This window comes from Mangifera indica, chromosome 19 (assembly GCF_011075055.1).
Source record: "Mangifera indica cultivar Alphonso chromosome 19, CATAS_Mindica_2.1, whole genome shotgun sequence".
Taxonomy (NCBI): Eukaryota; Viridiplantae; Streptophyta; class Magnoliopsida; order Sapindales; family Anacardiaceae; genus Mangifera; species Mangifera indica.
The window spans coordinates 2,787,050-2,859,138 of record NC_058155.1 but is presented as its reverse complement, the minus strand read 5'-3'; the positions used below and the strand labels follow the sequence as shown (position 1 = coordinate 2,859,138).

Here is a 72,089-nt window from a genome sequence, read left to right as displayed (position 1 = left end):
GTTAGGAATGGACTAGATCTTAGGTCGGAATAAGTCTTTTGACCTATATTATATTATCCTTCTTAACAAAATAAAAATATTTTGCCAAAGTAATGTGTTATTATTGTTATAATTTATAAATTTTGTAACTTGAAACTTCTAAAAATATTTAAAGATGATTTATCAGTTTGACCAAATTAGACTGGATTCCTTCATTACCAAAATAAATAAATATGTAAATATGGTTTTATTATAAAACTAAAAAAGAATTAATATTACTACTTACTCAAAGCATTATCATTTAATTTATATTTTTTAATTGTATAAAAATAAAAGAAAAACTCTCAAATACATCCAAATGTATTAATTCAAAAGCTTGAAAGTTATGGTATGTCTTGATTTTTTAAGTTTAAACTAGCAACTAGCTTTTTTGCTTAACAAAATGTTATATTAGAACCAAAGTAGTGATGGTTGACAATCGGATGCCCCACTAAAGAATTTTATCTCATGAAACATGTAAATACTTGACAAAAAGAGTGTGAAATTGACCCTAAGAGTTAGCAAAGAAAAACAGAGAAAATATGAATACATGAAAAGGGGAGGGTAAAGTGAAGAGGTTGCACCTAACAAAAGTTGGTCAGATACTAATGGCTTTTATTGTGTACAAGATCAAACGGTATTGCATATTTTCAACTTTATACCTAAGGCTTTGGTTGAATGGAAATGGGGTTGGGCCAACTCAAATGGTTTGTAAGCTTTTGTTTGCCTAATTATCATTCATGACGACTCACCTAACAATTTCTATTTCTTTTTGTTGTTTGTTTCAAAGAAATAACATTGCGACCAGAAAGAAAGTACTACACCAAGTCCATATCAATCTTTATAGCATTTGGATTAACAAAATGGGAGAGGGGGAATGCTAATTTGGATGAAATGATGACATTTTATCTTTTAATTTAGAAAAATTAATTTCATTCATTTGTTAAAAATATTATTGAATAAACCATAAAAAAAAAAACCAGATATATATATTATTCAAATATAAAATATGGTTGAAAAAGAAAAATGGAGAAAATATGAATAAATGAAAAGGTAGGGAAAAACAAAAAAAAGGTAAAATGAAGAGGTTGCAGTTGCACCTAATAAAAGTTGGTCAGATACTAATGGCTTTGTTGTGCACAAGATGAAACAGTATTGCATATTTTCATCTTTATATTTAAGGCATCGCTTTAATGGAAATTGAGTTGGGCCAACTCTATGGTTTGACAATTTGAGGCAAATCTTTTGCCGTATAATCAATCATTCATGATGACTTACCTAATAATTTGTACTTTTTTTGTTTTTTTTGTTTTTTTTGGGTTGCTTGTTTCAAAGAAATTGCAACCAATTCATTAATTCCCATCTAAATTTTGGTGAATTAATAAATTTTTATATAATTTTTCACATTTGTAATATGAAAATTTTAATTTTCATCCAGTTTATTAAATTTATTAATAAAAAAAATTGTTTTTATATAAATTTGATGAAAAAACACAAATACTCTCTATCTATCTTTATTGAAGCAAAATCATTATAAAATTTATATTTTTTATATAAAAATTAAGCCTAAAATTTATAAATTTTTATAAGAATTAAGCATAAAAATTATAAAAGGTTTATGGTTATGAAAATTAAAAGTTGCCAATAGGAGTGGAATCTTATTCCTACTTGATAGTGACTATTCCTCTTTTGCTTTGAAGTTTACATCAACACTACTTTGTTGCTATCTCATTATCTTTTACTCTTTTGTCAATTTCTTTTTTGGCTTTAACAACTCATCCCTCACCAATCTTCATATCACATTCTCACTATCTCACTATCTTCTCCTCTGTTGTTGATTTCTTCTTTAGCTTGTTTTTTCTCTTGTTGTTGCCACTTCAATACTCTCTCCTCCTTTGTCGATTTCTTCTCCTAGCTCCAACAACTTCTCCCACTTTAATCTCCTTCTCACCATCTCAAACTCTTACTATTGTAGAGAATGTCACCTTGCCACTCTTTTTACCTGCAACTCACATCTTAATTATAAAAGTCTCCTGACTCCCCTTAAGTGTTTTTCAACAACAAAAAAATGAAAACAAGACAAGGAAAAAAAAAAAAAAAAGGAGGAAAAAGAAATATGTAAAATAGTTAAGATAAAAATGTAATTTGCTAATGTTAACCCTATTATATATGTTATATAAAATGATAAAAATATTTTTTTACTATTAAAATTGACCTATGATTTTAACTAATATGTGAAAAAATATAATTTTTAAATTTAAAAGATAAGAAATTTTCATTTCATCAAATTTTGGATGAAAAATAGTCATCCTGGGCACACAAAAATGACACATTTCATTCATAGTCACCGTCACAATGACAATAAATTGTACCAAATCTTTTAACTTATTGTCTAACATATTTATCTTGAAATGACTGACGGGCACTTATCCCAAATTTGTTTGACCCTTCTTGTAGTGACTTGGTTTGAAAAATGCAATCCTAGTTCGCTTTTTCTCTTCCATTCATGAAGCTTTAGGCAATTATGTTTATGTGTGAAAGAAAGCAGCACGTTTTTATCAAAACCTTTGAATTTATCAATAATTTCATCAATTTAAAGTACTCACTAAAAAAATTGTAAACAAACGGGATTAGAGTCACGTTCCAAAACAAACCAGGAATAACCACATTTCTAGACTTATTATAAAAATAAAAAGAAAGAACACATTGATATATGTGTAAAAGACTCTTTAAAAGATACATTGAAGTGAAAAAGAAGAGTTGATTTACTAATCAGCATGAGAGTGTGACATGTACATGAAATTGGTGAGTAAAAACTTGTGTGTGAGTTCATAAGAGATGTCTAACATTAACATATTTCCTTAATTTTGATTTGATCTCATTAAATAGAATAAGTTGATACCAATAAGAAAACATGAGTAAACTTCGATGGGCAATATTACATAATAAGTTTGGTAGAAATTTTGCACCTTTTAACTAATGCAATATACATTTCCTCTATTGTACTAATTAATACCAACAAATAAAATTCTTACAATTACCCCCATTAATTAAGCCAACTCATTTCAAGTGAGTTTCAAGTATTGGGGTAAGTGTAAAAATTTTACACTAAAATAGGGTTGTTATAATTTTCCTGGGTTGTTATAATTTTCCAATAGCTTAGTCATACCCAGATTGAGTTGGCGACTCCCACCATTAGGGTAAAATTCTTGTAATTATCCAATTACACTATGTGTAACATATGCTAACCCTAACGTTTATAAAAGTAAGAAGCATACCTTTTTAGGTAACCCTAACAATAATAAACAAATAGAATTCCAGAAAAATATTTATGAAAACAAAATTTCAATATACATATCAGTTCACAATATGTTATGAAGCATACCTTTGACTTTCCCATACAGCTAATAAAATGAAAAAAGTTTTCATAAAATAGGCATTGTATGTATAACACAACAGATTGACATGACTAAAAATGGATTGGTTGCAAAGTTGTACCTCAACTTAATAGCATTTTCATTGGTTCAACCGTATTTGAAGTTCCTCCACAAATTTACTCCTGGGGATGGTCTCTTCTACAGTGGTATCGATATTCTTTAGCTTTACAATTCCTTCATTCAGCTCCCGTTCACCAACAATTACCATCCAAGGGATTTTGGACTCCCTTGCACGGTCAATGAGCTTCATCACTTTCTTGTGGACCATGAATTCTGCTTTCACCTTGGCATTCCACAGCTCACTAACTAGCTCTGCCGCTTGAGGTAGCTTATCCCCAAGCAAGGCCACCAGTACTTGCGTCTCAGTAGCTCTGACTGTCTGCCAACACCAGAAGAAAACAAAAGAAAAAAAAAATCACATTTGTGCCTACAAAAAAACAAGAACTGAGATTTCTCTAGTTTTCTGCCTAATGAACCAAACAAAGACAAATGCTTGTCTGTCAGTATGTAACGTATCACCAATCTAATTATACAATAAACTTGCCATTTTGTTCATTTTTGTACTAGTGTCAAGTGGCAGTGACAGTGAAAAAGGACTGCTGCCAGCATTTCTCCACAAGATAGAGTACTTCCAACCCAGACAAGGAGACCATGTAAAATGGCATGAGAGACCATAAAAATGGTTAAGCTTGATCTAAGCTTACAAGGATCACTTAAAAAGCACTACACAGATCTAAATCTGCATTCTAAAAGGAAACAGGAAAATCTAAGGCTCCTTTAATAAATTTATTTTTCTGTTTTTTGTTTTCATTCATTGTAGGTTATAGCTGCTCATTCACAATTTTTCGTTTTCAAATTCAAAAAGCAGAACAAACAGCTAATGAAGAGTCATTTGCATTGAAGAAAAGAAAAAATAAAGCTTAATTTGCTGTTTTACTTTTGGGGAATGCTGGCTAATAAACCAAAAATAAAAAAAAATCAAACATTTATCTTTCTTTCACACTTTTCAACACTTCAAACTCAATATTCTCTCATTTATTTTGTGTATGCACTTTCATATAAGATTAAATGAGTTAATCCATTTAATAAAATAAAGTTTGAAGAATTGACCAGTGAGAAATAAAAAAAAATGTTCCATTTTTTTGTCTTTATTTTACTAGCAACTGCTCATAAAAGGCTACCATCTAAAGTCTATCACACTGTATTTTTAAGAAAGTTATACATAGAAATCAACTAAGAAGAGATGCTAGAACACCCATTTTATCACTCTTTCTCACTCTCTATTTGAGTGTGTACAAAAGGATCAAAAGTAGAAAAAAAAGTGATAATTTGTTTCTCATCTTTCTGTCTTCCCTACACATGTCACAATGAGATTTAGAGAGTGGAAAAAAAAGTACAAAAGAGTGTTTCTAACACTTATGATTAATAACATATTTGAAAAAGCACTATTCAATCTACATAGATAACGAGAAAGAAAATGCTGGTTAGAACCAAAGAACAAGGTTCAGTTACAGGAAACATCCTATGGGTAGAGAATATGGGGGCAGTCAGCAGCTTCCAATGACATTTATTCCTCAACAGAATGGTATTTTATGATATCTAGCTTACAATGACTCACAGAAACCAACTATATATAAATGTTGTCATACCTGGTCCCTTTCTTTTTGAAGCTGCTCCATTATAGTAAACACTCTCTCAATTCCAAGACTTACACCAACTGCTGGAACCTGCTTCGTACCAAACATTCCAATAAGGTTGTCATAACGTCCACCAGCAGCAATTGAACCAACCTGAGTAATAAATGCGTTAGTTATATTATCTTTGCAAAAAGTATAAAACTAACATCAGGATGAAATTATAAGATCAGAAATGCATGATGATTTACATTAATTTGATAGAGATGCCATATTTCACTAGATTTCACTTGATACTACTCATATACATCGTACCATCAGGTGGTAAGTAAGAAAGAGGAAATTTGGATTCTATGCTTTAACTCTTGTGAGCAATCTCTTTTATGTTGTTCTAGATAGCTTTTATGTTCTTATTAAAAGGCAAAGAAGTGAGAGTTTAGCTTCTATCCTTCTGATCCACCAAATCCCTCCGCAAGATGCTACAGATAGATTGGGTACAGAATTCAGCCTCAATCCAGGAGGCATAGGCTTGAATTTGGACATGTAATCTGTTAGAGTTAACCTGAGCTGGCACAATCTAGTCAATGGACAATACATTCATGACCTGGCATGAAACTAAGCTGCTGAGACGGTACATGGTGTTGTCTCGATTAGGAACTTAGATTTAAAAAAAAAGGGACAAATGGAGAGAGAAATAGAAAAAAGGATCTAAAGGTTCAGCGACACTGCCAAAAGTCAAGTGCTTCATGCAAAGACAGAACATTTGACTAATATTTTTGCTAGCTTAGGTTGGGCCTCAGCTAAGAATTAGCAAATCAGGTATAGTCCTAACAAGGATCCATCAGGATAAGTATAATTTTTGTAATGTGTCTCAATAAGCCTTTAATAATTACAGATTGATGTGCATGATTTCATGATAAAATTAATGGGCATTCATATAACACCACATGTTAACTCAGAAATGGAACTAGCATGACATTGCCATTATCTAGGGCAGTGGTAGCAGTCAAATAACACAAAGAAAAAATTTCCATCTGGAGAGTTGCCACTTCAGTGAACCAATCTTCAGGCAAACTCAAAGAATTGCTCTCTAACGAGTTTCATTCCAAGATATATTCCATCAAATATATTTGACCAAAGATTGCAAATAATATGCTCTCATGTTTGACATGCTCAACTTCTGATGAATGTAGTAAAGAAAAGTCATCAAGAGAATTATCTATGAGCAGAAGTAAATAAAAATGATCCAATATTACTGAACAAAATGTCAAAATAAAATATGGGATTATGTAGGACAGCAATATATTAAGTATGCATCTCTATCTCTCTTTCTCTCTATCAAGCAACCTAGATGAAGAGAACTAAATCTGGAGGCACAACAAGGATTACCTGTGTCTCCCCTTTGAAAACAGCTTCATAGATGACTCCGGTATAATAGTCAAGACCTCTCGCAAGACTCAAATCAAAAACCACTTTGTCAACACATTTAGACTTTTCTAGAGCTTGAAATAAAATTTCAAGGTCATCCAATGCAACTTTCGATGAGTTGTTCTCCAGAAACTTGCTTCCTTCCTGTTTAAGCTTTGACAGCAATACCAAAGGTGATCCTCTTTCCTTCACAAAAGTTCCAATCTTATCTGCCATCTCAACAGTTAAACCCTTTTCCTCAACCTAGAAAACATTAATTTATAATGTTATTAACAGTATAACATCTTGCGTTTATGACAAACAAAATATAGCAAGAGCTAGATATCGGAGAACCAGAAGAATAGAGACGAAAAGGAAAGAGGCAACTTATTCTCAATAAAAGAGAAAAGTTATAAAAACAAAATGGTCAATTTAACATTCATTTTCGATTAAGTTTAAATAAAAACAGTTCATAGTATATTCCTTCGCAGAACACAAACAAATAGGGTGAATTCACCATTATGCAATACATTTGACAAAGAAAAAAAACAAGGAAAATTACCAGCAGGAATCATTTTCAATCTCCACCAAACAGAGAAAGACAATAGATCTTTCATGCAGCGAAGGGAAAAACTAATTCACTTGTTTATTTATTTTACTTTAGTTAGGAAAATTGGGCATTGACCTTTGCAAAACATCTTATGAAGGTAAGTCTTGCAGGGATTAAATATTGGGTCATCAGTGGTCTAGAAGTAAACCACTCTTGCAAGATATACTTCTAAATTAAGATGCAAAACTGCTGATTACCAGCCAATTGAACTTTCTTTTTTTTCTTTGTACAAAACTGTGAACTATATTCAAGAAAAGTGAAAAAGTTACATTAGTGGATTAGAAATTCACAAAAAAATTTAAAAAAAAAATTCAGAGAAGGGAAAAGTCTCTACATGACTGATAAAAATCTGTCAATAATAATCGTAGTTTAACCAGGGCCAAATGAAAGCAAACCAAACCAATAGAACATCGAAAGCAACCTATATGGACAATAAACCAGACACCTATATGCTTACCATTTCTTTTTTAACCTGCTCAAAAGATTGCTTGTCTAGCTTGTCAATACTTGAACAAATGGTTCTGAATTTCTCAGGAGGCACTCCGCATATTTCCAACATTCCATCTAGTAACATTCTATGATTCAGCTTTATCTGCAAAATTTAAATAATCAAATAATTATAGAGGCAAAAACATTTTTAAGTTACTTGATGGCAATATGCAAATGTTTGCAGACGTAGCTAGATTATCAATAACTGTAATAAAGAACAAATAGGTGTCTGTTCAACTGCTGCAATCCATTGATCCTCAAATTGCAGAATAAAAGAGTGCGTACCGAAAGTTCAAATACATCAAACCATTTTCTTGATACTAATTTATATAACATCTTGATCTCTTGTATTGATAAATTTCTATGTTCCTATTAGAAAAATACCGATTCATATACCAAGATCCATAACCCTAACATCATCAATGCTTTTAGATGTAACCATCTCATACATGTGAACAACACATTCTATTCAAATATCAACTCCAATGTCCTAGAGGCCAAAATGTAATCTCATAAAGCCTAATGTGTAAAAAATATATGTGTGTGTGTGTGTGTGTGTGTGGGGGGGGGGGGGGGGGGGGGGGGGGGGGGGGGTTGGTTGTGTGCATGGTGGGAGTGGGGCAACTGAGACTTACCTCATAATCTCCAATATCTAGTTCATCAAGCAGTTCAGTCAAAATTTTAATGACTTCAAAGTCTGGCCCCATCCTTTCGTATTGGCCAGCAATATCAAAGTCACATTGATAAAATTCACGAAATCTGCCTTTGGATGGGTTATCTCTTCTGTAAACCTTAGCTATTTGATGCCTTTTCAAAGAAGTGAGACCATTCATAGCAACATACCGAGCAAATGGAACAGTCAAGTCATAACGCAGAGAACATAGCTCACCACCCTGTAAACAAGTAGATACAAAATGTTATACTCTTCTGAACAAGATAACTATTCTTTTCTTATCATTCAAGAGAGAGATAGATGGAGAGGGAGAGAGAGAATACAATAAATAGAACACTTGTTAGCCATCAAAGACCAAACAATAGTCCACAAAAGGAAAATAGTAAAGAAAGATGAATACAGTAACATGCTGTTAGGCCTTGAGATGCATAAGAAGAGGCATAAAGGCTCAAGCAGGGGAATATTAGCCCATAATGAGGTGTCAAAAAATCAGTTACTGCAACAAAAAGTGGTTAGAAACGTGTGGAGCAAAAATAATTCAAGAGGAAAGACATCAACCAGATATTAAAAAAAAGAGGAGAAGAAGGAGACATGAACAAGGAAGAAAGTTATCAGTATTGGAGAAACCCTTTGGGAGAGAGCTGGCTCTTGAATTCAACATTGGGAGAGGTTTTCGGCACTCTCAAATTCGCCAAGTTTATGTTGAAGAATAGAGTCATTGTGTGATACATTTTATGGTGATTTTGTACTGGTTTGTTATTAATCAATAAAGTATAATATTGAGTTCCATTTTTAATATTCCAGCAAACATATACCTGTGTTGTTGTGTATTTGTGGTTGGTTGTGTGTTGAACTTTAGGATAAAGAGTGAAACAACCCAGGTATCTAACACAAACCCATTCAACTGCTAAAACAGAGCAGAATCGCCACCATAACCTAATTTTTTTGCAATGAATTATAAGTTGACAACGAAAGACAACATTGTGACAGCCAAAAAGGCCAAATTTTAAGTCAAGCAAAAAAGGTCAACATTGTGAAGAAAGATAAATACAGTTACAAACCCATTCAACTACTAAAACAGAGCAGAATCGCCACCATAGCCTAAATTTTTTGCAATGAATTATAAGTTCACAATGAAAGACAACATTGTGACATCAAAAAAGGCCAAATTTTAAGTCGAGGAAATTCTTAGCTTTCCTCATTCAAACACTTAAACAATTTTTGTCTAATATCAAAGTCACAAATATAAGAATGAGCTTAGGTTCTACAGCCTCAACTAGATTTTTAGTTTTCCATTTAACAACCCTTTCATTCAACATATTCAGAGTAAAGAAAACTCAACCAACATATAAGAAAATAAAATGCATTCAAGCACAAAAGCACCACATTCTTTGAGAAGCTTTAAGCAGATATATTTCCACAAATGAGCTACTTCCCAAAAATAATATTAATAAATGGAAAAAAGAAACTTGATTCAGCTGATTTAGCAAGTAATCATGTGCATACCTGGTCAGCAAGATCATAAATCAACTTAGAATCCTCTCCATATTTTCCTGTTAGGGTCTCTCTCAATTCAAAAACAGGAGTATCCAGGGCAGTGGCACCATGCCTCTTGAAGACTTCAGTTATAATTGAAAATGCTTTTTCTCGAATTGCCATTTGTTCTTTTGCAAAATCACGAGTACCCTGCACCATAAGGTACAAAAGTGAGAAATACAGATTCCAGACAATGGCAAGGTAGGTCACACCATTCTATCAAGAAAAAAGGTTTAAGTCTGGTGAAAGAAAGTCCATTTCTGAAAATGACGATGTAAAAGATTAGAAAAAAAAAATGAGTTCATAGCTTAGTATTCAGCTACTGAACAATAAATTACAGAACTAACAGTTAAGCAATGCTCAAACATATCCAACTTGACATGTTTTATGCCATGGCATTGAAGTTCTTTCTAAGTGTTCATGTCAAAACATTTAAACTACCAAAGAATTAGTTTAATCATTTTTAAAGAAATATAGATAGAATAACAGTAACTGTGAAAAAAATAAAAAGCCTTTACGCATTATTTTTTAAAACAACTCCACATAAGCCACAAATTTATAGGGAATTTGCACGATTTTCAAAAAAAACAAAATTTCCAGATTATTATGCATGAGACTTTTTCTGAACGGGCACAGTATTGCACTGTTAGGCCAACAGTTGTTCAGTAACATGAATCTTAAAAATATTCATCATGGGCTACAAAGTCACTCCATATCATGGATGATTGAGCTAAAACTGAATATCCTCCATGCATCTACTACTTAGACATACAATATCAAAGGATCCATAACACAAATAAATGCTTAATTATTCATCATGGTACTTAAATTTTATATTCTTTCTGTTGCAAAAAGCTCAAATAAACAAAATTAAAAACACTTATCATTACCTTAGGAAGCTTGGGAAGCCTTCTACTTTCATTACTCTCCACAATCTCTTTAATCTTTGCCAGAAAACCATCAAAACCTGGGTCCTTTGGATCCAAAAATGAAAAAAGATCCTCAACCTGTTTATCCAAAACCCCCAAACCCTTACTCTGCAACCTATCCTTAATCAATTGCACAATCACCCCGGTTCCCTTACCCAAAACCACCTTCTTCTTTTTCTTCTCACTCTTCTTTTCCCCTCCCACATCCCCTCCATTCACCTTTTCACCCAGCAACTCCCCACCTTCAAGCACAGCAAATGCAATCACAGCTTCCCACGCCACAATCTTCAACACAAGCTCCAACAACACATTCGCCTCATGGACAAATTTTATATAATCCTCCGCCAAATGTGCATCCAAAACCAACTTATACACACTCCTCAAACTATCCAAACTCAAACAATCCTTCCCAAACAAACTCTTCAATTCATCACCACCAACCTTACTCAGACTCATTTTCGCAAGAAACAAACTACTTTCACCCACATTTTTAACTGCAGATACCAATGCCATCACGTTGGCCCCCAAGGCCTTTGCCGTCCCACTAATACCAACTCTCACACCCGAATTCAACTCAATCCTGGTACTCGAATGAACTAATTTAACTACTTCTCTTAACTTCCCATTAATTTTCGGAATTTCCAAAACCTCTTCCGTGTTTACTTTCCCCACTAACTTCGACCCATTAAGCAACACTTTCAAGTCCCCAGCAACTGCAATCTCCTCCTTTGCAGTGAACCCATCTCCCAAATCAATCGAATTAAAAGCCGCCACATCAGCGCCAGACACCTCACACGACAAAGCTGCCACCGCATCAATAATAGTCGACAAAGCCGTCGATTTATAATCCAGAACCGCACAAACACCACAAAATACACTGGGTAAACTCAACTTCTCCAACAAAGCCCGTTCATCTTCACTCACCTCAACTGGCTCACTCGCAATTTTATCCCCCCCAGAATTAAGGATCTCCGAAATGTGAACCGGAAGAACCGCACGGACGCCCGAACCGGATTGAAGTGAAAGGAGCTTGCTGAGGAGGACAGTGAGGGAAGCACGGGATTCTTCTAGAGTTAAAGCTTTGAGAAGGGGAACTTGGTAGTCAGTAACAGTTGGTGGATTCTGATTGGGCGGCGAGGAAGAGAGACGATCTAACGCCGAGGAGTCGAGGCGCACGTGAGCGAGGGAGTTGGAGATGGCGTAGACAGAGGAGGAGGTGAGGGATGCGCCTTTGCCGCCGAGGGTTATGACGGCGGACGAACCTCTCTCCGGCATTGCTGAATGGAAGCGTGTTAGAGAAGGAGACTTAGCGTAGTTATGGCGCGTGTGTAGTATGTTTTTGTGTTGGGTGTAGGGTTTTGCATCTCTGGATTTCTGTGATTTAATTTATTGGGATTATTAAGTTAACAGTATCACAATTAACTTTTTCTTTTTTTTCCTTTTAGATTTATGCAAAAAAACATTTCAACATCCTTAACAGTGGATTCGAATCGAGCTTGGCTCGAATATTTTCGAATTCGAGCTTAATTATCAAAATTTATAAATAAAAATTTTAGATATAAAACGACATCATTTTGACTAATATGTATTAAAACGATGTCATTTTAATAATAAATACTCAAATTCGAAGCGAGCCAAACCAAACTCAAACCGAATTCGAGCTCAAGCATAACAAGCTCGATGAACCCGAGCTCGAACTTAAGCTCAATTATTATTAAGTCGAGCAAAGTTCAAGCTCAAGCAAGCTCGAGCTCTATTCGGCTCGAATCCAACCCTAAACGTTCTTTCTTGCTATAAAAATTTCTTTATGCAAACAATAAAAGGAAATATTATAAATGTAATTATATATACAATTTTATTTATAAATAATAATATATTATTATGTTATTATTAATTAAAAATTAAAAATAAAATAATATTAAATTATATAATAATATATTATTATTATTTATATATAAAATTTTACACATAATTTTATTAAATAATAAATATGAATATATTAATGTGTAATACTATTTATATATTCTTTGAATATATAATTATATATAAATATATATATTTATATATATTATTTTATTTTTAATTTAAAAATATTTAATTATATGATAATATATATAAATGTATCTAAAGTAAAGATATTGCTCACAAAAACAAGAGTTGAATGTCAGAAGGGTGTAATTGGTTTTTTATGATTTATTTTAAGTGAAATGGAATTTCCAATTATTATAACAAGAAAAAGAAATAAACAATGCACTATCATAATGTATACATGAATGAAGCCCATTGGGTTCAACAATATCCAGATCATACTCAAGGGCTGGGCTCTCTTATTTTGTTGGAAATGAACTCTCAAGGGCCTGATATTCCTAACAATTGCAAGTTTATCTGACCCAAAGCCAGCCTCTTGGGACGCGACGCACTGCACCTAGCAGCAAAGAACGGCAACCGGGCCCTACGGCTTCAGGATTGAAGGCGTATTTTCTTATTATTGTATTTTCTTATAATCAGCCACATATATGCTGCCTAATATGAAAATTTTAATTCCATGCACCGATCCCTGAGCTGGCCAGGTGACGCGCCACCTGTTAAACTTATTTTGGCTCTACTACATCAAGAGAACCTTGAGAGGACGGCCTTATGCAAAATCTCCATGCTTGACTGCTACAGTTACCGAACACTGCTGCCAACAACAATTATCTTGAGATTATAATTGAAGAAGGAAGTTTTTCATGAATGGAAATCATTCAGTTCTTATTACACAGAAGAGGGGAAAGGGACACAAGAAAAAGCTAAGAATTTCACTAACATCTAAATCAATTACACAAGGAAGTTAATTTTACAAAGAGATGAGTATGTACAAATACAATCCTGTAGGACAATGCCCACTCCAAATCATCCCACAAAGAGATGAAGTAAGTGATTATGGTTCTGTATGTTTACAATATTTTCAAGTCCACAAGGAAAATTAAATTGAAAATTGCTCTTGGGAGAAACATCAAACATCTAGACCTCCCTCACCAAATCTGGACTCTGATACCTCACCAATGGCTTTTACTTTCATTACATACACACCAAACAAACACAAACTAACTAAATTACAACATTCCTACAATTTCATATGTTACAACAGCAACCATCTAAATTCTGCCAATAAATTTCTATTGCAAATATGAACTAAGCGATGGAGAAATAGAGAACCTACAACTTCTAGAGCCACACACCAACTTTTCCATGCTTGTAAATCACTTCAGCTGCAATACATCTCCCCATACATAGATGAAGCAGAAGGACATAAACCATTTCTAAGTATTGGATGCATAAAGAATACAAATTTTAATGGAGAAATAAGACATCACAAGTAATATCAAACAATTGAATGCATACACAATTTCAAAGTGTTAGAAACAATTAAACATGCCAGGATCCGAATTCTGTGAAATCTGTAAATAGAATTTGCGTACCCGTTTATGAGTTCGATGAAGCGTCTTCGAATTCCACGCGAGGCGTTGACGTTAGTCTGTTTCCACGACGCCATTTACCTACGTACTGATTTCCATTTGGGAGAGTGATTTACTGTGCATATTCGTTCTTGGCAGGAGAGAAAAGCTCTTTGTATATAATTACATTCTCTCCTCACATCACCATTTATTATCATTCATTATTATTCATTCTTCCATTTGGGAGGCAGTTAAGACCTTTTTATATAAAGGTCCAACCGCCAATAACTGCCAATAACCGCCAATCGGGTCGGGTCGGGTCGGGTCGGCCCGTCATGGGTGGACCCGGATCCAATATCTCCCACTCACACATGATGGAAGACCCGAACCAAATACTTAGCCACAGAAATCTCATATATCAGTACGTTTCATACTTGCAAATGTGTCGTGCGACCTCGCGAGCAACCTGCACTTGGGAGCTAATTACTATGCATCTGTTAGGAATAACATAGCCGCTTCAACCCGAATAAAAACAAAATAAAGCGTTAGGCTCGCAGCACCCCAGACTTACTCGATAACACCAGCTCCCTTTAATCCCTCATTTTTCATTGTGTTATTTTCCTATGTATCCATGATCAAGTCCAATCTCCATATGAGTGACATGATCGGCTAGCCAATGGACACACGTAATATATATAAGTCTTCCTCTTCTACTCGAAATTCTCAATTCAAACTTAGCTGCTTTTCTAGTCATGTTCCATAGACCGAATCATGCGTGGTCATAGGTTCCAAGCTAAGATAACAACACTAAGAGTAAATATCAAACAACAGTAAAGAGTCAAAGGGTACCATCATGAGTTAATCCTCATAAAGTCTCACACAGTGAAGGAGCAGGGATTCATCCTTCCACTACTTTAACTGGTCGTCTTACTTATGCACACATGGTATGAATCATGTGCTACAGTGTGTATTTTCTCAAATGTCATTCACAACACTGTACAGATCTTAGTTCAGTCGCTACCCCGAGCGCCTAACCTGAGTTCTTAATCATCTTCACATTTGCAGGTATTTATTTATATTAAGAACTCACATCTGGCATTCACAAGTTATTTGGACGTGGGGAATCCAAATCGGTCATTTACAAATGTATCTATTCATGACCTCATCTTGATCAATCATCAAGGCGACATTTTTATTTCAATAAATCTTTTCTTGAGAAATTCGTCTCCCATTGGTATGCTCTCTCAGCATCACAATTCTCAAGAATAATGTCTCATCTTTGCTCGCTCTCTCAGCGCCAAAGGCGATTGCTCGTGTGAGTGAGCCAATCTCTAACTTGTGTGACATTACAATCTTATTGAGCTAAAAACGATGTGTATGCAGTGAAAACCCAAAAATTTCGGGACATAAGTTCAAAAACATAAAATGAACTTAAATTCATGGTTTTCGACGTTGTGTCATTAGTACAATATATAAGCTCAACACTCATCAATCATTGTCTACGCAATCCAAGAAATTTAACATGTGCAAGATATACTTTTCTTGGAAGAATCACAGTCAAAGGATCAGTGACTATACAATGCGTAGAATTATATTGTACGTTCATTTCCCTCTTGGAAATTGAGTCTCTTATTACGTTGTGTCTAGTGTCGATACGTTTGGTTATCTTATAAAAGATTAAGATCTTTCATTTCAACAGACAACTATTGCTCTAACAATATTGTCCTATTTACTCAGATTCACAAAGAATCTTCATAACCAAACAGTTTCTTGCACATTTACTGAATAGGCTACATACTAGGCTTCCGATGTGGATACGGCTATGCATCTCTGTTTCTTATCTCTCCAAGATATGGTTCCTTTTAGAGTAAGAAAACTTAGCCGTAATCTAATCTGCGTTGGTTTAAAAACACTTCCCCAATTGGCATCTCAATAGCCAATCAAACTCAAGTTCGATCCTTAATCACATAATTAATCATCCACAGAGCCTTAAAAATATCAAAAATTCTACAAATAGCCTTTCAGTGCTCTTTTCAACATTTATTTATATCGACTAACCAGCCCAATCAAAAATAAATATCTGGGCATGTATGCACTATAACATACATAATACATCTGATGACATCTGAATAGGTAACCTTTGACATTTCTCTGTTTCTATCTTAAGTTTTGGGACATATCTCTTTTGGCTCAATAATTCGTCATTTGACACAGGAATATCAATGGGTTCACAGTATACCATATTGGAATGTTCTAGAACCTTTTGAATATTACGCTCTTATGACAGAGTCAAAAGTTTCTTTGAACAATTCCTCTAAATTCAAATTCACAATATGTATTCTGTTTTCCCACATCCTGCAAGTCAGAGATATGGACAACCATCCTTTGATGATTATCACTTACTTCAAATCATTTCTAGCTATTTATACATCATCACACACATTGTTAGAATTACAAATTTGTCATCAAACTTTGTCACATAAACATGATGGTCTTGATTAATTATTTCAAAGTTCAAGTACCAGTAACTAGATGACAGTTTTAGGTCATTCAATGTCTTTGAAGCTTGTACACTCTGCGCTTCAGACCTATAACAATAAGATCTATATCTTATTTCATGCAGATTTCTTTGTCAAGTTTTCCACTAAGAAAAAAAAAAATTGTCTTGACATTCATCTGGTGTAATTCTAAATTCAAATGTGTTATTATAGCTAAAACCAAATACATTGAAGTAAATATTATAAATGACGAAAATATCCTTCTACACAATCTATACCTTCTCATTGGGTATAGATTTTTCGCTATTAAGCGAAATTATATATATTTATTAAGCCATCCGTCTTACGACTAATTCAGGAAACTCATTCATTCCCAATGAATTTTCGATCTGGCGATAAGTCAACCAAAACCTAGAATTGGTTTGTTTTCTTAGTATTCTATATCTTCTTCCAATGCATTTCTAAATTTTCTCATCAAAGGATGAGACATTTATTTCAGGTTTTTCATCATCTTAGGGAGTGGTTATGAAAACCTTGTTTTCACTTTAAAAACGTCACTTGAATACTTTTGGACGTCCATTCCAATGCAATTGAGAATTAATGCTCTCACTATCCGAAATAGATTAAAGCTTAATCTCAATGTTCCCATTAGGGTGAGATGAATGAAGCAAACAATTAAAGATCATTACTCCCACTATCCAAAATAGGTTGGAGCTCAATTGCATTTGCTCCTACTAACTAGAATAAGTATAAGTCTTATATCTTAGGACTCAACTAATGGTCGTTAAGATATACCCATCCTCATTCTTTTCTCATCTCATTCAGATGAAACCTTTTATCAATATCATCCTTATTAAGAAAAATATCCTCTATGAATGTAATATCTCTAATACAAATTCAGTTAATCTTCCAACGAAATCCTCCCTTATGAACACATACCCTTTGGAGTGCTCAGCGTATCTGATAAAGATACATTCATTTCTTCTCAATCCCAATTACTCTAACTTATGGGAAAAGTTATGGATTGATATTGCCAACCACTAAGGTTGCAATCAATTAACTTAGATTTTCTATCTGACCATAACTCATAGGGAGTGGAAGCAACTGAATTAGTAGGTAATCGGTTAAGTTCTCACGCAACAATAAATATCATATCATCACAAAGTGACTTGATGTTTGGCTTGCGCTCTAACTAACTTAACCATTTCCAACAGAGTTCAATTACTCTTCTTCACTAACTGATTGTTGTGAAGTTTTGGAATTACTATTTACCATACTATTTATTTCATTACTCAGTTCCTTGAACTGTTGGAACAAATGATCAAGATCTCGGTGAGTTCATAAAACTCTTATCTATTTTGTCTAATTGATTCTCAACCTCAATTATATAGTGTCTAAAGCAGTCTACTGCTTCTGACTTATGAGAGATCAAGTAGACAAGACCAAATCGAGCATTGTTATCATCATTAGTAATGAAAAAATGAGATACATTCTCAAAATTTACATTCATAGGAAAATATATATACCTAAGTATATAGATTGCAAGGGAAGTCAAACTCATATAGTTTTGTCGAATGGTTTTCTAGAAGTTTTTCTAACTAGGCAATGCTTACATATGGACACTTCTATTTATGTGAAAGTTCCTAATAAACTTTCATAAGCCAATTTATTCAATCCATCTTGGCTTACATGCCCTAATGTAACATGCCATTTATTTGCATTCATTTCCATATATATAGGAGAAGCAAATAATGAAAAACTTAACATTATAAAAAATGTAAGGTGACAAACACCATATAACCATTCAACCAACAAACCAAATCTGTAGAAATCAATTTTATCACATTTCAATAAAACATTCAGAGAAATTCAAATTATATCCTAGTTTAAGAAGAACAAGTACTTTGACCAAGGTTTACTGAATATTTGGAGCATATTGGATTTCGTGTAGGTATAGGATTCGATCATCTGCAAAACTTATTTGCTTGTGTCTATTCCTCTTACTACAACCTTTGTGTTGTTGCCTACATATATTCAATTTACTTTATTCAGAATTCAATAGAAATCTACTAAAGATCTTCTATCATGAACTACTTGGTCGGTGGCTTCAGAGTCCATAATCCACGTAGGATAATACTCAGTTAATATCATAGTACTAGAAAATCAAAGTTTCATCACTTGATTTTAAACAAGACTATCATTTTCATCTCTTCTTCTAGTACATTTGCCACTCTTTTCATTTCAATTCCTTGTTCTTATTCTTTGAGCATTAAACGATCTTCTTCCTATATTAGGACTTGAGCCACTCACTTTTGAAAATTGATTCTGCAACGTATGCATGAGCATAAAATTCAGCTACCTCATGGGCGCTTATCCTCCAATTTTATGTGGCTAGAATAATTAACAAAAGTCCTTCTTTTCTCATTGTGGGTCATATGTACCTTGATACACTCCCACTTTCGAGAAGAAATCGTTTTTCTAAATGAACCTCATGTTCATGTATCAGGTTACGCATAGCTGACTTTAGTTTCATAATTAGATTTAACATTCAATCAAATTCAAAAAATCAACTGTCATCAGTTGGGGACTGCAGTTCCTCCAAACGTTTCAACTAAAACCAGACTTATGGCATATGCAGTTGAACTTTCATGGTACTTATATACCAGATTGATAATCATGAAACTAATCAAGATATCACACGAAGTGGATCTTGCTTCTTACATGTGTGATGTGCGTCCACATCACATTTGTGTAAGGCACTGATTGAGTTTCTATCCCTTAGTCAGCCACAACTAAATCTTAACCTGATTCACAGCCTCTAAAGCCTTTTGCTCATTTGGGATATTGTGCATTTCAAATGCCACATGGTTTAATTCTCTCTATTCAGTATCATTCTCATTCACATCAGCCATCATTTTCTAAGATGTTATGGTTAACTAGATCATAGAGACATCTATTAGACACAACGTTATCAATGCAAACAAATACACATCAATTGTCGCAATTACGCATTAAAATTTTAAAATATCTCACATAAGGCACAGAATCGAAAGTTCACTATGTTCCCAATCATCTCCCATGTCACGAATGCTTGACATTTTAAACTTTAATCTAATTGCGCCAATATTAATTCTAGATGAGAATTTCATTAAATTCTACCAATCTCAGAATTCCCACACTTAACAAATATATATGATACAACGAATGCATCATCTATTTTGACTAGGACCATTTCATCAACCCGTATCGATCTTTGAGTCACTTTATCCATGATAAAGTCTTTATTACTTTTGCGTTAGGTCAAATACCTCGCATTACGATAGTTTTGGGAATAGTGATAAAATAATGAATATTCTATCGAACATTATTAAGCGTCGCTCTATAGCAAGCTGTAATGAATCCACTCATTCCCAAAAAGGTTTCAAATTCTTGTCCCGAATAAGATCATTGGTTACGGGGATCAAATTCACGCATGAATATTTTCTCTTTCCTAATTAAAAAAATTCAATAGGATATTGATAGTTTTGACATGCAACGTGATGGGCCCTAATCAACAAACTTGCATGAAATAGAAACATGTATCCTAAAACACCATTATGTGTTTTTGGGAGCCGGAATAAGATATTACATGTCATTATACGCCGTAAGACCCATGGAACACATTCCATATACTGATCCAAGTACTACACAACTTCCAAGGACTAGAAAACAAGTTTCATGTGCCAATGCACACTGAAAGTAGGTGTTTATGCACGGAACTAAGCTCTTAAGCTCCTTCACGCGCCACATATACACCGCACGCTCCTCCACGCGCCTCCACACGCCGTATAAGTTTCTGCACGCGCCATCACGCGCCAGGGATGACTCAGACGCGCTGTCACGCGCCTCCACATGTTCGCACGCGCCTCCACGCGCCAGAAATGGTCACCACGCGTGGTCAACTGTTGACCGTTGACTGGTCAACTATTTGACCGTTGACCGGGTTATCCATGGGTTATAGTCCGGGTTGGTCGACCCGGTTGACCAAACGGGTTAACCCGTTGACCGGTTCGGGTCTTGACCAACCCGTTGACTGTCGGTTCGGGTATTCGGGTTTTCCCAACCCGATTTTGACCCAGAATCGCGCGATGAACCCTAAATCTTCTGTCCGTCTAATTGGCCATTTTCCGGCAATTTTCCGGCGACAATACCATAGGGCTTTTGTATCCCAGGTAACGAAAAGTGCAATCGTTCCAAGTTCCGGCGCCGATGGCGTCGGAATCCATCAAAACGGCGCGCCGGGAAAAACCCGCCTTGGGTCTCGAATTTGGGTCAATTTCGATCGATTTCGGCGTTAATTCGAGCCGAATTTCAATTTAAAACATGTAATATTATTCCTAGCATTCATCTAACATGTTTCCCAACACCAATTTCATGCAATTTTGGTCGAATCAAATTCGTCCCCAAAAACGAAATTTTGAACAAATTTCTATATACAGATTTTAATTCGTATAATTTACGCAATATCATTCACAGAAACATAACACATATGTATCCTAGGCTCTGATACCAATGTTAGAAACAATTAAACATGCCAGGATCCGAATTCTGTGAAATCTGTAAATAGAATTTGCGTACCCGTTTATGAGTTCGATGAAGCGTCTTCGAATTCCACGCGAGGCGTTGACGTTAGTCTGTTTCCACGACGCCATTTACCTACGTACTGATTTCCATTTGGGAGAGTGATTTACTGTGCATATTCGTTCTTGGCAGGAGAGAAAAGCTCTCTGTATATAATTACATTCTCTCCTCACATCACCATTTATTATCATTCATTATTATTCATTCTTCCATTTGGGAGGCAGTTAAGACCTTTTTATATAAAGGTCCAACCGCCAATAACTGCCAATAACCGCCAATCGGGTCGGGTCGGGTCGGGTCGGCCCGTCATGGGTGGACCCGGATCCAATACAAAGACACAGTAAATGAAGATCAGGTAAGAAATATTTATGTGCATATTGTGCCAATAAAGTTGTTCATCACTCCAAGTCCCACTGCAACACAAATTGAGAAGGTGAAGAGTTGTGCTAGTTCAAGCAGACCATTTAAAGTGCTAATGATTGAAACAGCAGTAGCAACATTTGCTTCTCAAAAGTAATGAGTATAGGATTTTCATTCAACACCTCACAACTTTAAATACTGGAACTAAACAGAAATTGCGATAAACAAAAAAACACCAGGGATGAAAAATCTTGTAGAATAATTTATTAGTAATTCATTCAGAATTAGATCTCCATAATTATTTCATCCAGAAAGAAAATCAGCATCAAAAGCTTCACTTAATCTAGAATGTGATGCCTCAGCATTCAGCAACAGCTTTTACTTTTTCCACGTGCCCAGCAAAGCACCCAGCATGCTTTCTACTGTGACACATTATAATCAATCACTAAATAGTGAATTTATAACAAAGAATATACACAAGCAGCTCAAGCTGCACTATTGTTCAAAACCCTTCAACAGAACTGCAGTCTCTCCGCAATCATGAAACCCATACCAAAATTTACAAAAAACTAACATAATTAATCAAAATTCCAAGCTAACCTACCTATATAAATCATGAAACCCAGACCAAAATTTTATACCAAAGCACACCCAAATTGCATCAAATTTATAGTTTAATAATGAAAAGATGAGTGAAATGAACAATAAATTCTAAGTTCGCTGGACTACAGTCAAATTTCATAAATCCAATAAAAAATAATTTCACCTGCGGACAATTTCACTATAAAATGGAGCTCCAAGTCAGTAATACCCAAGCTGATTACAAATTACTAATCCGATAAAGCCCATTGAACTAAAATTCTCAAATAAATCCAATAATAAAAAAATGAATATAGTTTAAATCCCAGGCCAAGAATACACAAATAAAATCATAAATTCAAGAGAGAAATCGCAAACATGATTGAATCTTTTGGAAACTTGGAAATTTTATTGATAATATATCAGGTATTTGACAATTGTCATTAACAAACAGATTAGAAATTCAACTGTTAAGTAATTACATGTGGAGATTCCTAGTAAATCAAAAAACTAAAACCCTACACAAAGCCCGCTTCCATGACGACTGTGAGATTGTTCAACACCAACCAACCTCTGCTTCTTCAATGGAGGTGATTTCAGCAACCAGTCAGGCAGCTTGAAACCTGCACGAACATGATAACTCCACCGATTCTTGTCTTCTCCAGCAATCTCCCAAGCGGTGGTTATGAGTTTCATACCTCCAGGGGCAGCAACGCAGTGAAACTCATCTGGGTTTATCATTTTTGCGATTTTGACATATCGGTGTGTGATGGTTTGACAAGGAAGCCCTTCGGTTTGGAAGTTGAGAACAGCGTACCAGTTAATCGCTCCGTTTTTGGTTCTCTTATGAAAGTGATCAAAGCATATACGATACACGTCCACATAGCGATCAAAAGGCTCAAAGAACGGATCCAAATGCTTGGCCAAATGAGCCCACCTATACGCATCTGCGAAATTGTTCTTCAAGAACTCCTCATTGGCTGTATCAAGCATCACTTCCGTCATTGTTGTTTCAAATGCGAACAGAAAAATTATCAAAGAACTAAGAGAAACAGAAGTTCAAGAACAGAGAATTGTAAGTGGAATTTCTGAGAAAAAGAGAGAACAAAGAAACGTTTGTTTCGGGAAATTCTGGTATTTGGAGCCTTACAGAGTTATAGAGAAGACAAGAGTTTGATATTAATTGCGTTACAAGTAAGCAAATTATCAAACCCTAATTCTAAAACTAAAAAAAGCCGTTAATTTACGCGCTAAAACCATGTGCAAAGTTTTAACGGATTTACATGATTTTTGAATTTGAAACAGATGCCAAGAAAAAAGACGTTAAATAGTTAAGTTGGTTATGAAGCTGAGTTGAAATAAAATCTTCTTCTCCCTTTAATCGACACGTGTCATAAGTCAGATCCTGATCCAGTTAGGATTTTATTTTCCTTTATAAACCAAAACTGTGTCTCCAAGTAATCATACTTGAGACTTTGCCTTCGCTTTCCGGCCCTCCCTCAAACTTAGCGTTCTTGTATTAACAGCCATCTTTATCTTTAGTTTTCATGATGAAACCTCGTACTAGTACCACTCAGTGTGATGAAACTGAGTTTGAAGTCGCAGAAATTTTACTGAAACTTCCGCAACTAGTTTTTGAATCAGAGTCATTGCATCGGCTTTCTTGGGGAAGAATGAGAAGATCTTCACCCGTGGATTCTAATTCTATCCCTAAGATTGAGAAGCCTAAGGCTCTGAGTCCCACAACGCCTCTATCATTCCCTCTCAGTGAATCTGTCGCTGATGACAAATCTAAGCAATCTAAAAGAAAGGTTTTTCTTAAAAGGGTATGCTTTTTTTTAAGGGTTTTGTCTGTTTTGCGGCTTTCATGGCTTTTTTTGTTCTGATTTTCTTTGTTTACTGGTGATACTCTGTTTACTGTAGAAGAAAGAAGATTTGTTGGAAAAGATTAAAGAACTAACCAAATGCAAAGAGTTGTTTAAAGAGGTAATTTTTTTCTGTCAATAGTATCTCAAAATTCAAACCTAATTGTTGAACATTATCCTGATCTTTTTTCTCTCTTTTTATAGGAAATAAAGAATGTACAACGCTGTTACAATGAACAAAAACTTCTGAATTTTAGTCTTAAAGCCAAGAAACAGATGGTATATGACAATCTTTTCTTACAAATCCCTTGGTGGGTTTTTTTTTTTTTTTAAATTTTGAAAAAAATAAATCCAGTTTCCTTTTCCACAGCTAATTCTTGGGCTTCCAAAGGAAGATTCAGCAAGCCAGATGAATTTAAATCATGCAGCCATGTGGAATATTCCAGATGAGAAAAAGCAGCAGCAAAGTTGTTACTTGCTACATCATCCACCGTGGATCATGGATGATACAGCAGAAAAAGTGAGCAGTGTTAGTAAAAGTGAAAGGAAGGCATTGGCTGCAGAAGCAAGATATAGAAGGATGCAAATTCGCAGGTTTAAGAAGCTTAATGTTAAACTACGTTATCCCAGTTGTAAATGAGATTTTGTTTGAGGAGATCATGCCAACTCTAACCTTGGAAATCAAAGGAAACAGATTAATGCAAATTCAAGTAGATGGAAATCAATCAATCCTTAAAAAAAAAAAGGGTTACAATTAAAAGTTTTAAGAATTTCACTAAACCCAAATGAATTACAGAAGAAAGTTAAGAGTTTGATATTGACTGCGTTACAATTAAGCCAATTATCAAGCTCTAGTCCTAAAACTAAAAAGAATGTTTTTTACGCGCCAAAACCTTGTGCCTAACGGATTTACATGATTTTTGAAAACAAGCGCCAAGAAAAGAAACGTTAAATAGTTAAGTTGATGATGTCAATGGACTTCCTAATTTACTGTTACGCTCTGGGCTTTAAGTTTTTTAATCTTTCATGAAAATTGGGTTTCTTAGTAACTATTTTCAAAAAGTTTTTTAATAATTTTTAATTCTAGTTTTAAAATTACCTTTTACTATATAATATCAATAAAACTATACGTTTTTATTTTAAATATATAAATAGATACATATTTAATATATATTATTATATAATTAGATGATTTTAAATTGAAGATAAAATAACATTCAATCATATGATGACACACTTAAATGTGTATTCATTTGTTTATTCAAAATAAATACGTATAATATTACTTATATAATATATACTGGAGGTGTTAAAAATATTCATAAACGGAGCCAAACCGGTATCTAAATCCATAACTGACCAAAAAATAAGGTATTGAAAAACTGGTTCAGCCGTGGGTGAAATTTTTGGCTAAATTAGTTTTTTGCTTTGATTAATGATTTTGTTGTATTTGTAAATTGGTTAATCTAACCAAACTGATTTTAAATGTTAAAACAAATTTACAAAATCTAATTTCTTCACACGTTTTTTCATCTTCTTTTTCACAATTACTTCTCCTCTCTAATTTTTAATCAAAATCAATTTTAACAAAAATTTGGTTTGATATTTGATTCAAAATTAATTAATCATTCAATCAATTTAGTTTTAATTTAAATTTTTTTCCAAACTAAAGAATCGATTAGATTTAAAACAAAATTAAACCAAGTTGATTAATTAGTTTTTAACACCCCTACGATACTATAAACAGGTCAAAAAAAATTATACTAAAAGCTGATTTATTATAAAAGTGTAATGTAGTTATCCAATGTTTTAATTGAATTAAAATCAAAGATTTTTCTTCTAATCTTTTAATTCACCTGTAAGTCATTTTACAGCAACAAAGTATACATATGAAAGCAAGAGAAGTCCCTATCCAAATTTTAATCTTGATCCTGTGAAAGGCTTCGGTTTCGACACCTTAATGGAAGCAAGCAAAGGATTAGAGCAAAGAATATCAAAGCTCAATTTCAGAGTAACAAAATTTTTTATATCCAATCACATAATGATATATTATTATTTATGTATAAAGTTGTGCATATAGTTTTATTATAAAATATTATGGACAAATCCAAACACTCATACCGAATTTCTAGAGATGGATTATCAAAATCAAAAGAATATATTTAGCATCGGCTATAAGGCTTATTAGCAGAAAACAAAAGAATACAAATTACTACATTATTAATCTAATCTAACACTAATCTCATCCTGAAGCTGCTAAATTAGCAACACATTGATTTCTATATCCTATTACGAACTAAGATTACATACTCCAAACTACTATATTAAGTAACAGAAAGAGGGAAAGCTAAAACCAGTAGGTGAAGATATTGACATCATTACCATGGGGTACCGGCAAGCCACAATATGTCCCTGAAAATTCCATCGGCAATAACTTGAGCACCAGTACCTAGGCCACAGACTAAAATGGGCTACTCCTTATACCTTGTCGTCGTGAAAGCTATGATATTATTAGAACCAGAGAATTGTGCGAATGGATGATCTTTCTTGTATCTTTGCAAGTTGGTACGTGCTGTCGTTAACACCCAAATTAAATTCTAAATTCTTGTAACACAAATGTAGTAAAGGAAAGTAGGGATTGATCCCTCGAAGAGCTTTGATTAGTATGTTGTCACAAATAAATCGAAACAAATAAATAAAAAGGGGGGTTTTGAAGTGAATGCAAATTATAATGAAAAACACTAATTAAAAATTCAGTAAAATAATCTAAAAGGAATAAATCGATTTAACAAACCTTGGTCTTCGGTCACATCCACCATTGGAACTACGATTGATCATCGAAACCAAAAATATCAAATTAATTATTCAAATATTCGTTGTGGTATTAAATTTACCTGTCATTCCTTACAATTAATTAACCAAAAACATGTATTCCAATTAACTCTTATTGATTAATAATTCAGATACAATCTCGAATTTAATTAAACAACAGTATTACGAATTAGAAAGACCAACGAAGCAAGACAACACAAACGTACGACGTTGCATTTAATCTAGTTAATTATTTTCCTAGGATTATAGCTTCTGACGCAGCAAACGATAACCCTAGTTGCCACTTCGATTAGATGGATTGAACAATTACGGATTCAACACCTAAACTAGCCGTAGATTATATTAATTGATAAACTAATCGCGCGCCTTAGAAATCAATCAACACAATCATAAACAAATAATTCAGAAAGATAATCAATACTCGAATAAATAAAAAGATGCATTAAAGAACATAATAAATCTCACAATCATTGTAGTTCCATGGTTTCAGATCCCTTCAACCAAGATAAATTACTCAGCCACTGTAGAACATGTTTTGCTCTCTAATTCTCTAATTACAATGGTTGATAATTCTCAAATAAAAATAAGAGTATATATATATTATCTTCCTACTAAAAATCTGGAAATTGAAAATGAATCCTAATCTCCTAATCCAATCAAGCAAAGTGATCCATATCTTCCCAAAAAGAAAGGAAAAGATATGTATTTTTAATATAAATCCTGCTTCCAAAAATATCATTCCTTATTTAGCTCAATTAATCCTCTTTTCCAGCTGGTGATTATCCTTTTTCTAGGAAGCAAATCTTAATATTTTCTGGACTCTTGCAGTTGATCTGGGCGTTCAGATCTGTTTTTCGGATTCTGCTCTCATCTTTCACGTGCCCACGCCTAGTCTGCATTACGAAATTTCCAGTTTAATATATCTGCTCCAGTTTTTCCTCTTTTTGGCCCTATTTATTCCAAAATTGCTCAAAGCTTCCTAAAAGCAAAAAGATAAGTAATTCTATTAGATTGCATCAAATTTTCACACAACACAAGGAAATTATAAATCAAAATAGTAACAATTAATGGCCTTATCACAAGTGCACAATGATGCAAACTGAACAGGAAGAGAAGGGAGAGTTGACGTGGAAGATGGAGATGAAGATAGGAGCTGAACGACGCCGTTGGATTTACGTAATGCAAGTATGAACAGTGCGATGCATGTATAAACAGTGTCATGTCGTTTTGTATAATTGGAACACTGAACAGTGTGATGTCGTTTTGTAGAACTGGATTACTATGTGTGATTAATAATGAGAGTGTAGGCGAGAAAAGTAGTTAGACGAATTATCATCAAAGATTCTGTTTCTTCATTCTCTGCAATTTCTCAGTTCATTCTCTGCAATTTCTCAGTTTTTTCTCTGTAGTTCTCAACATTTCTCACTCTTAATTCTTCTTTAATTCTTGAATCTGCTTAATTCATAGAGCTATCAGCATCAGTGGTATCAGAGCAGTTCCTGGTCATGGCGGATGGAACACGGAATCAAGAATTACGACGAGAGATTGTACAGATGATCTTTGAGTCGAAAAATAGACAGCAGAGTCGTCTTCAAGAGACACAAGAACGAATGCAACAATCGATGGAAGATCTCAAAAGGTTAATTAGTGGTCTCAGTCTTCAACAAACGAAGGTGGTGACACAAACAACAAATCGACGAGAAAGAGGAAATTTGCGATCTGGCCATGAGCCGAGACAACAATGGGAGCGACATACACGCCTTGATTTCCCTCGGTTTTACGACGAAGATTTTGATAATTGGATGTTTAAAGCAGAATACTACTTCGAGGTAGACGCTACGCTGGATATGGATCGCATCAAGATAGCAGCACTTTATTTGGAAGGAAGAGCTATTCAGTGGCATCAAAGTTTCACAAAATCTAGGGCTGGTACAAGACTAACATGGGAAGAGTATGTTATGGCTATGAGGGCACGATTTGGTAGCTACGCTATGACGACCCCCTTGCAGATTTACAGAATTTGAAGCAGACAAGTTCCCTTCAGCAGTACATGAATGTGTTTGAAGAATTATATCCAAGGACAGGTATTATGGAAGACCAAAGCTTGAGTTTTTTCCTATCGGGGTTAGTGGACTCCTTACAAATGCCTGTAAGAATGTTTCGACCTAAGACATTGACGAAAGCATATGCATTAGCTAAGCTACAAGAGATTACAATAGCAGCCATCAAAGAACAACCAAAACCAGTCACAAGAACTCCTCAAGTGCCATGGAATCCAAAACCTACAATGGCGACGTCGACGACGAGTAATACACCACCAAAGCTTAATAACTATTCAGGCTTATTACCTACTCCTAACATTCCTAAGTTACCATCAACATTGCCCTCTAAAACAATAACTAACAAAACTTTTGATAAGAAGAGGGCCAAGGGTCTCTGTTTTTGGTGTGATGAAAAGTTCAAAGCAGGCCATAGGTGTAAGAGGAAGTAGGCCTATGTCATTCAATTACATGTAGAAACGGAGGGGAATGAAGGTGTAGAAGGGTATGGTGAAGTAATAGAATCAAATTCAATACTGGAAGAACATGGGTTAATGAAACTTTCTCTCCAAGCCTTGCAAAGATCACTAGGTGTTAGAACTATGAGACTTGAAGGTATGCATGGGCGGAAGAAGCTATATATTTTGGTTGATTCGGGAAGCACCCATAACTTCTTGAGTGAGCATACTGCTTACAAGCTGGGTTGCCAAATAAAAAAAGTGGTTGGAGTTAGAGTTACAGTAGCTAATGGAGAGGAATTACATTGTCAGGGTATTTGTCAAGCCTTGGAAATTTGAGTGCAAGGCCAACTTCTTTCAATGGATGCATATACGTTACCTTTGGATAGCTATGACTTAATTCTAGGTGTTCAATGGCTGGCTGGTTTAGGGGATATTACGTGGAACTTTGAAGATTTGACAATGAAGTTTTGCATACATGGGCAGTTATACTTCCTACAGGGTGAAAGAACAGAAAGGGCAAGTGTCATTCAAGAAGAGCAATTGGGCAGGCTTCTCAGCAAACAACGACAATTAGCTTCTATTCAACTACTTTGGCCTGAGGTAACTGAAGCATCAGTACAATTATATGAATTACAATTCTTAGATACAGAGGTACAAAAGTAATGGCCACAGATGAATGAATTGTTAGATAAATTTGCTAAGGTATTTGAGGTACCTAAAGGATTGTCGCCAGCTAGACTCCAAGATCATAAAATCATTCTAAAGGAAGGTGCACAACTAGTAAACTTGAGACCATATTGATACGGGGGGCTGCAGAAGGATGTGATATAAAAGATGATCAAGGAAATGTTAGAGGAAGGAGTTATCAGAAGCAGTTTTAGCCCTTATTCCAGTCGTGTAGTGTTGGTAAAGAAAAAGGATAGTTCGTGGAGGATGTGTATAGATTATCGGGCATTAAATCAAATTACGGTGAAGGATTGATACCCTATTCCATTGATTAAAGAGTTGTTGGATGAGTTAGGAGACGCAACGATTTTTTCTAAAATTGATCTTCGCTCCGGTTATTGGCAAATTCGCATGCATCCTTCATCCATTGAGAGGATGACTTTCAAGACGTATGAAGGGCACTACGAATTTTCGATAATGCCTTTCGGACTCACGAATGCTCCTTTAACCTTTCAAAACATCATGAATTGTATATTCAAGCCATATCTTCGGAGATTCGTGCTGGTTTTCTTTGATGATATCCTTGTATATAGCAAGGATAAGACAACTCACTTGTAACACCTAGAAGTTGTTTTGCAGCTACTCTTCTCTCATCAGTTGTATGCCAAACGAACCAAGTGCAATTTTAGAGCAACGAAGGTAGAATACCTTGGGTACATCATCAGCAAAGAAGGCGTGATGACAGACCCTCAAAAAATACAAGCTATCCAAACATGGCCCCAACCAAAAACCTTGAAGCAGTTACGAGGATTCTTGGGGTTGTCGGGATACTATCGGTGATTTATTAAGAATTATAGGCAACTAGTGCGACCACTGACGGACTTGTTAAAAAAGGACTCCTTTGGGTGGTCGATTGAAGCGCAAGAAGCCTTTGATGTGCTTAAATAGAAGTTGTGTTCTACCTCTGTTCTTGTCCTACCTGATCCAAATGAGTCATTTACCATTGAGACGGATGCTTCTGGTGAGGGTATTGGAGCAGTGCTTCTACAAAAAGGTCATCCAATTGCCTATATTAGCAAAACACTTTCGCCGAAGAACCAATTCTTATCGGTTTATGAGAGGGAAATGTTAGCAATCCTATTTGTTCTTCGGAAGTGAGACCATTACATAAGGAATTAGCATTTTGTGATCCAAACGGATCACCAAAGTCTGAAATATTTGTTGGATCAGAAAACTACAACACCTGCACAACAAGCTTAGGTTGCAAAGCTTATGCAATATGACTATACTATTAGCTATAGGAAGGGAAAAGATAATGTCGCTGCTGATGCTTTATCGAGAGTGGCGACCCAAGAACTTCTCCAATTAGCAGCTATAGTAATGATAGAAGAGTTGATGCAGCAAATACAGAGAGGATGGCAACAAGATTCTCATTTGCAGACTATTATTGAGGTTAAGAAAAGAGACCCCAGTACTTATAGCCAGTATGAATGGTCTAATGAGCAATTACGACAGAAGGGTAAATTAGTATGGCTAAGGATTTTCAATTACAGAAGCAACTATTGCACCTTTTCCATGACTTAATAGTAGGTGGGCATTCAGGGGTTACTGCCACCATGAAAAGATTGGCAATGGTAGTCTACTGGAAGGGAATGTGGAAAGCTGTCAGGAATTATATTAGAGGCTGCACTACATGTCAGAAATACAAGTCCAAGAATGTAGTGTCTCCAGGCCCTCTGCAGCCATTATCGATACCCTCTGGAGTTTTTACAAAAGTGACAATGGATTTCATTGAAGGTCTTCCAAAATCCCAAGGAAAATCTGTCATTTTGGTGGTTGTAGATCGCCTTACCAAGTATGCACACTTTGTGGCACTACCTCGTCCATTTTCCGTCCAGGTTGTCGCACAGTTGTTTTTAGCAAACATATATAAGTTACACGATAATCCTTACAACATTGTGAGTGATAGGGGTGCCACCTTTCTTAGTAGATTTTGGCAGGAGTTTTTCAAGCTCCAAGGCGTTGATCTGAAATACTCCACTGCCTACCATCCGCAAACAGATGGTCAATCCAAAGTGGTTAATCGTTGCCTGGAAGGGTACCTACGGTGTATGGCTGGAGAGCTTCCTCATACTTGGTGCCAATGGCTTCCTTTAGCAGAATTTTGGTATAACACAAGTCATCATTTCAGTATTCAGATGTCTCCTTTTGAGGCTCTTTATGGGTATCCTCTACCTCTTCATATCCCATATTTTTCTCATGACTTCGTTGTAACTGAGGTTGATACTATGTTAAAAGTCAGAGAAGCCACTACTCAAATTCTTAAACGGAACTTGTAGAAGGCTCAACATAGAATGAAGCAGCTTGCTGATCGACGATGTTCAGATCGTCAATTTCAAATCGGTGACCTTGTATATGTTAAGTTACAACCTTACAAGCAACACACCATGCATATTGGAAACCAGAAATTATAGCCCAAATATTTTGGCCTCTTTCCAGTCACAGATGTCATTGGCAAGGTTGCTTACAAACTTCAGTTACCAGCTAATGCTATGATCCATAATGTTTTCCATGTTTCCTTATTACGGCCGGCTTACAGGCCGTTGCTAGCTTCTCCCACCCTGCCACCAAATTTTTAGTGTCAGAGGTGGCCTCATGCCATCCTTGATCGTAAATTGGTTCGTCGTGGTAACACTCCAGCAGTAAAGCTCCTCATTCAGTGGCAAAATGAACCTCCAACAACTGCTTCATAGGAGTTTGCAGACACAATTCGGCAACAATTTCCTTCTTTCTCGCTTGAGGAGGGGCAGTTGATGCAAACTGAACAGAAAGAGAAAGGAGAGTTGGCGTGGAAGATAGAGATGAAGATGGGAGCTGAACGACACCATTGGATTTACGTAATGCAAGTATGAACAGTGCGATGCATGTATAAACAGTGTCATGTTGTTTTGTATAATTGGAACACTAAATAATGTGACGTCGTTTTGTAGAAATAGATTACTATGTGTGATTAATAAAGAGAGTGTAGGCGGGAAAAATAGTTAGACGAATTATCATCAAAGATTCTGTTTCTTCATTCTCTGCAATTTCTCAGTTCTTTCTCTATAGTTCTCAACCTTTCTCACTCTTAATTCTTCTTTAATTCCTGAATCTGCTTAATTCATAGAACCGTCGGCATCACACAATACCCTTTTGGTTGACAGTATTCACCATTCCAACTTACCTCAAAACTTGAGAACATGCAATCCAAACAAAATCAAGATTATATCTGCAAAATAAGAATAAAAGTGAAACTTATGTGTGCAAACCGACTACAGAAAAAGAAGGGACCATGCCATAAATTGTAAAAATATATAAGACCTACTTCCACCAAGAATGAACAAGTTTTTTCAGATTTTTTTTTTTGTCTATGGAGTTGTGATATGTTGTATCAAGATATCAATACGTATTTTAGGACCATTTATTCTCCACTGGGTACAAAATGTGCCCCTAGCTTACTTCTTTAACCTTTTGAGGGCTCAGCATACTTTAAACCATGATTTAGACTCGATTTTGAGGTATTGTGAATAGAAAATCTGAGTCTAGATATACTGAAAGTTTAAAATTCCAAGAGTGATTTTATTGAAAACTCACTTCTCCTGCATCCTCAGCTTCTTGTCTTTCCTTAGGCAGTTATTCATCATATCATGGTTATAGTTTCATGAACTCTTCGCAGATGGACAAGCCTGCAACTAGAAATTAAAACATCACATTGAAGACGAACTTCTTTCCCAATCAACTATCGATCAAAGAAAAATTGTCTTACTCTTAAAGGTTCAGGCACAAGACTATGAATAGGGAGATCAGAAAGTTCTAGTTTCAAACCAGATTCTCTAGCAAGATCAGCATGGAGGCATGGAAGAGATACATAGAAAATCTTCCAAACTATTCCAAAATGGCAGGATGTCTTGACAACCATTCCATATTTGATTAGCAATGACATAATTACTAAAAAAAATCAGTGGCAATAAAATTCACCCATAGATTACTCCAACTATGTATTTGGTTGCAGAAGAGTGGAAGTATATTAGCTGAAAGAAATTTAACAAAAAAGGTGAACTAACTTACTCATCAGTCCTCAACTAAATTTTTGCTATAGATCTTTAACAAGGAGGTGATGAAGAACAACGACAATACATTCTTATTGCTTTTTGGCATTTAGGAATTACCCATAGTTCTGCCAACAGGAGAATATAAACAACATATATGGCACAAAATTTAGACACAAAATTGTAACCACAAAAATAGACATGCAGTGGAAATTGGAACCAAAATGTCCACCCTCTAGATTGATTAAAGATAAATTGTCAATTGTTGAAAACCCCTTGACAGGAGTGTCAAGAATCTAGTCATCTTCATTTTCACAATAAATATCATTGTTCCATACACGAAGAGATTAAAGATATTCCTTATCACAACTAGAATGTCATGTCGCATAACTGGGATAATGGTGCAAGGATGTAAGAATATGACTGCATAATGACATGAATTTAAATTAGAAACATAAATCAGAAAGTTGCACAACTTTGACAAACATGTGAGTAATGATCAGCATTTCCCAAGCCTCTTAGTAAGACAAGGTCTTCAACATTTCCGAGGCCTCTTCACATTACAATCAAACCTGACCTAGTAATGGATAATGCAAGCCTGGATAAATCTGCATATTTAATTTCCATACAAACCTTTTCTTGGGTCTGCACTGTACACTCCATCCACATCAATCCAAATTGTGACATGGCGAGCCCTGAGAAGTGCACCAATTATAACAGCAAAGAAGTGACTTCCATCCCTCTTCAAAGTTGTAAGAATATTATCAGGAGTACTGGCCATAAAACCAATAGCAATTACTGTCTTTGATGGATTTTGAGAAAACCATTTCTTTAGTCTTTTCTCAGAATTAGAAAAATAAGGATAAACTTGATTAGAATTGGCTGGCTTGACAATGAGATCTCTAGTATCTATCTATTGGCAATCCATACCATTCTGTACCAAGATCAAAATAATATGTTAGTTTAAGTAGTTTTTAAGGCTTATTACTAGCCATCTTTTAAGAGCCTACAATTAACAAAATATTCTTTATAGCAATAGTGAATGGCCCTTAGACCTTTATGACAATAGCACCTAACAACTGAGCTACACACAACTCTCCATGCCCAATTTTTTTTTTTTTACCTTGGAGCCCTGCCCAAGCCAGTCCGTTCACATTAGGCAAGTAAAATCTCGGATCCAATGATTGGTTCCATCACTATTGAACCGGATAATTTAAAAGCCTTATTTTGCTTTAGTCCAACGGGGTCTTGAACCTATGCCCTCTCTTGCGTTTATATGGGAATTCCACTGTTCTTGTCAGTCAAACTCAATTTCTAAGCTTACAAATTAAGTTTAGCCAAAAAGAAAAGGTCTCTAATAGTAGAGATAACAGAAAACCCATGGCTGTCAACATTCTAGCATTCAAATTACTATATGTCTATACAGTCTACACATATCATATCCATGGATTTGTCTTTCAATAAATAAACAAGAGATTCCAAAAGCTATACTAATGTAGGCAAATTTTAGGGCATATTTCCAAGAAATTAATATGCACATCGCATTGAATCCATATCCTATTTGAATGCCTTTTCGAAAAAGGAGTAGGAGGAGAGAGACAAAGAACAGAAAAGAGAGATAGAGAATAGAGAACTAGAGAATTAAAGAGATAGATAGAAGGAAAGAGGACATATCGGGAAGAACAGCAAGAAAATGGAGAAAACTATAAGAATTGAGATAAGGGAATGAATCAAAAGGGAGAGAACCAAGATTTTATTTTATAATCAATTAATCAAGCATAAAAACAATCAAGAATGAGGCCTATTTATAGGCTTATAAAACAAAAAAATAAAGCTATAACAAAATATAAACTTTACAGTCTACAAGAAATGTTCAAAGAGATACTTAAACACCATTATAACTCCTGAAAGCTAATATATATACATCAGAATTCATCATTTAAAGAAGTAAATGATTCTCCACGAGCCTTCTTATTAACTCAACAATTATAAAATAGGCAATTTGAAAGTAGTTCAGCAAAAATTTAATAGCAGCAAGTGTCAGAATATTTCATTTGGGTGGCCATGCTAATGCAGTATGACTATGAGATTAAACATAAAAAGGCAAGGAGAATGTTGTTGTTGATATTTTGTCCAAAGTGTCTAACTTGGCACTCCACAACCTTACTATTGTAATATTGCCTCTAGTTGATGGAAAAAATAGAGCAAGTTTGTAGTAGGATATACATATGCAAACTATAATTACAACCTAGGAAAAGGACCTAGGAGCCTATGAAAAATTCAAATGGCAGAATGGCCAACTAGGAGGAGAGGTAATAGTCAGTTGTAGCAGTAACTACTAACCTTGTTCAATGTTTTGGCATTAGGGGAAACTCTGGTGTAACCTTTGTTAAGAAACTTGCTTATACTCTATTGAAAGGGTATGTGAAAATATGTCCCGAATTACATAAGAAGTTGTCCAACTTGTCAACAATATAAGCTAGAAAATTTGGCTTCTTCTGGACTATTACAACCATTGTCAACTCTCTCTGGTGTGTTCTCTGACTTCACCACTGATTTAATAGAAGGTATGCCTAAGTCTCAAGGGAAATCAATCATCTTTGTGGCGGTTGATTGACTCAACAAATATGCCTATTTTATGGGCCTCAACCATCCCTATTATGTGCAGACAATTGCTCAACTTTTCCTGGACAATGTGTACAAATTGCATGGCAACCCTCACAACATTACCATTGATAAAGGAATGCAACACGAAGTTATTTTATAATTCATATTAACTGTAAAATGAAAATATAGTGTAGTGTTATTTATATTAATATGTTGATGGTCGTTATACATGATAAAACACAAGTTGTGGGAAATGAAAAACACGCCTGAATTGTCCTACCAACAACAATGATCTTAGATGATTGAAATAGAAATGCAAATTTTTCATGAGTGGAAATCATTAAGTTCTTATCACATAGAATAGGAAAAAGGGATACAAGAAAAAACTAAGAATTTCACCACCATCTAAATGAATTACAGGAGGAGGTTAATTTTACAAAGAAATGACTATGTACAAATACAATTCCGTGGCAATTTCCGAATCATCTCACAAAGAGATCGAATAAGTGATTATAGTTCTGTATGTTTACAAAATTTTCAAGTCCACAACAACAATTAAATTGAAAATTGCTCTTGGGAGAAAAATCAAATATCTGGAGCTCACCAAATCTGGATTGTCATACCTCAACAATGGCTTTTACTTTCAATACTTACACCTAAACAAACACAAATTCTAGTCATTTCTTACCCAAATACATCTCCTCACACATAGATGGAGCAGAATGGCATAAACCATTTGTAAATATTGGATGCATATGCATTATAAATTCTAATGGATATATAAGACAATTTAATACATACACAAGTTCAAAAACACAGTAAATGTAGATCAGGTAAGAATTATTAATGTGTATATTGTGTCAACAAAGTTGTTTACCACTCCAAGTCCCACTGCACAACAAATCAAGAAGGTCAAGAGTTGTGCTAGCAGATGCATAAACTTGTAAGGCATAAGTACCTCAAATGTTTGAAAAACCTGCTGATTTTTTTATGTTATCTGCATCTCTGTTTCTGGTTCTGGCGTCTTTTCTCAGATTCAGAAAAATCAGGATCATCTTGATTAGAATTGGTTGGATTTACAATGAGGGCATCTCTAGTATCCATCTATTGGTAATTCAAACCATTTTGCACCAAGAACAAAATAATTTGTTAGTTCAAATAGCTCATTACCAGCTATCTCAACAGCTGCTAACAATTGAGTAGTCCACAACTCTCCATGTCCAACAACAAAATTTGAAAAAGATTCTGTAGCTTGACTAGCTTCAAAAAATAAATAATTAATCAATGATTTATAATTGATATTAGATTCCAATTTCCAACTTCACATAGTAAGTTTTACCAAAAAGAAAAAGGTCTATGACAGTAGAGGTAACAGAAAACCCATAACCATCAACATCCCAGGATTTAATTTACTACATATCTATACAATCTACATAATTACATCCATGGATTAGTCTTTTATTATATAAACAAGAGATTCCAAAAGATATACTGACATAGGCATATTTTAGAGTATATTTCCAAGAAATTAATATCCACGACACATCAAACCTGTATCAAGATTTCACAAATGGTATATACATATATATATATATATATATACATATATATATATATATTTGTTAAGTAAATATGAACATTTAGAAAAACCTGAAAAAACATGGTTCAAATACAACCTAAGCTCATCTCACAAAGATAGCAAAAAAACACACTAAATACAAGTCAACACTAGTCCAGAGACTAGCATCTCGCAATTTCAGAAGCCATAAACAAAACTGCCTAAATAACAGAGGACATACTAAAAATAACAATCTGAACCTGAAAAGCATGAAGACCCACGCAGCCAGCCACGGCAGGAAGCCAAAAACAACAAACATTTCCAGCCATCAGTATCAAGCAGTAATCGGCAAACACCTGTATCAGAAAATCAACAACCCAGCCACCAGGAGCAATACCACAGAAACTGTCACACACAGAGCTAACTGTGCAGCCTTTTCATTAAGAAACAACTTGCAGGAACCTCTACAAAAAGGCCTCCAATGAAGTAACGCTGCAGAACAGCTCCTGGAATGTGACTGAAAATGGCACAGCTCTCACAGAAAGATCAACAAGCAGAGAAATGCAGAAGTGCCAGGGAACATTCAGCCAGCAACTGAGCTGTGGGGGAACCAAATTAGGAGCGAAAAATGAACCACAAGCTTTAAGAAGACAACACCCAGCAATTTCTGAAGAAATTCCATCTGCAGAATCCAGCAGCACAAACCACAATTTCGGTAGCAACAAGGCAGCCGAAAAGGCCAACACACCAAAAGAGCCACCGTTTCAGGAGAAAATAACAGGGGAAAAAGAAGGAAGACTCAGCTACTCCAATGCATTGAGAATAGCGAATGGAAAGATATGGAAATCTACAACGAGGCAGCTGCAAGGCAGTCATTGCAAAGGCACAAATTGCAGGAACTAAGATTGGAGGCAAGCAGAAGAAAGCAGGAGCACCAGAGAGGTAACATCCAACATCAGTGCCAACCAAAAGCAGAGGAGAGACGCCACAGGACCCCAGAACACCAGGGAGAAAACAACACCAGATCGCAGAACAAAAACTCGTCTGGCACCAAGCAAAGATGCAGCAGAAGCAGCAGAGGAGAGCAGAACTTCAACACCAGATTGCAGAACGAGCAGGGTTCAGGCACCCAGGGAAGAGACAGCCAAAGAACACTCCAGTAGAAGGGAAGGCCAAGCAGAGGGCAAATTGAGAAAACAGCCACTGCAGCCCCCCACAAAAACTCATCTGGAACCAACCAAAGATTTAAGAAATTACCTGCAAAAAAATACACCATTAGCATAAAAGTCGGCCCCCTCTGAAGAAAAGAAGCCTTAGCTATTGAAGATGCAATTTGACAGGTCCCAATTCTGAGCAATGGATTTATTGGCAACAAAAGGTGAGATATTGGAGAGGTCAGCCCCTCTGTCTCTGACCAGCATTCAGATCCTTTCCACAATTCTCTCTTTGGGCAGTGAAAGGTTAGTGAAAATCCTATTGTTTCTCTCCTTCCAAATGGCATAAATACTGGCCCCCAAATTAAGCTTGCCCAACAGGAACTTTAACTGACATCCCTTCCAATCCGACGAGATACCTTCAATAAAGGAGCTCCAGTTCTGCCCATTAATAATTAAATAAATGTAAGATTTTCACTTCCAACCTAATAGAAGGAGATAGATGAAATTAGGAGATAACACTTGTAAAAAGCCAACGTAAAATGTAAACAAAGAAGCAACCTACTAATTTTAGTTAATTTTAATTAGATATAAGATCAAATAGACATTTTGTCAAATCATGATCAAATCATACATCACTGAAGACACGAAAGTAATGATTCTTATGTCATGGTTTATTAATTTTTCACTCAGACATTGTTTATATAATTTCCCATTCATTCATGAATGCAAATTCACAGAGTCTTTAACAAATAGTTCTCCAACAAATTCAAAGCATGACTAATAAGAAGAGGCAGGGGGAGTGAGGAAGGAGAGAGCACAATAATACCAATGTATATTGCATGAAGCATAGCTTTGAGGTTATGAATGTCATGATGAAACCAGGACAAGAAACCAGCAAGTTCTTCCTCGTCAAGTAGATCATGTACCATTGATCGATGCTTTTCAAAGACACAGTCCACAGCTGATACATATGAATCATCCCATGACTGTGCCTTGAAGATGAGGTCATATATCATATCTGTTACTTTTGACACAGCTGACACAACTATCAATTTCCTTTCTAGATAATCATTAATGATGATCTCTGCAAAATTATTGATTCTAGCAGAGCTTCCAACACAAGTGCCACCAAACTTATGAACAGACCACAAGTCTCCTTTGGGAAGCTGAAATTCTTCCATTGATTTTTCCACTGAAATATCTGTAAACATGAGAAAAATTAATGTTGACCTAATTGTATCAACAATTTCCAATTGCAAGTCAATACACATAATGAATAGAACAGCTAACAAACCTGTAACTGAAGCCAATATGTGTGAATTTGAAGACTCCATTTTTCCCTGCTGTGCAAAGGCTATTCTAAAATAGAAAAAAAAGAATATATAAATAACACAAAATAAGAACTTTATAGTCTACAAGAAATGTTCAAAGAGATACTTAAACTCTTTTATAAGTTCTGAGAGCTAACATGTATACATCAAAATGCATCATTTAACAAAGTAAATGATTCGCCAGAAGCCTTCTTATTTACTCAACAATTATCATATATGCAGTTTGAAAGCAGTTCTAAAAAGATTTTTAATAGCAGAAAGTGCAATCTGCATCATTTGTGTGGCCAAGCTAATGAAGTATGACTATGAAATTAAGCATAAAAGGACGTGGAGAATGTCGTTGTTGATGTTTTGTCCTAAGTGTCGAATTTGGCAGTCCACAACCTTACTGTTGTAATATTGCCTCAAGAGTTGATGGCAAAAGTAGAGGCAAGTTGGCAGCAAGATATACACCTGCAAACTATAATTACAAAGCCTATGGAAAATTTAAATGGCAGAATGGCCAATTGAGGAGGAGAGGTAAACTAGTGGTAGGTGATAATCCTCGGTTGCAGCAGCAACTACTAATCTTATTCAATGATTTGACATTAGGGAAACTTTGGTGTAATAACTTGTAGTTGTAGTCTATTGGGAGGGTATGTGGAAATATGTCCAGAATTATATAAGAGGTTGTCCAACTTGTCAACAATATAGGCTAGAAAATTTGGCTTCTTTAGGACTATTATAACCCTTGCTGACTCCCTTTAGTGTATTCCCTGACTTCACAATTGATTTCATAGAAGGTATGCCTAAGTCTTAAGGGCCTCAGCCATCCCTGTTGCAACTAATCCTGGATAATGTGTACAAACTGCATAGCAACCCTCACACCATCACCTTAACAAATTCTGGAAGGAGCTTTTTCAACTATAGGGGGTTGCTCTTCAATATTCAACTGCCTACTATCCTCAAATGGATGGGCAGATCGCGGTGGTCAACAGATGTGTGGAAGGCTACTTGAGGTATGTTGTAGGTGAATTACCCCACATATGGTTCCATTGGCTGTCTTTAGAAAAGTTTTGGTGTAATACTAACCATCATTCTAGTATTGAAATGTCCCTTTTTGAGGCATTATATGGATACCTTCCACCACTTCACATTCCTTATTTCTCCAAGGATTCCCTAGCCAGTTAATTGGATACCAAGCTGCAAATGACGGAATCCACCATATAGATACTCAAATGAAAATTGGAGAGAGCTTAGTCCAGAATGAAAATGTTGGCTAATAGGAAGAGGACAGATCATCAATTTTAGATTAGAGATTTGGTGTATGTGAAGCTTCATTATGACAAACAGGTTTCAGTGCATCAGGGTAATCAAAAGCTTCAACCTAAACACTATGGTTTTGTGTATTCACAAAAATTCAAAGTCAACAAGAACAATTAAATTGAAAATCGCACCAGGGAGAAACATCCAACTTCTAGAGCTCAGCATATCTGGATTGTGGTACCTCAGCAATAGCTTCTACTTTAATCACATAAACACCCATTGAAGAGGATAGAACCCACAACGTGTAGAGCTACATACCAGCTTTTCCATGCTTGTAAATCACTTTACATGCAATACATCTCCTCATACATGGATGAAGCAGAAGGGCATAAACCATTTGAATATATTGGATGCATAGACACTACAAATTCAAATGGACAAATAAGATATTCACAAAAGTAATGAGTGTAGGATGCCCGTTCAGGACCTCATAACTTTATATACTGGAACTAAACAGAAATTGCATTTTACAAAAGTGCAGGAATATAAAATGAGCACGAATCAAGCAAGGATGAAGAATGTTGTAGAAGAATTTATTACGAATTCATTCAGAATTAGGTCTCCATAATTATTTCATCCAGAAAAAAAATCCAGCATCAACAACTTCACTAAATCTACAGTGCGACGCCTCAGCATTCAGCAACAGCTTTTACTTCTTCCACATACACAAGTAACAACAAAGCACGCGGCATGCTCCTTGCTGTGCTAAATCATGACTTTATAACAAAGAATATACACAAGCAGCTCAACTTGCATTATTGTTGAAAACTCTTATACAGAACTGTAGTCTGTCTGCAATCATCAAACACATATCAGAAGTTACAAAAAATAAAATAAAATAAAATCAACAAATTAATAAAAATTCCAAGCTCCCCTACCGATAAAAATCATTAAACCCAGCCAAAATGTTAAACTAAGCTTTGCCCAAAGACCCATCTATACGCATCTTTGAAACTGTTCTTCAAGAACTCCTCCTTGGCAGTATCAAGCATTACTTCCAGTGATTGTTGTTTCAAACGCAAACAGAATAATTATCAAAAAACTAAGAGAAACAGAGGTTCAAGAACAGAGAATTGCAACTTGAATTTCTGAGAGAAAGAGAGAACAAAGAAAGTTTGTTTTGGGAAATTCTGATCTTTGGAGCCTGAAAGAGTTACATAGAAGACGAGTTTGATATTAATTGCCCTAATTCTAAAACTAAAAAGAGACGTAAATCTACGCGCCAAAACCATGTGCAAAGTTCTAACGGACCTACATGATTTTTGAATTTGAAACAGATTTTTGAAAACGGGTGCCAAGAAAAAGATGTTAAATAGTTAAGTTGGCGATGAAGCTGTCCAATCTTCTTCTTTCGTATATCGACACGCGTCATAAGTCACACTGTGACCAAGTTAGGATTTTATTTTCCTTTATAAACCAAAACTTTGTCTCCAAGTAATCGTTCTTGAAACTTAGCCTTCTCTTTCCCGCTCTCCCTCAAACTTAGCCTTCTTGTCTTATGCTTCAAATTGACAGCCATCTTTATCTTTAGTTTTCATGATGAAACCTAGTACTAGTAGCACTAGTTGTCATCATCAGCATCTAAATATTGCCATGCTCAATGATGGAACCGAGTTTGACGAAACCGAGTTTGAAGTTGCAGTAGTTTTACTGCAATTTTTGCGACTAGTTTTTGAATCAGAGTCTTTGCATCAGCTTTCTTGGGGAAGAGAGAGAACAAGATATTCTAAAACTGACCGTCCTTCTTTGCCTCCTGTGGGTTCTAAGTCTGTCTCTGAGATTGAGAAGTCTAAGGCTCTGAATCCCACAATGCCTCTATCATTCTCTTCCAGTGAATACGATGACAAACCTAAGCAATCTAAAAGAAAGGTTTCCCTTAAAAGGTTATGTTTTTGTTTTTTATATTAAGGTCTATTTTGCGGCTTTTAGGTTGGGTTTTTTTGTTCTTTTTGTTCTTTCTTTTTTTTAAATTGTAGAAAAAAGAAGAATTATCAGAGAAGATTAAAGAGTTAACTAAACGCAAAGAGTTTTTCAAAGAGGTCATTTTTTTCTGTCAATGGTATCTCAAAATTCTAACCCAATTGTTGAATATTATCCTGATCTTTTTTCTCTCTATTTACAGGAAATAAAGATTGTACAAGGCTATTACGATGAATAGAAACTTCTGAATTTAAGTCTTAAAGCCAAGAAACAGATGGTATATTATAATCTTTTCGTACAAATCCCCTAGTGGGTCTTTTTTTTAATTTTTGAAAAAAAATTAATCCAGTTTCCTTTTCCACAGCAAATTCTTGGACTTCCAAAGGAAGATTCATCAAGCCAACCGAATTTAAATCTTGCAGCCATGTTGAATATTCCAGATGAGAAGCAGCAGCAGCACCAGCAAAGTCGTTACTTGGTACATCATCCACCGTTGATCATGGGTGATACAGCAGAAAATGCGAGCAGTGTTGATAGAGGTGAAAGAGGGCGTTGGCTGCACAAGCAAGATATAGAAGGATGCAGATTCGCTGGTTTAAGAAGCAGAATGTTAAACTACGTTATCGCAGTTATAAATGAGTTGGAAATAAGGAAGGGCTTTGAGATTTTGTTTCAGGAGATGATGCCAAGTCTAACTTTGGGATTTTCTCTGGAAATAAAAGGAAAGAGTTAATGCCAATTCAAGTACATGGCATATACAAGTTCATGTTCATGAATGGAAATCATTAAGTTCTTATAACACGGAAAAGGAAAATCTAAGAATTTCACCAACATCTAAATGAATTACGGAAGAACTTAATTTTACATAGAGATGACTATGTACAAATACAATGTCCAAAGCATCTCATAAAGAGATAAAATAAGTCTTTATAGTTTTGTATGTTTACAAAATTTTCAATTAAATTGAAAATTACTCTTGGGAGAAACATCAAACATCTAGATCTCACCAAATTTAGACTCTGATACCTCAGCAATGGCTTTTATTTTCATTACATACACACCAAACAAATGCAGCCACCCATTCCACTACTGGAATTACTACATTACTACATTCTAATGACAAACAACAGCAGCCATCTAGATCCGAGCGATAAAGAAAGAGAGAACCCACAGCATCTAGAGCCACATACCGACTTTTCCATGCTTCTAAATCACTTTTGCTGCTATACATCTCCTAATAGTTAGATGAAGCAGAAGGGTATAAACCATTTGTAAATATTAGATGCATACACACTACGAATTCTAATGGACAAATAAGACATTCACCAGAGTATAGGACTCCCATTCAAGACCTCACAACTTTAAATACTGGAACTACACAGAAATTGCGTATATTTTACCAAAATACAGAAACCAGAACAAGAATCAAGCAAGGCTGAATATACCTGTAGAATAATTTATTACAACTATATAACAAAGAATATACACAGCCAGCTCAAATTGCACTATTATTGAAAACCCTTCTACTGGACTGTAGTCTGGTATGGGTTCCATATTCATGAAACCCACACGAGATTTCACAAAAAATCAATATAATTAATAAAAATTCCAAGCTCCTCCACTATAAAAATCATGAAACTTAGCCAAAAAATCAACACCCAAATTGAATGAAACTGATAATTTAATAATGAAAAGATGAATGAAACGACCAATAAATTCTACATTCACAGGAATTCAATAAAATTTCAAAGATTTTGCTTCATTACTTACATGATGATCAAACTATATAACAAGATAATTTCACCTGTAGACGATTTCACTATAAAATGAGCTCCAATCATCAATACCCAAACTGATTACAAATCACTAATCCTATAAAGCCCATTGAACTACAATTCTCAAATAAATCCAATAATAAATAAATGAATAGAGTTAAAACCCCAAGTCAAGAATACACAAATAAAATCATAAATTCAAGAGAAAAAATCACAACCATGATTGAATCTTTTGCCTTGGAAATTTTATTGATAATACATCAGGTATTTGACAATTGGCATCAACAAACAGATTACAAATTCCACCGTTAAGTAATTACATGAGGAGATTCCTAGTAAATCAAGAAACTAAAACCCTACACAAAGCCCACTCCCATGATGACTGTGAGATTTTTCAACACTAACCAAACTATGCTTCTTAATTGGAGGTATATCTGGCATATGATCCAACGGGTCAGGCAGCTTCAAACCAGCACGAACATGATAATTCCACTGACTCTCGGCTTCCCCAAGGATCTCCCAAGCGGTGGTTATGAGTTTCATAGCTCCAGGGGCGGCAACGCACTGAAACTCATCCGGGTTTATCATCTTTGCGATTTTGACATATCGGTGTGTGATGGCTCGACAAGGAAGCCCATCGGTTTGGAAGTTCAGAACCGCGTACCAGTTAATCTCTCCGTTCTTGGTTCTCTTATGAGAGTGATCAAAGTGTATACGATACACCTCTAAATAGCGATCAACAGAATCAAAGAACGGATCCACAAGCTTAGCGGAAAGAGCCCACCTATATGCACCTGCGAAATCGTTCTTCAAGAACTCCTCCTGGGCAGTATCAAGCATCACCTCCGTCATTGTTTTTTCAAACGCAAACAGATGAAATTTAATGAACAAAGGAAAACAGGGGACAAAGAGAAGCGGAGGTTCAAGAACAGAGAATTGCAACTTCAATTTCTGAGAGAAAGAGAGAGCAAAGAAAATTGTGTTTTAGAAAATTCTGGTATTTGGAGCGTTAAAGAGTTATATAGAAGATTGAGCTTAATATTAATTGCGTTACAAGTAAGTCAATTATCAAACCCTAATCCTAAAACTACAAAGAACCGTTAATTTAAGCGCCAAAACCATGTGCCTAACGGATTTACATGATTTTTGAATTTGAAACAGATTTTTGAAAACAGGCGCCAAGAAAAGTGACGTTAATGTCGATGGGCTTCCTAATTTACTGATAGGTTTTTTGGCTTTAGGTTTTTTAATCTTTCATGAAAAAGTTTTTAATTAATTTTTTTTCAATTTTTTTATTGTAGTTTTAAAATTACCCTTTACTATATAATGAAAAACTTTACCTGTATTACATTATTAAAACTAATTTAACACAATTCCCATCCTGAAGCTGCTATATTAACAACATATTGATTTTCTTATCTTACTACAAACTAAGGTTACATTATAATACAATTCAATCACTACAATCGATGAAAGTACTTCAAACTACTGTCTTAGATAACAGAAAGAGGGGAAGCTAAAATTAACCAGTAGGTAAAGATGCTAACATCATTACGATGGGGCACCGAGAAAGGAGGCTAGCTGCAATATGTCGCTGAAAATTCCACCCACTGTAACTTGAGCTCCAGCACCTGGGCCACTGACTATAAGGGGCTGCTCCATGTACGTTGTTGTCATGAAAGCTATGATATTATTTAGAACAAGAGAGTTGTGCAAATGGATGATCTGTCTTGTATCTTTGCAACTACACAATACCCTTTTGGTTGACAGCATCCACATCTCCAATACACCTCAGAACCTGAGAACATATTCTTTGATCATTTATTCTCCACAGGATACACAATGTGCCCCCAGCTTGCTTCTTTGACCTTTTGAGCAGTGAACAGACTTTAAACCACGAATAAGACTTGATTTTGAGGTATTTAATTAGGAAATCTGAGTCTAACTATGCTAAAAGGTTAAACTTCAGGAGTGTTTTATAGAAAACTCACTTCTCCTGCACTGCATCCTCAGCTTCTTGTCTTTCTGTTGCGTACCTGTTCAGACCAGAATCTTCCCTGCTCAAGCTTCAATTTCCTCTAACCGAAATGAGTGAAAAGAATCAAATTCTGTAGTATTCCAGACCTCAATATCCAGCATTCAGCTTGCATATTAAGAACTCAATCAATTAAAATAATTCAGACAATGAAATAGAAAAGTGCAGTCCATCCCATTCATTCATTAACCAAAGCAGAGTTTACACCAGGTGCATTACAACTTAATTTGGAGTAACAAAACTAAAATGAAATGGGTATTATCAAAGGAAATAGACACTGCTAATTCTGGAATTCGAGAGCCAGACCCCTCCTTCTTCACAAACAACTTCAGTACATCTTTTTTGAAAAACAAAGCCTGCCTTCCACCTTTTCCTGCTGCCACATAAATGATGAATTTCCCCTAACCGAATCCTTCCCTCTGCCCACTCATAAGCTGCCAAGTGTTTCACCTGAATGGCCAGGATCACTCTGTTTCAGATCAGCTTCTGTAATCCCCAGATTGCCCTCCATCTTGTTAATCCTTGAATCCACAGCTGAGAGTTTCATCCTTCCTTCCTTTTCTGGACCTGCTTACTCTTTGCTCTTCTTGGGCCTGCAGAAATATACTTTGGTAATTAGGCCTCTATCAATACCCCCCCCCCAACGGAGACGCACCTTGTCCTCAAGGTGAAATTAGGGAAAGTGATCCCGAAGGGCAATGTAATCCTCCCAAGAGTTCTCACAGTCCGGAAGAGAGTGCCATTTGATGAGGACCTCCAAGTGACCAGTTTTAGAATAACGAGTATCCAATAAAGCTTCCGGCTGTAATTGTAACTCTAAGTCCTTTGAAAGGCAGCCAGGCAGTGGTTGTGGCTGTATAACAGCTCCTATTACCCTTTTTAACCGTGACACATGGAAAACCGGATGGATTTTACTAGTGAAAGGTAAAGCAAGACGGTAGGCAACCGAACCAATCTTTTCAGTGATGACATAAGGACCACAAAAGCGAGGACTCAATTTTTCATTCAGCTTCTTAGCAAGAGTCTTGAACCGATAGGGCTAAATTTTAAGGAACACTTTCTCACCAACTTCAAAGTGGAGTTCATGACGTTTTAAATCGGCTTGACGTTTCATCCTGTCTTGGGCTTTATGGAGCTGTTGTTTCAACTCATGCAGAATGGCATCTCGTTGCTGTAGAAATGCCCCAACCTTATCAACTTGGATACTTCGGAACCTCATCGAAAGAGCATCGGAGGGTCTCTCCCATATAAAGACTTAAAAGGAGTCATCCCAAGAGAACTATGGAAGGTAGTATTATACCAATACTCTACCCAAGTGATCCATTTAGCACAATCCTTTGGTTGTTGAGAACAAAAGCACCAGAGATATGTTTTGAGGCCCTGGTTGACAATCTCTGTTTGACCATCGGATTGTGGATGATATGCATTGCTAAACTTAAGGGTAGTACCTATGGAACAAAATAATTCTCCCCAAAATTGACTCGTAAATGAGCGATTTCGATCCGAAACAATAGAACGAGGGTATCCATGTAGCCGAACTATCTCTTTAGCAAATAAGTCGGCCACCTCTCAAGCCGTATAAGGGTGTGAGAGTACGAGGAAATGACTATATTTGGTCAAGCGATCAACTACCACCAAAATGGTATCGCCCTTTTTAGTACGTGGAAGACACCCAATGAAATTCATAGATATATCCTCCCAAACTTTATCAAGGACTGGAAAAGGCTGCAATAAGCCTGCAGGGCTCATAGCTTGATACTTATTTCTTTGGCAAGTCTCGCAGTTGGCAACAAAATCTCTGACACATTTTTTCATGCCAATCCAATAAAAAATTGCGGCGATTTTCTTATAAGTGCGGAAAAAACCCGAATGACCACCAAATGGGGAAAAATGGAATTCACGCAGTAAAGCGGGAAGTAGTGTAGAAGAGGAAAGCAACACCAACCGATTTTTGTAAAAGAGAGTCTCATTCTTTAATAAAAAATTGGCATGGCTGGAGGGTTCCTGTAATAATTCCTGGATGATTTGTTTATACCGGCTATCTAAGCGAACCTCTTGATCAATCATTTCACCCTCGATCCAATGCCCAGCTAATATGGAGGCTAAAGTAATAGATGCTTCCGGTAATCTAGATAAGGAATCAGCCACCTTATTCTCCATTTCTAGACAATACTGAATCTCAAAATCAAAGCCAAGTAGTTTCATCACCTAGCGTTGTTGATCTCCACTAATGATTGTTTGATCCATTAAATGTTTCAAACTTTTCTGATCGGTGCGAACAATGAAATGCTTTCCCAATAGATAATGACACCATTTTTGCAAGGCCAACACAATTGCCATTAATTCACATTCATAAACTAACTTTACTTTGTTTCGAGGTGAAAAAGCCTGGCTCATGAAGGAAATGGGTCTACCCCTCTACATAAGAACAACCCCTATACCAGAGGAAGAAGCATCTGTCTCAACTATAAAAGGCTGGGTAAAATCAGGCATGGCAAGGACTGGAACAGTAGTCATGGCTGCCTTCAACCTCTCAAAGGCTACTGTAGAGTCTTCATTCCAATGGAAAGAGTTCTTTTTCAACAGCTATGTCAATGGGGCTGCAATTTGTCCATAGTGGCGTACAAAACGGTGGTAATATCCTGTAAGTCCTAAGAAACCATGAAGCTTACTAATATCGCGGGGTCTTGGCCAATCAATCATACACTAAATTTTCTGGGGATCAGCAGCCACTCCCTCAACTAAAATGATGTGATCCGGATACTCCAAGCGAGAGACCCCAAAAGAACATTTCTTCTTATTTAGAAGCAGGTGATGATCTGAAAGCAACTGTAGGGCTAAACTCAAATGATCTAGGTGAGCAGTTACATCTCTACTATAAATCAAAATATCATCAAAGAAGACAAGAATAAACTGTCGTAAATGAGCTCGAAAGACTTCATTTATTAGGGCCTGAAATGTGGCAGGGGCATTAGACAGCCCAAAAGGCATTACAAGAAACTCGTAATGGTCGTTATGTGTCTGAAAAGCTGTTTTCTCAACGTCAGAATCAACAATTTTGATTTGGTGGTAGCCAGATTTTAAGTCAAGTTTAGTAAAGATGGTAGCACCAGATAACTCATCTAAAAGCTCATCTATAACGGGAATAGAAAACTTATCTAGAACAGCAATTTTGTTGAAGGCGCGACAGTCGACACAGAAACGCCAACCACCGTCTTCTTTTGCATTAGAAGAATAGGACTGGAAAACGGGCTGTGGCTTGGTTGAATAATTCTAGCATGAAGCATTTCTCTAATTTGTCGCTCAGTTTCCTTCTTCTAGTGGTGAGGATACCGATAAGGTCAGACATTCGGTGGTGCGACTCTATCAAACAAATGAATGGCATGATCATGTGTCCGACGTGGCGGTAAACCAGTGGGCTCCTCAAATAAATGCTGAAAATTTGCTAATATTCCCTGAACTGCTTCTGAGCACTCTTCTAAAATTGTTTCCGAGGCAGCCAACTCAATCCAATAACAATGGCTACCAATTTTAAGAGTTTTCCAAACAATCTTAAGAGAAGTTTCTTGGGTGACTAATGAGGGGTTCCCCCGAATCGTAATTGTTTGTCCTTTCCAGTGGAAAACTATAGTAAGATGTTGCTAGTCAGTCCGAATAACACCCAAAGTCGCCAACCAATCGACTCCAAGAATGACATCCATGTTGCCCAACGGGAAGACATAGTAGTCATGAATAAATTCCATCTCTGGTAACAATAGCTTGACCCCTAGACACTTTTCTCCGCCAGTGACCGTGCTACCATTTCCAATTACCACCTGAAATTTTGTTGGTGATACAGGAAGCTGTAATTGGTGGACCAATTGCTGAGAAATAAAGCTGTGGGAGGCATCGGAGTCAACCGGAATGACGACAGAGGAATTGTGAATCTTACCGAGAAACTTCAAAGTCTTAAGGGTACTGATACCAGCAACAAAATGACGAGAAAGCTCCAATTCATCACCTTGTCTCAACTTGGGTTGGCTGTCTTCATTTGGAATTTTCGTGACTTCCTGTTCATCATCCTCGCAAGCATCAAACAAAGTTGTTTGAAGGGGCACTGATGATTTGGGCCGAACTTGCCTTCACACTTAAAGCACAAGCCTTGAGCAATGCGGGTCTGGATTTCTGATTGAGAGAGTCGTCGATACTCAGGCTTAGAAGTTAGGTTGGGGCGACAATTGAAAGAGTTGAACTTAGCAGAAGAAGAAATTAGTGGTTGATTTGGTGTAGTCGGTGTATGAGGCGGGTGACGGAAAACCTCTGATGGTGAGGGAGTTGAAGTAACGGTGGAAGAAGTCACCGTCGGAGGTGTGGAAATTGGGGCAGAAATATTAGGCAGGGGTGAATGAGGAAAACGTGTGCTGAAAGGTGGGAAATTATGGTCTGGGTCGGGGTGATGGAGTGGGTTAAGGTATAGGTATGGGTCACTCAGGTGGGTTGGCTTATAGGTTGGGTTTGAGTGGTTGGGCTGCGTTGGAGTGGTCTGATATGACTGTAAGGGGTCGGTCCAGGTATAATGTGGGTTGGTGTGTTTAAAAAGGTTCGAAGGCGTTGCGGTGAGAAAAGGAGTTGGGCTAGTATGGTTAGCACTCTGGCTGGGTTGGGCGTTGGGTGGGTTTACAAAGCAATTGGGTAGTGTACTTGAACTTGCAAGAATCTGGGTTGCCCCAGTTGGATCCGGGTCCTATTCTGACCCGTACACAACCCAGTCACGATCTTCTATATCTGCGGCCAGCTGCATCATGGTGAAAAGGTCCACGGGTGCTTGGAAGGGAATCTCGGCCTGTATACGATGCTTCAACCCGGTAATAAAGGCTTCTCGCACCTATTCTGCTAGTACCGTTGGGAGCATTACCACCAATTGCTCAAATCGAGCCCTGTACTCAGCCACCGTTCCTGTTTGTTTGTTTGTTTAAGATGATCTGCTCATATGGCGACCGGTGTTAGGACGATCCAAATTGAAGGAGCAGCTCCTTCTTCAACTCTCTCCACTCTCGGAATGGCCGCCAGAGTTCCCTAAACTAAAACCAACTCAACGCCTCTCCGTCTAAGCAAAATATCACCGCCGCCAAACGCTCCCGTTCATCCATTCCGTAAATCTAGAAGTAACGTTCGGCCTTAGCTGCCCACCCTCAAGGGTTTGCCCCATTAAACAGTGATATCTCTAACTTTCGATGATACTGGTCACGACTATTCGTCGACTCTACTGCGGCGTAACGTGGTGGCCGTTGGTTTCTGGAAGATTCACCAAATACTACACCATAGTTGTAAGGGTTTAGAGGTTGTTGTGGTGGAGGTATCGGTTGTTGAAATCCAAAGTCTCCTCCATTCGTTGCCAACTCCGGGGAATTCTGCGGTGGTTCCTGGATGACAGTGGGTGATGTTGCTACTGTTTCATTCTCCTTTCCCTTCATGTCTTTAAGCAGCAACTGCCTTATCTCGTGTAAGTTTTCATCAAGCTTATCAAATCGGAAAGCTGTATGGTGTTCCACTTTTATGAATCTGTCATCCATGCTTGCCACTTTCTCCGTTAAGTTTTTAAAGTTTTCTTCTACTTCTTTCACTCTTCCTTCCATTCTGGTTTCGACCATAACCCAGCTCCAACGACTCTAATACCAAATGATATGAATCTTAGAAGAACCACACCTCAAAAGCTAGCTATTGAGATGGGAGAGCCTAAGACCATATAAACCCCACACTAGTTGCCCATACTTTCCAATGTGGGATCCAAGTCCCATACCTTGGAAATTGAGGTCTAAAATACCACAGAATTTGATTCTTTTCACTCATTTCGGTTAGAGGAAATTGAAGCTTGAGTAGGGAAGATTCTGGTCTGAACAAGTATGCAACAAACTTGGTATCAGAGCTATCACTATGTCTCCTTAGCCAATTTTTCATCATATAGTGGTAATAGTTTCATGAACTCTTCAAAGAGGTAATGTTACTTACATGATATGGGTTGGAATCTTTGTCCTTTGTGAACCATGCTGGGGTTGGAATATGGAAAATCCTTAGTGTGAGAATAAAGCTTAATGATTGTGGTTGATTGCTGCTTGAAGCGAGACTACCTAGCTGCAATGGACTATTATATTAAGCTGGCAATCAGAAATGCACTGTGGCCTATTGAAAGAGTTCATGAAACTATTATGCTTCTTTTGCCTAAATATTTGTTAAGTAGATAACTCAAAGTCCCATTGAAACAGTAAATCAACAAGGTTAAGGTTTGTGTTAGAAGATGAGATGCTCCCCCAACATGACTAACCTAAAAATGCCTTTAATCTGCAATATATTGTCTCCGGTTTCAAGGAGTCCCCTTGAAGTGCTAATGATTGGAAGACCAGCACCAACAGTTGCTTCATAAAAGTAATGTGTGTAGGATTTCCGTTGAAGGGCCCTCAGCTTTAAATACTGAATTGGTACAGAAATTACATCAATAAAATGCCACCAAAAGAGTCAACAATACAAAAAGATTTAAGCAATGATAAATTATCTTTACTGAAGAGTTCATTAAGCATTCCTAGTTATTGTCTTATAAGTAAATAGAAAGGTGGACCAAGACACTGACTCGTCCAGAATTAGGACATCATAATTATTATATTATTGTAATAATAATAATAATATCCAAATGACTTTCCATTTCATATTCAATTCCAACAGTGCCTATTTCAAAGATGTTATAATATAAATGAAATAATTAAAAGTGGAAGCAAACTATCCAATTAGGGCACCTGATCCCTGGGCTGGTCAATTAATGTGCCACCTATCAACTAGGGCCAATAATCCTCATTGCTATTGTGGCTCTCGAAAGAAAAAACCTAGAGTGGACAGCTCTCAAAGCCTTTATGCAATCTTTATGCTTGACTACAACAGTAATATTGTACTCATACCAACCTTGGGCTACAGCATGGACATTTATGTTTGCCTGCAATGCAACAATACTTCAAGCACATTACAAGAAATTACAATGAGAAGGCTATATAAGAAACACAAGCTTAATAATAACGTTGTGGTACAACCATGTCGTAAACCACCACACAGAAGACAAAATAAATCATAATGGATTTTATATTTGTCAAATTATCAACTCCACAAGTACATTGCAAATACAAAAAAAAGAACCTGGGAAAGTCATCCAGTATCCAAAACTTCCTGAAATCTAGACTGTAATGCCTCTGCAACAATTTTTACTTCCTTCTCGGGCACAAGAAAACACACAGAATGCTCATTACTGGCCTACATCATTCAATCACTAAGTATCTGTTTAAAAAAGAATAATTAAACTGAACCAGAGGAAGAATTTACCAGAGATATCATGATGATAATGGCATTTGCTGTACCACGAACACTATTCATTCCAGTTCTGCCAACAGGAGAATATAAAAAAATATATGGTACAAAAATTAGATAAACATATTGTAACCACAAAATTAGACATGCAGTGGAAATTGAAACCAAAATGTCAATTGCTGCAAACCCCTTGAAAGGAGTGTCAACAATCTAGTCATCTTCATTTTCACAAATTAACAGCCAACGTATAATAGTTCCAAGTGCAAAGAGATTAAAGATATTTCTTATCACAATTAGAATGTCATATTGCAAAACTGGGATAATAGTGCGAGGATGCAAGATGTTTGCCGCAAAATATGGTTGCATAATGACACCAATTTAAAGTAGAAACATAAATCAGAAAGTTACTCAACTTTGACAAACATGTAAGTAATAATCAGTTCACCATATCCCAGGCCTCTTGGTAAGACAAGGTCTTCAGCATCAGAACTTCGCTAACTGTAGAGAAGATAACTGTTCACATTATAATCAAGCCTAATAAATAATGATGCGAGCCTACATAAATATGCACATATAAATTTTATACAAACCTTTTTTTGGGTCTACACTGTACACACCATCCACATCAGTCCAAATTGTGACTTGGCAAGCTCGGAAAAGTGCACTGTTTATAAGTTGTAGGAATATTATCTGGTGTATTGGTTATAAAAGTAGTTGTAATTACAAACTCAGATTCGGAAAAATCAGGATCAACTTGATTAGAACTGGTTGCATTTACGATGAGGACATCTCTAGCATCCATCCATCGACAGTCCATACCAATCTGCACCAAGAACAAAATAATTGTTACTTGAACTAGTTTTGAAAGCTTAATACTAGCCATCTCAACGGCTGTTAACAACCAAGTAGTCCACGACTCTCCATGTCCAAAAACAAAATCTGAAAAAGATTCTGTAGCATGACAAGTTGCAAAGAATAAATAGTTAATTAATGGTATATAATTGATATTAGAGTCCAATTTCTAAGTTCATAAATTAAGTTTAGCTAAAAAGAAAAAGGTCTCTGACAATAGAGATAATAGAAAACCATGACTGTCAACATGCTAGGATTCAATGTACTACATGTCTATACAATCTAAACATATTAGATCCATGGATTAGCCTTTCATTAATTAAACAACAGCTTCCAAAAGATATACTGATGTAGGCAAATTTTCGAGAAAGTAATATCCACATCACATTAAACCCATGTCAAGATTTCATAGAAGGCATATTAATAATTAAATAAATGTAAGATTTTCACTTCCAACCTGTAGAAACTGAAATTCAGAGTATATTTTTACTCATGTCTATACTATTACAGAGATACATTTATATATACACATTAGGTATTCTAGACTAGGAAACAGAATATTTGATTCCTATAATTGAGATACTAAAATCAGTGTCTACTATACTTAATTCCTATAATTAAGCTCTATATCTACTAATGCACATATTTACAGATTCTGTAACACTCCCCCTCAAGTTAGAGCATAGATGTTAATCATGCCCAACTTATTACAAATATAATCAATTCAAACCCCATTTATAGCCTTAGTGAAAATATCCCCTAACTGTTCTCGAGTTTTCACATATCTTGTAGAAATAAAGTTCTGTTGAATCTTCTCTCGAACGAAATGACAATCAATCTCAATATGTTTAGTCCGTTCATGAAACACGGGATTAGAGGCAATATAAAGAGCAGCTTGATTATCACACCATAATTGCGTTGGTAAAGACATCTGGAAACCTACTTTAGTCAAGAGTTGATATACCCATATTATCTCACACACGGACTGAGCCATAGCTCTATATTCTGATTCTGCACTAGATCGGGACATAACACTTTGCTTTTTGCTCTTCTATGATACCAAATTTCCTCCAACAAAGACACAATAACCAGTGGTGGATCTTTTATCTATCTTGGAACCTGCCCAATCTGCATCTGAAAAACATTCAATATTAGTGTGACCATGATTTCCATACAATATACCACGTCCAGGAACACCCTTCAAGTAGCACAAAATTTGCTCCAAGGCTGCCCAATGATCGACTGTTGGAGAAGACATGAATTGACTTACAACACTGACAGAATATGTAATGTCAAGACGAGTCACTGTAAGATAATTCAACTTTCCCACCAATTTTCTATACTTCTCGGGTTCTTCAAACAGTTCACCATCTTTTGTAAGTTGTAGATTAGGAACCATCGGAGTGCTACATGGTTTGGCTCCCAATTTTCCTGTCTCAGTCAATAAATCAAGCACATATTTCCTCTGAGATAGGAAGATGCCTTTCTTGCTTTTTGTTACTTCAATGCCCAAGAAATACTTCACCCCCCCTAAATCTTTTGTTTGAAACTATGTGTGAAGAAATGATTTAAGAGAGGAAATTCCCATATTATCGCTTCCAGTAATGATAATATCATCAACATACACAACCAGAAGAATACTACTAGTTTCAGACTGTCTGTAGAAAACTGAATGATCACATTTGCTCTTTATCATGCCGAACTTTTGAACTGTCTGACTAAATTTTCCAAACCAAACACGAGGACTTTGTTTCAAACCATACAAAGATTTGCGAAGCCAACACACCTTTCCATACTCCCCCTGAGCAACAAAACCAGGTGGTTGCTCCATGTAAACTTCCTCTTGAAGGTCACCATGTAAGAATGCATTCTTGATATCCAGCTGGTGTAAAGGCCAATTATAGGTAGCTGTCATAGAAATAAATAAACGAATAGAGGTCAACTTAGCAACAAGAGAGAAAGTATCAGAATAATCCACCCCATAAGTCTGTGCATATCTTTTAGCAACCAACAGAGCTTTAAGGCGAGCCACTGATCCATCCGGATTAACTTTAACTGTGAACACCCATTTACATCCAATGACTTTCTTTCCTGCAGGTAGATTGACCAAGTCCCAAGTACCATTATCAGCTAAGGCATTCATTTCCTCTACCATAGCCTCACGCCAACCAAGATGAGAAAGAGCTTCATGAGTGGTGTTAGGAATAGAAATAGAATCAAGTGATGCAATAAAGGAACAAGAAATAGAGGATAAGTGACCATAAGAAACAAAAGAAGAGATAGGATAAGTACACTGTCTTTTACCTTTTCGAAGAGCAATTGGTAGATCAATATCATTAGGAACTGGATTAGACGACAAAGAGAATGGTTCAAGACATGTATCCGGAGGTTGTTGTCATCTAGAGTACACCTGCATAATGGGTGGTCTGGTAGGAGGAGACTCTTCAAGTAGAGAAATTTTTGAAGAACTAACAGATGTAGCAGTATCCTCTAAAGGGTGAGATAAGGTAACAGTGTACACCAACAAATCATCATCCTCCCCTTGAATGTTGTAAGTGGGAGAAGTAGAAAAGAAAGGAATGTTTTCCAAAAATGTAACATCAAATGACACCAGATATTTGTTTAGGGTGAGACAAAAACACCTATATCTTTTTTGAAGACAAGAGTAGCCAAGAAACACACATTTTAAAGACTTGGGATCTAACTTTGTGACACTAGGACGAATATCATGAACAAAACACGTACTACCAAATATTTTGGGTTCAATAGGAAGCAAAGGTTTATCTGGAAAAAGAACAGTGTAAGGAATCTGACCTTGGAGAACTAAGGATGGCATGCGGTTAATTAAAAAACAGGATGTGGAAACTGCATCAGTCCAAAATTGTTTGGGAACTTGCATTTGAAACAAGAGTGCTCGAGCTGTTTCAAGCAAGTGTCTATTTTTCCTCTCAACTACTCCATTTTGAGATGGTGTGACAGCACAAAAGGATTGATGAAGAATGCCATTTTGGATCAAATATGATTAAAAAGATTCAGAGAAATATTCTTTGGCATTATCACTACGTAAGGTATGAATAGAAACATGGAATTGTGTTTTTATTTCAGCATGAAAGGCACAGAAATGAGAAAACACTTCAAAATGATTTTTCATTAAATAAAGCCAAGTCATACGAGAATAATCATCAACGAAAGTAACAAAATATTTAAACCCAGTTTTGGACACACTAGGACAATGACCCCAAACATCTGAATGAACTAACTCAAAAGGAGAGTTAGCTCGTTTATTGACTCTAGAACCTAAAGACAGACGATGATGTTTGGCAAATTGATATGACTCACAATCTAACGAAGATACATGACGAAATTGTGGACATAGGGTCTTCAACACAGGTAGAGAAGAATGCCCCAACCGACAGTGAGCTTCAAATGGAGTTAAGGCACTGGAACAAGCAATGGACTTTGGCATTTACACATCTAGTACATAGAGACCCCCAGATTCATGTCCCCTACCAATAATCTGCTTCGTCGTAAGATCCTGAAATAAACAATGATCAGGAAAGAAGGAGACATAACAGTTAAGCGCACGAGTGAGTTTACTCACTGAAATTAAATTAAAGGAAAACTGTGATAAACTCAAAACATATGACAATGAAATTGATGGAGTTGGATTAACAGTTCTAGAACCAAGAATAGATGACGTTGATCCATCTGCTAACGTAACATTAGAAGGGGATGCAAATGACTGAAAGGTTGAAAAGAGATTAGGATTACCTGTTATATGATCTGTAGCACCAGAATCAATGACCACTTGGATGAGGAGGAAACAAGACATGTATTTGGTTTACCTGACTCAGCATTGGCAGTGATAGGGGTTGATGAAGACTTTAGTGATTCTTGGTACTGGGAGAACTTGGCATACTCATCTGCAGAAATTATAATAGTCTCTCCAGATAATGAATTGGTAGCAATATTGGTCGCTGCAACATGTGCTGACTGGGATTTTGAAGCCCGATTCTGTAACTTCCTACAAGTACACTTTGTATGGCCTGGCTTGTGACAGTAATAGCACACAATCCCTCCTAACTCATGATTACGATCAATAACTTTGTCACAGTTGCTGTTGCTCCCTCCTCTATTCTTATTATATGAGTGTCTAGTTTCAAATGCACCACTTCGACTAATAAGAGCACTGTTACTCTGAATGATGGGGTACTTTCTGTACAAAGTACCCTAGTAAATGTGTCATGCAAAGATGAAATTTCAGGACTAACAAGTATCTAAGATTTGGCAGTTTTAAACTCAGATGGAAGACCAGCTAGAAAGCTCATGATGGCCATTTGTTCTCGTTGAGCTTGTTGAACCTTCATATCAGGACTAAAAGGTAACAACATATTAAGTTCTTCATAAGTTCTTTTGAAATCCATAAAATAAGATGTGATGGTTCTGTCCTATTTTTCTGCATGATAGAAAGCTTTGCACATCTCATATATACGAGAAAGATTACCTCTTCCAGAATACAAAAAATCTAAATATTCCATTAGCTCCTTAACCAATTCACAGTAATTAATTAAACTGACTACCTCACTTTCAATAGAATTCCGGATCTGTAAAAATAATCGAGCATTATCTCACAGCCATGCTTGTCTAGTACTATCCGTAGGAGGAGCTTGTGTAAGGTGATCATCTTTCTCTAGATTCAACAAGTACAATCGAACCGTTTTACTCCATTCCAGATAATTAGAACCATTAAGCTTGTGTTCAGTGATTTTTGACATTACAGGAACTATTTATGTCATGGTTACCGGTTTAATATCTACCATAATAGTACTCAACACAACCAAATAAAATAAATAGCAAAAAACCCTTGCACAAATTGATTTCTACAATAACTAAGATCCGAAAACATTGCACAGGTGACACAAAACAGTGAAAAAGAAGCGAAAACCTGGTCAGAAAGAGAGATTCGTCAATAGCGACTGTTCCGGCGACGACAACGATGCGTGCAACAGCGAAATGAGACGGAAGATTAGGGATCTAAACGATCGGCGTCATCTGAGTCTGACTGCACTGACGGTGAGAATAAACGTGCCACAAAAAATGAGATTTGAGTGTTCGTTTTCAAAAGGAACAGGCAATGCATGTGGGTCACGCACTGAGCTTCCGGTGGTCAGATTCTGGGAAACTGATGATCGGCGAAGCACGCTCCTTTCTAGGGTGGCAGTGAGAACTAATGGCCATTCTACATCGATGAACTACGAAGTTGCTCTCTAGGGCTACGAAATTTCTGAATTTGCACACTAGGGCAAACCGGGCTCTGATACCATGTAAAAACTAAAATTTAGAGTATATTTTTATTCATGTCTATACTATTACAGAGATACGTTTATATATACACATTAGGTATTCTAGACTAGGAAACAGAATATTTGATTCCTATAATTGAGATACCAAAATCAGCGTCTACCATACTTAATTCCTATAATTAAGTTTTATATCCACTAATGCACATATTTACAAATTCTGTAACACAACCTAATAGAAAGTGATAGATGAAATTAGGGGATAACACTTCTAAAAAGCCAACGTGATGTGTAAATAAAGAAGTAGCCTACTAATTTTAGTTAACTTTAATTAGATATAAGATCATATAGACAAATTGTCAAATCAAGATCATATATAAATGAAGACATAAAAGTAATGACTCTTATGCCATGGTTATTAATTTCTCACTCTTACATTGTTTATATAATTTCCCATTCATTCATGAATACAAATTCACACAATCTATAACAAATAGTTCCCACTTTTTTATATAATTTTACTTAAAGAACAATAGTTCCATTTACAAGGTGATAGGGAGAAAGGAGAAGCTAGAAGGTAGTGAGTATTATAGGAGAGGAGCAATTAGGTAATTGTTGGGAAAACAACAACAATTGGCTCCCATACAACTATTGTGGTAGAGATAAAGGGGAGAATGCACAAATATGTGACTTGCAAATGTCTGGGGGTGCATAGTGAGTGATTAGGGGGAATGACAGATTATTGGATAGATATAAGGTGACATCTGAGGTGTAACATCCCTGGTCCAATAATCTGACCCGCTGTCAAGATATTGTCCACTTTGAACACATAGTTCATCATGGTTTTGCTTTTGGGCTTTACAACCTAAAACACGATTTAACAGTTTAAGGAGCTCACAGGCTATTTAACCAATCAAATTCTCTCACCACTAACCGATGTGGGATATATAGACAGAGTACAAATAGACCTGGTATCTCTCTCGTGCTTTGTCGACGTGGGATTTACTTAAGGGTATCACATACACCCTTCCTTACGAGACTCAGCGTTCTTACTGAGGTTTGCCCCACCATAGTTCAAGAGGACAGGTGGAGCCACTCTGATACTATTTGTAACATCCTTGGTTTAATAACCCGATCCACTGTGAAGATATTGTCCCTTTTGAACACATAGTTCATCATGGTTTTGCTTTTGGGCTTTGCAACCCAAAATGCGTCTTTACAGTTTAAGGAGCTCACAAGCTATTTAATAACCAGTCAAATTCTCCTACCACTAATCGATGTGGGATACGTAGACAGAGTACAGATAGACCCAATATCTCTCTCGTGCTTTGTCGATGTGGGATTTGCTTAAGAGTATCACATCTACAAAGCACGGGAGAGATGTTGAGTTTGTCTATACTATGTCTACATATCCCACATTGATTAGTGATGGGAGAATTTGACTGGTTAAATAGCTTGTAAGCTCTTTAAACTGTTAAAACGCGTTTTGGATTGCAAAGCCCAAAAACAAAACCATAATGGACTGTGTGTCCAAAGTGGACAATATCTTGACAGTGGGTTGGGTTTTTGGACTAGAGATGTTACAAATAGTGTCAGAGCAGCTTTGCATGTCCTCTTGAATGATGGTAGGGCAAACCTCAGTGAGGACATTAAGTCTCGTAAGGGGGGTGTATATGATACCCTTAGGCAAATCCCACATCAACAAAGCACGAGAGAGATATTGGGTCTATCTATACTATATCTATATATCCCACATTGGTTAGTGGTGGGAGAATTTGACTAGTTAAATAGTCTGTGAGCTCCTTAAATTGTTAAGATGCGTTTTGGGTTGCAAAGCCCAGAAGCAAACCCATGATGGACTATGTGTCCAAAATGGACAATATCTTGACAGTGGGTCAGATTATTGGACCAAAGATGTTACATAAGGAGCCTAGCAATTAACCACTATCAAGGTTTCAAAGCCATCAAATTGTTATGAAAAGATTCAACTTGTTATTTTGAGGCCCTACAAATATGAGGAGCTACATAAAGATATCATTGGAAAATTGGTTAAGGAAATGATGGAGCCAGGGGTACTTAGAGATAGTGTAATGCCTTTTGGCCTTGCCCTCTACATCCAAAATATTATGAATTATATATTCAAATCTCAGTTGAGGAAGTTTGTCTTGGTATTTTTTTTATTTTTTTTTATGACACTTTAATTTACAGTAGCATTAGAAATGATCACTTGTGCCACTAGGAAATTGTTTTAAAACTACTAAAATTTAACCAACTTTATGCTAAAAGAAGTAAATGCACTTTTAGAGCCTCTCATGTGGAGTGTCTGGGTATATAATCAGTGCTATAAAGGTCACAACTAATCCAAAGAAAATTCAGGCCATAAAAGATTGGCTTGTGCCAAAAGCATTGAAGCAATCAAGGGAATGTTTTGGGGTTATTTGGTTATTACATGAGGTTCATTAAGGGTTATGGACATATTGCAAGACACTTGACTAAACTACTTAAGAAGAACTATTTATTTTGGACTAAGGTTGCTTAAACCTCTTTTGATCACCTTAAAATTGTCTTAGCATAGCTCTTGTCCTAGCCATTCCATATCTGAATTAGGAAATTATTTATTAGGACTAATACATTTACTAAAGGTATTGGGGCAGTACTCATAAAAGGAGGTCACCCTATAGCTTATGTTAGCATATCATTATCTCCCAAGAACTAGTTTCTCTCAATTTAAGAGAAAGAGATGTTGACCATCCTATTTGCCATTCAAAAGTAGGAGGACTATGTGAGGAATCAGCACTTTGTTATGGACATATCACCAAAGTCTCAAGTACTTAAGCAAAAATTAACTACACCATCACAACAAGCTTGGGTGGCCAAGCTAATGTAGCATGACTATGAGATTAAGCATAAAAAACCAAGGAGAATGTTGTTGTTAATGTTCTGTCTGGAGTGTCTAATTTAGCACTCCACAACCTGACTACTATCTCAAGTTGATGGCAAAAATAGAGACAAGTTGGCAGCATGATAGATACTAGTAAACTATAATTATAGACAAGGAAAATGACCTAAGAGCCTATAGAAAATTTAAATGGCAAAATGGCCAATTAAGGATAAACTAGTGGCAGGTGATAGTCCTTTGTTGTAGTAGCAATTACTAACCTGGTTCAATGATTTGGCATTACGGGAATACTTTGACGTAACCACCATTATTAAGAAACTTGCAGTTGTAGTGTATTGGAAAGGTACACAGAAATATATCCAAAATTACATAAGAAGTTGTCCAATTTGTCAACAATATAAGCTAGGAAATTTGGCTTCTTCCAGACTATTACGGCCCTTGATGACTCCCTCTTGTGTGTTCTCTAACTTAACCATTGATTTCATAAAAGGTTTGCCTAAGTCTTAAGGGAAATCAATCATCTTTGTGGTGGTCGATCGACTCAATGAATATGTCTATTTTATGTGTCTCAGCCATCCTTATCATGTGGAAACAATTGCTCAACTATTCTTGGACAATGTGTATAAATTGCATGGCAACCCTTACACCATTACTTGTGATAGAGGTATGACCTTCTTTAGTAGATTTTGGCAAAAGCTTTTTCAACTACAAAGGATCGCTCTTCAAAATTCAACTACCTAACTTCCTCAAATGGCTTGGCAAATTAAGGTCGTATGGGAGGCTATTTGAGGTGTATGGTAAGTGAATTATCACACATCTGGTTCCATTGGTTGTCATTAAAAGAGTTATGGCACAATACTAATCATTACTCTAGTATTGATATGTCTCCTTTTGAGGCATAATATGGATACCTCCACCATTTTACATTCCTTATTTCTCCAAGGATTCTCTAATCACAAAAATGGATGCTATGCTAAAAATGAGGGAATCCATCATATTGATACTCAAATGAAATTTAAAGAGAGTTCAATCCAAAATGAAAATGTTGGCTAATAGGAAAAGGACAAATCATCAATTTTAGATTGTAGATTTGGTGTATGTTAAGTTTTAGCCTTATAGACAGGTTTCAATACATTAGTGTAATCAAAAGCTTTGATCTAAGTTCTATGATTCCTTTCTAGTAATTGAAGTCATTAGCAAGATCACTTATCAATCATTGTTACCAATTGAGGCACTGATTCACAATGTCTTTCACTTATCTTTTTTAACTCCTGCTTATGCTAGAATTCAAGCTTTTTCGCTTTAGTCACCTTTCCAACAACTACATAGATTGCCACAAGCAATTTTGGACAAAAAATTGGTAAAATGCGACAATGCTCTAGTGGCTAAGCTGTTGATCCAATGGCAAGGATAACTTATTGCAATAGCTACTTGGGAGTTGATTGATGAACTTTGCCAAAGGTTTCCAAATTTCTCCCTTAAAGACAATGAAACTAAGGAGGGGATTGTTACAGACTAAATCAATTTCGTGAGAAGAAATGTTTAAAAGTTGAAGAGAGATTGAAGATTTACAAGAAGAAAAGTCAATACGCAGCATTCAATAAAATGATGAATGCAACATGACATGATGTCGTTTTATAATTCATATTAATTGTAAAAAGAAAATATCGTACAATGTCGTTTATGTTAATATGTTAATATTTGTTATACATGATAATAATACAAAGTTGTGGGAAACGAAAACCAAGCCTAAATTGTGCTGAGTTTTTCAAAAACTGATTTTCTCTTGCATTTTTTTCACTTCTCTTTGTATTTTAATTTTTTCTGCTTTGTCTTGAATAGTGTTGCATCAAATGAATTTTGAAATATGGTACTCCAATACGCTAAAGGCTCATTGGCTCTTAAAGTGATTGTTCGAATACTTGTCATAGAGAAAAGGACAAACAAAGCTCCATAACACTGATTTCACGATACAAGAAGGCCAAAGGACTTATTCCCATCCAAAGTATCCTCTTTTCCCAAGTTCCCACCCCTTAACTTTGAAATTTTCATTTACCTACCTATGGGCAATTAAAATTAATAGAACCCTAACCCCTTAAAATATTATTTTTCCCCCCTCCAAAACTTTAAAAACTAACCATTTTTCCATAAACCAAGTTTTAAAAAATTGCATTTCTCCCTTAGGGTTTAGTTTTCAAACTCCGAAGCCAGCTCAGGCATTATTGTCGACGGTCTCTCCCTCTCCACTCTTCCTCTCCCTTCGACGATCTCTCTTCTCTCACATGGATGCTCAAGTGATAACGAATGAAGTCGGGGAGACAAAGAGCTTTGTTGGAAAGACGAAGAGCTTTGTCTTCTTGACGAAGCTTTTCGTCTCCTCAACTTCATTCAACATTGATCGGGCGTCTAGATGAGAGGAGAGAGATTACCGGAGTGAGAGGAAGCATCGAGAGGGAGAGGCTGTCGACAATGGCATTAGAGTTTAAAAACTAAACCCTAAGGAGGAAATGTCATTTTTTAAAACTTGACTTAGGAGAGAAATGGTTAGTTTTAGGGGTTGAGGAGGGCGGGGGAGGAAATAAAAATTAAGTTTATTTTTAATATTACATATGAAATAATGATTTTGTCTTTAAAACTAACAAAGTTAACCATTCATAAGTAGGTAAATAAGATTTTCAAAATTAAGGGGTATGAATTTTGAAAAAGAGAATACTTTGGGTGGGAATAAGTTCTTTGGCCATACAAGAAATGCAATCCTGTGGGACAATGTCCACATCATCTCACAAAGAGGTAAAATAAGTCATTATGGTTTTGTATGTTCACAACAATTAAATTGAAAATTGCACCAGGGATAAACATCCAACTTCTTGAGCTCAGCATATCTGGACGGTGGTACCTCAGCAATAGCTTCGTTTTTCATCACATAAACACCCATTGAAGAGAACGAGAGAACCCACGACATGTAGAGCCACATACCAGCTTTTCCATGCTTGTAAATCACTTTGCTTGCAATGCATCTCCTCATACATAGATGAAGCAGAAAGCCATAAACCATTTCTAACTATTGGATACATATACACAAGTTCAAAGATACAGTAAATGCCGATCAGGTAAGAACTATTTATGTGTATATTGTACCAATAAAGTTGTTTTTCACCCAAAGTCCCACTGGAAGACAAATCAAGAAGGTCAAGAGTTGTGCTAGAAGATGCATAAACTTGTGTAGCGCATAAGTATTTCAGATGCTTCAAAAACATATTGATTTTTTCTTTTTTAAATGTTATCTGCATCTCTGTTTCTGGTTCTGGCTGCGGACCAATTCAATATGCCTGACCTGGAAATGCCTTCAATTCGCAATATGTTGCTTCCAGTTTCAGGCAGACCATTTAAAGTGCTAATGATTAAAAGAGCCGTAGCAAAATTTATAAGAAAGAATACCCATGACTTCATTAGAAAGAATATACACAAGCAGCTCAACTTGCACCATTGTTGAAAACTCTTCTACAGAACTGTTGTCTGTCCGCAATCATCAAACCCATACCAGAAGTCACAAAAAAATCAACATAATTAATAAAAATTCCAAGCTTCCCTACCAGCCAAAATGTTATACAGGCTTTGCCCAAAGACCCACCTATACGTATCTTTGAAATTGTTCTTCAAGAACTCCTCCTTGGAAGTATCAAGCATTACCTCCGTCATTGTTGTTTCAAATGCAAACAGAAGAATTATCAATGAACAAAGAGAAACAGAGGTTCAAGAACAGAGAATTGCAACAGAGAGAAAGAGACAACAAACAAAATTTTGTTTTGGGAAATTCTGGTCATTGGAGCCTTAAAGAGTTACATAGAAGATAAGAGTTTGATATTAATTGCGTTACAAGCAAGCCAATTATCAAACCCTAATTCTAAAACTAAAAAGAGCTGTTAATTTACGTGCCAAAACCAAGTGCAAAGTTCTAATGGTTTTACATGATTTTTGAATTTGAAACAGATTTCTGAAAACAGGTGCCAAGAAAAGAGACGTTAAAGAGTTAAGTTGGTGATGAAGCTGAGTTGAAATAAATCCTAGTCCAATCTTCTTCTCCCTTTTATCGACACGTGTCATAAGTCACATCCTGACCAAGTTAGGATTTTATTTTCCTTTACAAACCAAAACTCCGTCTCCAAGTAATCATTCTTGAAACTTAGCCTTCTCTTTCCCGCCCTCCCTCAAACCTAGCCTTCTTGTATTGACAGGTGTCTTTATCTTTAGTTTTCATGATGAAACCTAGTACTGGTAGCACTAGTTGTCATCATCAGCATCTAAATGTTGCCATGTTTATGGATGGTACCGAGTTTCATGAAACTGAGTTTGAAGTTGCAGAAATTTTACTGCAACTTCCGCGACTAGTTTTTGAATCAGAGTCCTCGCATCAGCTTTCCTGGGGAAGAAAGAGAAGAAGATATTCTAAAACTGACCGTCCTTCTTTGCCTCCCGTGGGTTCTAATTCTATCCGTGAGATTGAGAAGTCTACGGCTCTGAGTCCTGCAACGCCTCTATCATTCTCTCTCAGTGAATGTGATGACAAGGCTAAGCAATCTAAAAGAAAGGTTTCTCTTAAAAAGGTAAACTTTTTTTTTTTATTAAGGGTTTTGTCTGTTTTGCCGCTTTTAAGGCTTGTTTTCCCTGGTTTTCTTTTCTAAATGACGATACTGTGTTATTGTAGAAGAAAGAAGATCTGTTGGAGAAGATTAAAGAGTTAAGCAAAAGCAAAGAGTTTTTGAAAGAGGTAATTGTTTTCTGTCAATGGTATCTCAAAATTCAAACCCAATTGTTGAACATTATCCTGATCTTTTTTCTCTCTTTTTACAGGAAATAAAGAATGTACAAGGCTATTACGGTGAACAAAAGCTTCTGAATTTAAGTCTTAAAGCCAAGAAACAGATAGTATATTATAATCTTTTCTTACAAATCCCCTGGTGGGATCTTTTTTTTTTTTTGGAAAAAAAATTTAAACTGGTTTCCTTTTCCACAGCATATTCTTGGACTTCCAAACCTATATTCATCAACCCAACCGAACTTGAATCATGCAGCCATGTCGAATATTCCAGATGAGAACCAGAAGCAGCAGCAAAGTTCTTACTCGGTACATCATCCACCGTTGATCATTGATGATACTGCAGAAAATGTTAGCAGTTTTGATAAAAGGGAAAAGAAGGCATTGGCTGCACGAGCAAGATATAGAAGGATGCAGATTCGCAGGTTTAAGAAGCTTAATGTTAAACTACGTTATCCCAGTTGTAAATGAGTTGAAAAGTAGTTGTAAATTAGAAAGACTTTGAGATTTTGTTTCGGGAGATCATCATGCCAAGTCTAACTTTGGAATTTAAATCAATTTCAATGCCAATTCAAGTGCATCGTATATATAAGTCAAAGTTCATGAATGGAAATCATTAAGTTCTTATAACACAGAAAAGGAGAAGCTAAGAATTTCACCAACATCTAAATGAATTACAGAAGTTAATTTTACAAAGAGTTTACCATGTACAAATGCAATCCTGTGGGACAATGTCCAAAGCATCTCATAAAGAGATATAATAAGTCTTTATGGTTTTGTATGTTTACAAAATTTTCAATTAAATTGAAATTTGCTCTTGGGAGAAACATCAAAAGAGCTCACCAGATCTGGACTCTGATACCTCAGCAATGTCTTTTTCTTTCATAACATACACACCAAACAAACGCAGCCACCCATTCCACTACTTGAATTACTGCATTCCTACATTCTTATAACTTACAACAGCAGCCATCTAGATCGCACAACATCTAGAGTCACATACCAACTTTTCCATGCTTCTAAATCACTTTAGCTGGAATACACCTCTTCTTACATAGACGAAGCAGAAGGGCATAAACCATTTGCAAATATTGGATGCATACACACAACAAATTCTAATGGACAAATAAGACACTCACAAAAGTAATGAGTATAGGACAACCATTCAAGACCTCTCAACTTTAGAATACTGAAACCACACAGAAATTGCATATATTTTACGAAAATACGGTAAACGGAACAATAATCAAGCAAGGCTGAATATTCCTGTAGAATAATTTATTACGACTTTATAACAAAGAATGTACACAACCAGCTGAAATTGCACCATTGTTGAAAACCCTTCTACTCGACTGTAGTCTGATATGGGTTCCACATTCATGAAACCCATACCAGATTTCACAAAAAATCAACATAATTAATAAAAATTCCAAGCTCTTCCACTAAAAAAATCATGAAACCTAGCCAAAAAATCAACACCCAAATTGAATGAAACTGATAATTTATTAATGGAAAGATGAAAGAAATGAAGAATAAATTCTACGTTCACAGGAATTCAATAAAATTTCAAAGATCTTGCTTCATTACTTACATGATGATCAAACTATATAACACGATAATTTCACCTGTAGACGATTTCACTATAAAATGAGCCCCAATCATCAATACCCAAACTGATTACAAATCATTAATCCTATAAAGCCCATTGAACTAAAATTCTCAAATAAATCCAATAATAAATAAATGAAGAGAGTTAAAACCCCAAGTCAAGGATACACAAATAAAATCATAAGTTCAAGAGAAAAAATCACAACCATGATTGAATCTTTTGGAAACTTGGAAATTTTATTGATTATACATTAGGTGTTTGACAATTGGCATCAACAAACAGATTACAAATTCCACTGTATAGTAATTACATGAGGAGATTCCTAGTAAATCAAGATACTAAAACCCTACACAAAGCCCACTCCCATGATGACTATGAGATTTTTCAACACCAACCAAACTCTGCTTCTTAATTGGAGGTATTTCTGGCATATAATCCAACGGGTCAGGCAGCTTCAAACCAGCACGTACATGATAACTCCACTGACTCTTGGCTTTCCCAAGGATCTCCCAAGCGGTGGCTATGAGTTTCATAGCTCCAGGGGCAGCAAGGCACTGAAACTCATCCGGGTTTATCATCTTTGCGATTTTGACATATCGGTGTGTGATGGCCCGACAAGGGAGCCCATCGGTTTGGAAGTTGAGAACTGCGTACCAGTTAATCTCCCCGTTTTTGGTTCTCTTATGAGAGTGATCAAAGTGTATGCGGTACACCTCCAAATAGCGATCAACAGATTCAAAGAACGGATCCACAAGCTTGGCGGAAAGAGCCCACTTATACGCACCTGCAAAATTGTTCTTCAAGAACTCCTCCTCGGCAGTATCAAGCATCACTTCCGTCATTGTTGTTTCAAATGGAAACAGAAGAATTATCAAAGAACAAAGACAAACAGAGGTTCAAGAATAGAGAATTGCAACTTGAATTTCTGAGAGAAAGAGAAAACAAAGATAAGTTTGTTGTAGAAAATTCTGGTATTTGGAGCGTTAAAGAGTTATATAGAAGATTGAGTTTGATATTAATTGCGTTACAAGTAAGTCAATTATCAAACCCTAATCCTAAAACTAAATAGAGCCGTTAATTTACGCGCCAAAACCATGTGCCTAACGGATTTACATGATTTTTGAATTTGAAACCGATTTTTGAAAACAGGCGCCAAGAAAAGAGACGTTAATGTCAATGGGCTTCCTAATTTACTGTTACGTTTTTCGGCTTTAAGTTAATTTTTCAGGAAAATTGTGCTTCTTAGTAAGTATCTTGAAAAAGATTTTTATTTATTTCTTACTAAATTTTTTTATTGTAGATTTAAAATTACCTTTTATTATATAATGAAAAACCTTACTGGTTAGAATTTTGGCTAAATAGGTTTTTTTCTAACTTATAAAAATATTCACAAAATCTAATTTCAACGTAGTTTTCTCTCT

General features: G+C 36.0%; 2 protein-coding genes and 1 pseudogene across 3 annotated transcripts; all 3 read right to left on the bottom strand.

Moving 5' to 3' along the window:
- Window positions 1-1,656: 1,656 nt before the first annotated feature.
- On the bottom strand, window positions 1,657-12,104 carry LOC123203194 (histidine--tRNA ligase, cytoplasmic-like). 2 transcript variants are annotated; one of them, XM_044619438.1, is made up of 8 exons: window positions 10,695-12,104; window positions 9,775-9,954; window positions 8,231-8,488; window positions 7,564-7,698; window positions 6,479-6,760; window positions 5,105-5,245; window positions 3,517-3,834; window positions 1,657-2,020 (listed from the first exon to the last, which is right to left on the bottom strand). In XM_044619438.1, exons 1-7 carry the CDS (start codon window positions 12,006-12,008, stop codon window positions 3,535-3,537), a joined length of 2,610 nt encoding a protein of 869 aa, XP_044475373.1. In that variant the 5' UTR covers window positions 12,009-12,104; the 3' UTR covers window positions 1,657-2,020; window positions 3,517-3,534. The 2 variants fall into 2 exon arrangements, with proteins under 2 accessions (XP_044475373.1, XP_044475372.1); XM_044619437.1 differs by lacking the exon at window positions 1,657-2,020 and having other exon boundaries at window positions 3,334-3,834.
- A 22,190-nt stretch (window positions 12,105-34,294) lies between these two features.
- On the bottom strand, window positions 34,295-40,834 carry LOC123203434 (annotated as a pseudogene).
- Window positions 40,835-50,572: 9,738 nt separating this feature from the next.
- Window positions 50,573-53,481, bottom strand: LOC123203433. The gene is made up of 4 exons (XM_044619793.1): window positions 53,075-53,481; window positions 51,542-51,985; window positions 51,214-51,388; window positions 50,573-51,124 (listed from the first exon to the last, which is right to left on the bottom strand). The coding sequence occupies exons 1-4, from the start codon at window positions 53,479-53,481 to the stop codon at window positions 50,573-50,575; spliced, it is 1,578 nt and encodes a 525-aa protein (XP_044475728.1).
- Between the last annotated feature and the right edge of the window lie 18,608 nt (window positions 53,482-72,089).

Coding starts and splice junctions, on each gene's coding strand:
- LOC123203194 (XM_044619438.1), bottom strand. CDS start 12,008: ATGCCGGAGAGAGGTTCGTCCGCCGTCATAACCCTCGGCGGCAAAGGC. Junction 7,699..8,230: donor TAGATATTGGAGATTATGAG/GTAAGTCTCAGT, acceptor TAAATTTTGCAG/ATAAAGCTGAATCATAGAAT. Junction 6,761..7,563: donor AGCAGGTTAAAAAAGAAATG/GTAAGCATATAG, acceptor AATGTTTTCTAG/GTTGAGGAAAAGGGTTTAAC.
- LOC123203433 (XM_044619793.1), bottom strand. CDS start 53,481: ATGGAAGGAAGAGTGAAAGAAGTAGAAGAAAACTTTAAAAACTTAACG. Junction 51,389..51,541: donor GTCATTCTTGGAGTCGATTG/GTTGGCGACTTT, acceptor TAAAATTGGTAG/CCATTGTTATTGGATTGAGT. Junction 51,125..51,213: donor ATAGAGTCGCACCACCGAAT/GTCTGACCTTAT, acceptor TATTCAACCAAG/CCACAGCCCGTTTTCCAGTC.